The sequence below is a fragment of the Mucor mucedo genome (genome assembly GCF_025094135.1).
Source record: "Mucor mucedo strain NRRL 3635 chromosome Unknown EV154scaffold_38, whole genome shotgun sequence".
NCBI classification, from domain to species: Eukaryota; Fungi; Mucoromycota; class Mucoromycetes; order Mucorales; family Mucoraceae; genus Mucor; species Mucor mucedo.
The window spans coordinates 1,300-73,388 of NW_026252322.1; the positions used below are offsets into that span (position 1 = coordinate 1,300).

The 72,089-nt window shown below is 36.5% G+C and overlaps 8 protein-coding genes across 8 annotated transcripts; 6 read left to right on the top strand and 2 right to left on the bottom strand.

Annotated features, from left to right (window-relative positions):
• Positions 1 to 8,945: 8,945 nt before the first annotated feature.
• EV154DRAFT_602046 (uncharacterized protein) lies at positions 8,946 to 9,578 on the top strand (the record flags this gene model as incomplete). The annotated part of the gene is made up of 2 exons (XM_051607269.1): positions 8,946 to 9,332; positions 9,384 to 9,578. Exons 1-2 carry the CDS (start codon positions 9,249 to 9,251, stop codon positions 9,576 to 9,578), a joined length of 279 nt encoding a protein of 92 aa, XP_051458339.1. The 5' UTR covers positions 8,946 to 9,248.
• A 681-nt stretch (positions 9,579 to 10,259) lies between these two features.
• Positions 10,260 to 11,098, top strand: EV154DRAFT_562766 (uncharacterized protein; the record flags this gene model as incomplete). Its single annotated transcript, XM_051605742.1, has 4 exons — positions 10,260 to 10,335; positions 10,368 to 10,443; positions 10,673 to 10,907; positions 10,958 to 11,098. The coding sequence occupies 4 exons, from the start codon at positions 10,260 to 10,262 to the stop codon at positions 11,096 to 11,098; spliced, it is 528 nt and encodes a 175-aa protein (XP_051458340.1).
• Positions 11,099 to 12,700: 1,602 nt separating this feature from the next.
• Positions 12,701 to 13,903, top strand: EV154DRAFT_587173 (uncharacterized protein; the record flags this gene model as incomplete). The annotated part of the gene is made up of 1 exon (XM_051606798.1): positions 12,701 to 13,903. One exon carries the CDS (start codon positions 12,701 to 12,703, stop codon positions 13,901 to 13,903), a length of 1,203 nt encoding a protein of 400 aa, XP_051458341.1.
• A 15,041-nt stretch (positions 13,904 to 28,944) lies between these two features.
• EV154DRAFT_562775 (uncharacterized protein) lies at positions 28,945 to 29,228 on the top strand (the record flags this gene model as incomplete). Its single annotated transcript, XM_051605743.1, has 2 exons — positions 28,945 to 29,020; positions 29,053 to 29,228. 2 exons carry the CDS (start codon positions 28,945 to 28,947, stop codon positions 29,226 to 29,228), a joined length of 252 nt encoding a protein of 83 aa, XP_051458342.1.
• A 3,856-nt stretch (positions 29,229 to 33,084) lies between these two features.
• EV154DRAFT_562778 (uncharacterized protein) lies at positions 33,085 to 34,011 on the top strand (the record flags this gene model as incomplete). Its single annotated transcript, XM_051605744.1, has 4 exons — positions 33,085 to 33,151; positions 33,214 to 33,513; positions 33,572 to 33,610; positions 33,680 to 34,011. The coding sequence occupies 4 exons, from the start codon at positions 33,085 to 33,087 to the stop codon at positions 34,009 to 34,011; spliced, it is 738 nt and encodes a 245-aa protein (XP_051458343.1).
• Positions 34,012 to 38,776: 4,765 nt separating this feature from the next.
• On the bottom strand, positions 38,777 to 39,277 carry EV154DRAFT_562779 (uncharacterized protein; the record flags this gene model as incomplete). Its single annotated transcript, XM_051605745.1, has 3 exons — positions 38,777 to 38,994; positions 39,078 to 39,152; positions 39,214 to 39,277. The coding sequence occupies 3 exons, from the start codon at positions 39,275 to 39,277 to the stop codon at positions 38,777 to 38,779; spliced, it is 357 nt and encodes a 118-aa protein (XP_051458344.1).
• Positions 39,278 to 42,461: 3,184 nt separating this feature from the next.
• On the bottom strand, positions 42,462 to 43,029 carry EV154DRAFT_562781 (uncharacterized protein; the record flags this gene model as incomplete). The annotated part of the gene is made up of 2 exons (XM_051605746.1): positions 42,462 to 42,470; positions 42,571 to 43,029. 2 exons carry the CDS (start codon positions 43,027 to 43,029, stop codon positions 42,462 to 42,464), a joined length of 468 nt encoding a protein of 155 aa, XP_051458345.1.
• A 7,491-nt stretch (positions 43,030 to 50,520) lies between these two features.
• Positions 50,521 to 51,221, top strand: EV154DRAFT_480729 (uncharacterized protein; the record flags this gene model as incomplete). Its single annotated transcript, XM_051598348.1, has 2 exons — positions 50,521 to 50,961; positions 51,051 to 51,221. The coding sequence occupies 2 exons, from the start codon at positions 50,521 to 50,523 to the stop codon at positions 51,219 to 51,221; spliced, it is 612 nt and encodes a 203-aa protein (XP_051458346.1).
• Between the last annotated feature and the right edge of the window lie 20,868 nt (positions 51,222 to 72,089).

Here is a 72,089-nt window from a genome sequence, read left to right on the forward strand (position 1 = left end):
AGTACTAACTATCTATATTGGGTAATTGATTCCTTAATTATTCTTAATGTATTGATGTCATAGATATGGACTTATTTAATGTAGCAACAATATAGCAGATCACCACAGAGAGAATAGAACAGCTATTAATTTAAATGGTTCATTTACTTATATATTGATATAATTATACTGCTGATAAAGAATATAAAGAAATAGTGCATGAATTAATGGATACCTAGCTTCTACAACCAAATATACAAATATCGATAAGACATTTTATATTTGGGATCGTAATTTAGTCATTACAAAGATAATGAATAAATGATCAAATATTATGTTCTATTGCCAATTACACTTGACAAACAAGTATGCATCTTTTACAGTAGTCGTAGCATGATCTGATAAATAAGTGTCTCGTAATACTAAAGATTTATTAGAATACTGATGCCCCGATCCACTGATATGGGACAACGTTATCTGGAAACAAATCTAACGAGTAGTATCCATTTAACCCAAGGCGGGAAACAAAGTATAGATCTATTCCAAAACCAGAAAGGTTGACTCATCATTAAAACTCAGGAGAGTTGTGCAATATAAAAAGGATCAATTATTTCATAGCAGCAGAGTTCTTTTAGTCTATTTTTACCCCTAATAAAAATATACTTTTATCTCATTACTTTTCTATGTAATATTTTGTCAAATACCACAAAAATTTTAAATAACTTGTTTGCAAACACACAAAGTACACCAAAAAATTGAACCTCCGACAGTTTAAAATTAAAAATGTTTTAAGCTCCGAGGTCCAACGTATAAGCTTATCTATGACAGAAAACCAAATCATAGAGCATCAACCCCTACCATTTTACGGGTAAATCAGCGTCTTAAAAGAATATCAAGAACTATCAAATTATTCCCAAAAAAGCCCTTATACCCTTTGGTCAATTTCTGGCGATATCATATTCATACCAACAATATAAAGTATTTGAACAGTGAATCTTCATGCCCTCCGTGGCCGAACAGGGAAAGCGAGCAGCATGCATCGACGAGAGTGTATGTTCGACACCCGAGTACCTGTTTGTTTTATTGCTACATTTTTTTAATTTTTTTAATAGGGCTAAAAATGGCCCAGGCTTAGGCTTTCAGATTTTTTTAGGTGCACGTAGCAAGCATATTTTAAACTTTGACAGCCAATTACTCGAGACCCTGCGGTGCGATTTTTTTCTCTTTAGCATATTCTTGTTCAGAATTTCCAGGGCTTTCAGAAAAAGTAATTTATGTTGGCCGGCATATTTCTCAGGAAGCCTCTTATATTACCCCCTTTTCCATGTAGGATAGCCAAGCGTTTTTTCATTCCAGATTTCATCAGGGGTTATTATGGGCAGGCAATGTTGGCTTTGGTAGGCGTAGGCTGAGAAATGATGTAGTGTACGTAGTGTTTGACATTCAAATCCAAATAAGACAATGAGTTTTCATTTCTATGGATCGAAAATGGTACCGTTGAAACGAGCTCATTTTTCCACGTAGGATAGCCAAGCGTTTTTTTCATTCCAGATTTCATCGGGGGTTACTAAGCGTTTTTTTCATTTCAGATTTCATCGCGTGTTACTATCCCGTTGTCATAGATATTTTACAGGGCATTCCTTCTTGGTGTCTTAGTTACCTTTCTTTCCTAGATACGTTATTGTCTTAACTATCGTGTAGTCTAGGATATTTATTTGTCTTGGTCGCATTGTTTTCTTAGATATGTTGTTGTCTTGAAAACCTTGTTGTCATGGATTTCATATGACTAATTTATCATGTTTTCTTGGATATTTTCTGTCACATACATCATTTTGTTATGGATACCTGATTATCTTAGATATCTGCTGTCTTTAATTTATGGTGGTCTCAAATGTCTTGAATTTTTAGGTATCTGGTTGTTTTGGATGTGTTGCTGTCTTCAATATTTGGTTGTTTTGAATGTCTTATTGTCTTTGTTGTATACACAAATATCCCGTAGTGTATCCAAGCACTATTTTATGAGTTACTTTAGCGAAAAAAATCAAAATAATTATTTCTTTTCTCCTCACGTACACGCGGTTGACACGCAACATCTGCATTAACTAATGATAAGACCAAGTTTTAAATAATAACACAGCTTACAATGCACGCATAGTCCGCACATGCTTACTGCAATATGTTCACATTATAAATCATTCTCTCAGCCTGCTCTATTAATTGACAAGTACCGAAAGGACTTTCTCAATTCCTATATAAACCATTCTCTAATTCAATAGTAAAACGATATTTACTTTAGCCAGTCTCACAAATATCTTTTTCTTTACTTTCTAAACTGTCTATCTTGTTTGATAGAACATTTATATCATACACAGCAAAAAAAAATATGGCTTTTTTCTGTAAAAATTATGTCCTTGAGAACATAAATTTATGTTCAGAAATATGGTAAAAAGTGTCAATTTTGATGTCTTTTTATTACCATTATTTTACCATATTTTTTACAAAATAGTTATGTATACGTAAGTTCCATGTAAATTATGATACTTTTAAGTCCTATATTTATGTAATATTTTTTGGATTTATTTTATGGTATCGCTATTTCCCCTCCTCCCATCTCCCCTCCCATTTATTCACATTTTTTTCTTCATTTTATAAACCAAAAATGCTCCAGCTAATGAAGGACCAGTCTTTTTATTAGAAAAATTCTTACATGCATCTGCTTAATTCTGCTGTAAAAATAAAAAAAATAGTAAGCAATGACAGTTATAAAAAAACATCAATATAAGCATACCTCTTCTTCTAAACTTGGAACATTCGGAGGAGTGGTATTGTTATCATCAGCACTATTATTATTATTTTTTTTGTTGCGTCTGAACTTGCTTGATTTTGAGCTCCAGTGCTGTTGACAAATGAATCTTACAGGCCATAAGCGTTGACAGCTTTTCAGAAAGTTTAACTCTGCATTTGTCTCGACGATAATGCCAGTGGTTTTTGCTATTAAAGAATCTTTTATGTTTACGTTCAATTCCCCCCAGTTAGTATTTGGATATTTAGCCTTGATACTCGTAATGTTTTGGCGACATTCTTTTAAAATAAAATGGTATACAGCTTCGTCATCAGTTACATACTTTTTTATCAATTGTCTTATTGCCTCCCTTTTGTTCAACTCGGATGGCTCAGGTATACGTACAAATCCTGCACAATTGTCATCGCTACTGTTCGATGTTCTGTTTATACACTCGGAAAGACTTGCGTTCAAAATATCATTTGCGCCAGCCAATGAGTCCACCTTTGCTTCAAGTGCCTCCACTTTGATTTTTAGCTCTCGGTTTAGTTGTAAAACTTGGCTATTCTGTTCTTTTAAGTTAGTTATAAGGTTAACAAGTTCGTCGTGTTTAGTCATTTCTGTTAAAGGTTTTAAAAAAACAAAAAGTTAAAACAAGGTGTGTGAACAAAATTTATTCCTGATCTGCAAGATGTCAAGTCACATCTATAAATTCTATTCTGCAGCACCAAGCTGCTTATTACGCTTTTCTCCAAAAAGGAAATATTGTGAAAATTGCAAAATTACAATCAAAGGGAAAAGAGCCTATGAAGCTCATATAAAAGAAGATGATTCCAAAAGAAGAAGAAGGATTATCCTGGGTGAAGACAATAAGGTTAAAAATAATTATAATCTAATCCAGAATTTATTGATCTGACAGTGCTGACATACACGTAGGATGTTAAAGAAGACACTGCATGCCACTTTGACAACCATATAGAGAATAATGTGTATATTAATCAGACCGATTCTATAGTATGTGGTTCACATGATAACTCAAACGATAACACAAGTGACACCTTCGATGAATATAATCCAAATTATGATGGGAGTAACAACAATATGAGCATTAAAAGTATAAACCATGGGCCATACAAAAAGATAATCAATATACTAATAAGTATTAAAGTGGATGATACCACGAATAATACAGATGAAACCAACAGCTCTGTCCATGATATACATAACCATTTAAATAACGAAACGAGTCGGAACGAGATTAATATCATTGGCGATAGCTTACTTGAGACAAACGAAAATGTTGATAATACTATCTGGGATATGCCAACTACTGACAACTTCTATTATACTGTCTCCCATTCGGGAAATTTGAATGAAGGTAATATCTTCGTGACTTATGCTTTTTTTAGACTATTGATACCATTAGTTTGTAGACGATGTAATTAGTAAAGATGACGAAAATATGAACTACGAAGATGATATTTCGGGTTTCCTTGATAACGATGTATACGATAAATATTTCGCTTTGTTTACTAGATACAAATCTCGTATTGCTGAATGTTTCAAAATAAATTTAAATGACAAAAATCAAGAAGAGCTCACTGTGCTGGAAAATAAGGACCTTCAAATAAAACAACAACTGGCAACCTCAAACATAAGCAATGCTGATGAAGAAATTTTGCGCACGTTAATGAACGAGTATATAACATTGCTTAGTCCTGGTAAGTTTTTTTTGTAAGGCCAGCCATATTGTAAATTTATGACTTCCCACTAATGCAACGTAGATAACAGATTGCTTATGTCTAAATACCAAGGCAAAAAGTTGATCAAGCAGCTTTGTCCCATAGTTCCAATGGGGTATAGAACATGTGAAAACGGTTGCACCCTTTTTACAGATGGGATCGATTCTTGTAAAAACACAAAATGCAGGGTTCATCATGAAGGTAAAACAATAATGTTTCCATTACACCAACAGATTGCGATGCTTTTCAAGTGCAATGAACGTAGAAGACAATTATTATACCGTACAAATCGCGCTGAATCACACGAGGAGTTGCAAGATATATTTGATGGAAATGCTTACAAAAGTCTGAAAACAAGTCTCTTTCAAAATCCGTATGACATAGCTATTGGTCTATGCGTGGATGGGTTTGCACCCTTTAAACGAAATGGAAGGTCAATGACTTTAATAATGGCAGTTATTTATAACTTTCCACCAGAGATAAGGTATCATTATCCCGGTATAGTTATCCGCTATAATTATTGAAAGACTGATATGTGCACATTTAGATATAAAAAAGAAAATCTATTGATCTTGGGTGTGACTCCTGGACCAAAAAAGGCGGATATATTCAGCTATCTGACTCCTTTAATTAAGGAACTGTTAGTTTTAGAATCTAAGGGAATGATAATTATCAATGAAAATACCAGTTACAAGATTAACGTTCACGTTTTAAATTGTATTGGAGACATTCCGGGTCAGGCCGAATTATGCTTAAGCTCATCCCATACTAGCAAATATGGCTGTAGAATATGCCCTATGGAAGGGGTCAGTCACCAAAAAGACTCAGAAGACCAGAGCACTATGAAAAAAGTAGGAATGTTCATTCCCCCGCCTCAAAATATGTCTGAAATGCCACCGCTAAGAACCATCGAGGAATACAAACTGGCTAACAATGTAAGATATACTTGGTTATTGCATTAATAAGTGACTTAATATTTGTGGAAATTATATTTAGCGTGAAGGACTCAAAAATCCGTCGCCATTTACCATTCTTAAGTCATTCCATGGGCCAATGTTTTACAGTATAGACGAGCTACATCTTTTTGGTCATAATATTGCCAGGCAAATATGGCAAGTAATTGAAAATAACAACTATAAATACGGGAGGAAAAATATCTTGTTCTTGCAGAAGCGATTTAGAGTTGAATTAGGCTCGCATATGGCAAAGCTACAGATCTCTGAGTCAAAAATGCTGACAGGCAAATTTATCGGTAAGCGAACATGGCATATTTATAAGTAAGTATAAATTATAATTAATGATATTGTGTAGATATATCTTGTAAATCTGGATATAGCAGAGGTGTCGACTGGATACAATTTCTATTATATGTTGTGCCTACCATCTTGCCAGAAATGTATGAAAAGCAACGCCCTGGTACACGTTTTAATGAAGAGAACTTAAGTATAAAAAAAGCGTTAAGTAGAATATCAAGAGCTTGCTTTTTATGCTTAAAAAAATCGATCTCACATCTAGACGTTGAAGAGATAGAAAAGTACGTGTACATATCTTTAGTCTTTGATACATATACAGTACTAAATATTTATCAAGTTGTATTATTGAATGGCAATACTTTTTAAAAGTTAATTTCTCTCAAAACATCAATGTTTTTACTATCAATCAACATTATCTAAATCATGTCGCTGATACGATCAGAGAGTTAGGGCCCATGCGTTATACCAGCGCGAGGTGTTTAGAAAGGAGCATTGGAATGATAAAGAGTTCAATCAGATCATCATCGAAGCCGTCTGAATGCATCAATAACTTTGTGGCTGAGGACATACAGGCGAAATATACTAAAACAGCTAACATTCAACTGGAAGATAAATTTGAATCAGGATCATGCTACTTAAAACAGAAGACCTGCAATCTAAAAGATATTATTGGGAACAACGCATATAAAAAAAGAGCTGCTTTTGAGTATTACGGCCAAGATTTTGATATGAATATGCTGGTTACTTTGTTTGGAGGATACAAACGATTACAAGATTCTCGACAATTAAGGATAAATATAAATCAATCGGGTAGTTCAAGAATAGTTACTTTCGATGGGGCCACTGAAAAAAAAGTTGGTGTGGTGTACAGCATTTGGAGATCTAACGAGACAACGATATTCCTTGTTAGAGAGATCCCTTTTACAACTGATTCACATAATCACATAAAAATATGTCGAACTTTGGACACTACCGAGAGGCTAATAGATCAGGTTGCGTACAATTATCGAATCATTCCCGAAAAAGAAGTATCTTGTTCCGTAATTTTAATCCAAAGCCTACTCAAATATGATCAATCGTTTATTCTTGATGCCCTTCACTAGTTTTGTATAATTCGTCGAATATACAGTATGCATTAACTATGATTAACCTGTTGTAATACATATAGCACAGTACCTTGCAAAAGTTAAAGCCTTTAGTAGATTTCCATATTTTTGGCTCTAATTATCATTTGAACAATATATACCATCAATATTTTTTTTTATACAGCCTCAAAAAAAACATATAAGTAAAGAACGTATGAGAGACATATATTTTGTGTCCTTTTGAAAGCGATCATAATATTACTATTACTTTTATGTCCCTGGTCATCAAATTCTCATATCACACATGTTCTTTTTGCGGCCGACATAGAATTTCTATTTTATTAAATTATTTTTTGTGCTCCTCCATAAAAGAGACTTATTTTTTATGTCGCTTGACAAAAATGACAACAAAAAGACATCAAAATACCATAATACGACATATCGGACATAATGTTTTTTGCTGTGATACTTTGAAATGAACTAGGTAACGCTAAAACTTTTATAAATACTACTTCTTTCAACTTATGCTATAAATAAAACTTCTTCCTGAACGTGCGTATTGGTTTGCAAACAACTATGGTTATCTGTTCGATTATAGATCTCTGTAAATATTATATCGTAGATGGCTAATTGATATGATTCTAAAACTGTTATAACAAGGCCTGGCACTGTTGCTGTCTGACGTTTTGCCTGTTGACACCATGATCTGTTTATTTCATATATCTGATTGTCTTGTATCGGATCGCCTTTGTTGTGTTTTAAGGTAAAGTAACATTATAAAAGGACTAAAGGAGTACTTTGAGACTGTTTGTAAGATTTTCCTGTATTAATAAGTGGAATATATCAGTATTTATATAAAAGACTGTCTGCCGTGACCATATCTCTAGTGCTATAGTGAATTTATCATCGATTACCCAAAAATGTATGCTATTATTACATAGTCATTAATTTAGTCTTGTTGTAATACATGTTGAGTCTTCTTAACTCTCTTAGCTTACCATCACAGAAGGGAAGGCGAGAATTACCATTGATTGGCCAAAATAATGTTAAACATGAAATTGCGTTAATTATTAAATTCTTACTCATCAGAGCTTAATATATAAAGTAGAGTACTTAACAATTGAATACCTCTTAATAAAGATTTTAAAGATCCAGTGCTTTTTTTCGAAAACGGACATTATAATAATAATAACAAGAACGTGAAAAAAACAGAACGAAGCCCATATAAAATTCGTCACTACCATCCAAGACGGATTTTCTTTTAGCTTTATTAAATACACCAGCACTAGAACCAGTCTCCAAAGTACTGATACCATTAGAGCAGCATTGTACTAAACAAAAACATCGTAGAATCAAAAATGAGTGACATGTTTGGAATAAAAATGTTTCAGCGAAAGGTTATAGAAAAAAAGAGTTTAGCTTCTTACAACAGTGATAACAGCTTATATATTTTCTATATAGCGCTGTTAACCGGAGCAATAACTTAATAACAACAAAAACAGAAAAATAAAAATGTTTTGAAAGTCTCCCTATGAATCAGTAGATGATGTCATTACACAAAATACGAGAATCTCAAACAGTTACGATACTTTGGAGGGCGCTGTATTTACGTTTTTGAAATCCAACGCACGTTTAAGGATGTTCTGATATGATTTGGGACTTACCTTATATGTGAAACTAACTAAGATAATCCCATACAAGCTTGGAATGCTTGAACCATTCTTGAACCGTTTCTAATTGCTTATAATCTATTTCGGTTGTTAGTTAAATGTAATCAGCGAACCCGTAAGTGTCGGATCTGTAGTGATAACGTACCAGAATTCCCTAAAGTATCGCATAAAAACAGATAACGGACCGGAGTGCCCTGAATTCAATGGATTTTGAGGGATAACGGACCGGAGTACCCTAAAGTCAACGGATTTTGAGGGATAACGGACCGGAGTACACTGAAATCAACGGAGTTTGAGGGATAACGGACCAGAGTACCGAAAACTATTGGATCTTGACGGATAACGGACCAGAATTCTCAGATTTGTATGATTTAGGGCCCTCACAAGCAACAAAATTATTTTTTTAAAGATCCCGATTTAGGACTTTATTATTATATTTTTTTTTTTTTTTTTGTGAAAGGTTACAATTTTGCCAAATAGATGAATAAAAAATAAATGGATATATAGGCGATTAACAATAACATCGAATTTTCTCCAGTGCCTAAATTTTCGAAATATCCCAATAAAGGATTAAAATCCAACGACCCCAGAATCCTTCTATCAGATGAAAAATCAGCCAAATTGGGCTACTGAACTCACCAATGTTTCTGTTTTTTTTTTTTTGATAAAAGAGTTGTGTTTGTGATCCTCTTCATTTTTCTTTACCAATTTTTAACTATCCAATTTTATTTAACAAAATGCCTTTCCAAAAGTACACTACCATCGTCATATGGGATTCAGCAAGCACCAACGTTTTGATCGAGTTGTTTTCCGATTACGTTGTAAACGTGGGTGTTATTCGCTCACCTCAAGCAAAGCTGAATTTGAACTAGGCAACGGAAGATGCTTTTAATGCCGGTGACGCTATCAACGGTAGAAGGGACTTTGCAGCGATGAATAACAAGTGGATTCGCCTCTGTGATACGTTCAGAACCAGACGAGACGATGCTAATTCTACTGGTAGTGCACCTCTTCAACACTGGGAGTTTCACGATCTGATGGAACAGGCAACATCGAGAATGCAATAAAACTGTAGTGGAGACTTTGTTGTCGGTAAAGTGTAGAAATATTTGATTCCATAATCATATTCATATCATCATTAAGTCCAAATTAAATTTATTGCGATTCAGCAACTACTGTAACAATTTGAGATAGGTTCATTTTGTTTTCTCTAGAAATAAAAAGTATATCGAAACAATAGAGTCCTTGAAAAATAATAACAGATAGGTTAGCATTTTGATTGAACTTTATATTTTAATCGTTCAAAAAGGGTCATTAAAAAGCAACGTCATTGATTTTGGAAAAAGCTTTCTTTTGGAAGTCTGAAGTAACCTTTCACAAAAAAAAAAAAAAAATAATAAAGTCCTTAATCGGGACCTTTAAAAAAATAATCTTGTTGATTGTGAGGGCCCTTAGGCTGCTGAGATGAAACAAAATATATGGAGATCTTAAATAGGAGATGTACTAATATGGACAAGCTCCGTTTTTTTTTTAAAAAATGTTTTTTTATCAATATTTTTTTCCTAAATTGAATTCTGTCAAAAATAATGTTGCCATATTTTTTATCATTAATCTGCTGGTTTAAAATGAAAAATCTGTTGGCATCGAATATGAAGCCTCCAGAAATAAACGGTCCTAAAATAGACTACTAAAATGCCAAAATACGAAATGAAATTTTATTACTGTTTCCTTACCTTCATTTTTTTAAAATGAACAATCAATACAACAACAACAACCTTATCAATCACCAATTTGTTGAAGTCACACCGAATGGTGTAGCCTATGGTAGCAACCGTCGCATGCTACTACGGCTTCAGAAGAACAGGAGGTTCCTGTCATCGTTCCTGCTGCACCTGCTACTGCTGATGCCACGGATGCTGCTGCCACTATTAAGTTTCAGATACTAGATACAATCGCTCAAACTGGAATTTAGCTAGCACCTTTACTCTGATTGAATTGTATACTGTTTACAAAAAGCGGTTGCAGTCCCATCGCAATCTAGCTGAACGAAATGAATTGTACCGTGCCATGTGGCACTCATTCAAGACCAACAGCAGCACCGAAGGAAGAAAACCTTTGCGTCCATTGAAGTCTAAGGGGTCTGCTCTCTGTCTGACTTTAGACAGCGCAATGATAGGTTGAATACAACTCGTACGGCACCGATTGAAAACTGGGCCTACCATGATGCGTTGGAGAACGCCACCAGTGAGATGCCCACCGTAACCCCAACCACTATGTATACTTCTCTTGCTGGAGAGACGATAGATGATCGTGGTGAAGTTGTAGTGCTAGACGACGAAGAGCCGTCAAAAACGATGGTGCCGAGAAGGGGGTTGCTCGTGGGGCTGCCAGTTGAGGTAGAGCGGTCAACCAAACGATCGAGCATCTGGTAACCTCAATGAACGAGGTTGAGGCACGTCGTTTTGAGCATGGACAGCCGGAGCGTAGAATGTTCTCTGGATATCTTGCTCTTTCGACAACGTTTTTTGGTCAGATGTTGAAGTCCATGGAGAAACGGGACCAGGTGCAGTCTCGCATCGCAGAGTAGATGCAGGCCAGTCTGGATATCTATCGCCAGATGCTGATGGTAATGAGGGGATTTCGGCTTAAGAAACAACAAGGCCACCAGAAACAATGCGTTCTGAAATCGTGGTTACCATTACTCCAACAACACCAGCCACTACTTCCGCCCTGATGTCAATAGGGGGTGCCAAACATTAAAAAAATTATTTCCTTAATTTCTAAAAAACATTCCCGGGAATTTTTCTCCAGTCAAATTCCCTAAACTTTGCGGGAACGATTTTTTGTGCCCGAGATTTTGCGGGCAAGAAAAAGTATTCCCCAGAAATCTCGGGAAAGAATACTCATTTTCTATTCGTTGTTGAGAAGGAAATATGACGTAAAAATGTAACATTTTATTTATTTTATGCTAATCTAAAAGCATCAAATCGCATCTGCGTTTGTATTATAAAGTTTTTCTAAGTTTTTAACTTACCTTTTTTCTCCTTAACTTTCTCTAAAACGTATAGAGTGCATCTGCTTTTCAGTAGTTCCTAACGTGTTTTGTGACATTTTTGAGCATTCATCTCCGACTAGTACAAGTAATATAAAAGGAAATTTATTCATAGCCAGATTTTTTTTATGTGGGGGGGGATTTTTTTTTTTTTTTTGAAGAAAATTTTTCAGTGGAAGTAATATTGGGCCACCGGCTGCGATTTCATAGGCCGGCTCTAAACAGCTTCAGATCAATATTTCAAGCCTTTCAATACATAAATTATTTTTAAAAAGGGTCACGCATCTTAAGAGTATACTTTAATATATATTCTAAATTACAAGTGATTCCACTTATTACATAAAAAAGGTTTAAACTTTTTTACCCTTTTTCAAGGTTGATGATATTGAGCCTCCGGCTGCGATTTCATAGGCTGTCTCTAAACAACTTCAAATCAATATTTCAAGCCTTTCAATAGATATACTAATTTTAAAAAGGGTCACGCATCTTAAGAATATACTTTATAATATATATTTTAAATTACAAGTGGTTCTACTTAGTACATAAAAAAGGTTTAAACTTTTTTATCCTTTTTCAGGGTTTGTGATATTAAGCCTCCGGCTGCGATTTCATAGGCTGTCTCTAAACAACTTCAAATCAATATTTCCAACCTTTCAATAGATAAATTATTTTTAAAAAGGGTCACGCATCTTAAGAATATTTGTTTTAATGTATATTTTAAAATTCAAGTAGTTCTACTAAGTACACAAAAAAGGTTGAAGTTATTTCAAGCCATTGCTAACGATTATATAGTCTGTGCGCGGTTTTTTAAATCGTGAGCACAAACAGTGGGTTATTTCAAAATCCGACCACGGCTAATGATATTAGCGGCAGGTTATTATTGGCTCTAAAACCTTTTTGTACAGGTTGTGACATTTTTTCCCCGCCCCCACCTAAAAAAAAAATGTTGAATCCAGAATCTGTTATGTTTTTTAATTTAATATATGTAGATTCTCATTCTAATCAACATAAAAAACAATCCTAACCTTTCAGATGGGATATTAATTATAAAGAAAATGTGTTTTACCCATCTAAAAATTTGTCTCTGCTTAAATTTTTTTTAGGTACCACCTAAAAGCAGATGCACTCTAATCTAAAATGTCTGATCAAATAAACAGAAACACTGGTGGCGGTCCTTCCAACAACGATTCCGCAGATAAAAGCCTTGATAGAACCAAAACTACACCTGGTCAAATTAAGGCTACGATTGGTTTCTTTGAGAGTAATCAAGACCTTTTTAAGATATATCTTGGTGGACAAAAGTCGTCCGTTCCTTCAGCTGGTAGTCAGATAAAAAAAAGAGAGATCATTGAGAGATTGATTCAGCAACTTCTGGCGGATGACGTAATTCCGTCTTCCTGGAATTTCAAATCGGTTGGAAAACGTTTTGAACGCCAACTCGCAAAGTATCGCAATGTAGAAAGAGATATGAACTCTACCGGTTTTGACTTGACTACAGATGACATTAAACGTGGACTGACCTCCATCGAGATCAAGTGTGAACATTTGTGTATTGGATTTTCTCGTTTGGCTGCTCTGCATGGTGCTAGACCAATCATAACTCCTTATTGTGTGGCTTTCCATGGTGCTCCTGGTGGTACCGAGTACACATACTACAACAGAGTAAGGCCATCATTAGCTGCAATTGTGGCACAAACGTCTGCAGTTTTTGGTGGTCAACAAGAGGCGATTGAAGAGGTCAGTCGATTGTTAGTTCGAAGTGATGCAGCTGAATCTTCAAAAAGAATATCTGCTTCTCTTTCCTCTGGTGCTCCTTTGGCTGCTGATGTTCCTTTGGCTTCTGGTGCTCCTTTGGCTGCTGGTGCTCCTTTGGCTGCTGGTGCTCCTTTGGCTGCTGGTGCTCCTTTGGCTGCTGGTGCTCCTTTGGCTGCTGGTGCTCCTTTGGCTGCTGGTGCTCCTTTGGCTGCTGGTGCTCCTTTGGCTGCTGGTGCTCCTTTGGCTGCTGGTGCTCCTTTGGCTGCTCGTGCTCCTTTGGCTGCTGGTGCTTCGCTTTCCTCTGGTGCTCCTTTTGCTGCTAGGTCTTTGTCTGCTGCACCTGTGTCTACTGAGCGTTCTTCCTCTTTCCCTTTTTCTTCTGTTGGGCCATTCTCAAACGAACCTCTCTCTTTCCCTCGTCCTGCTTTTGGTGAAGCTTCGTCTGGGCAGCCGTCATCTGTAGAAGTACCAGCTACCAATGTAGCTTCTTCTCGTCTGTTGGCTCCATCTAATACCACCTTAAGTCGAAAAGAACTGACAAAACTATTAAAATTTATTGAACTGAAAACACTGGAAGGGGGGTAGTTTAAGTAAAATTTACACTGACAATATTAATGAATTTCAATGCTATTCTCATCACATTCAGTTCAATGCGTTAACTTATTTAAACAGACAGAATTTATTGTATTCAGTTCATAGATTTCAACGTATTTTTAATATTATTCAAATCATTTATTCATTCAAATTTTTTTGGGGTAAAATGATACTTTTTTATTATTATTATTTTTGTCGAAATACTTTATTCAAATCACAATGATGAACAACAAAGCTGAATTTACTCAGTACCTTAAATACTATTTAGCACTAAGATTCCTACTATACATTATGCTTACCTTCTTTATTCTGGTTTTTCTAAAAAAAAAACTAATTGTCATTACCCGTACTCTCCTGTATAGAAACATATTATTAAAAGATACATTAACTAAATCAACATTTGCTTAATACCTGTTGTTGCTCTTGTTGATCATTCTCTTGCTCTTCAGTTTCTGTTGATGAGCTACATAATTACAATGCATTAGTTACGTATTTAAAACATGTATTAGGACATTATACCTCATGTATTTCTCCTTGTTCTGGTAACACCTTTTAACTAGATATAACGCGACCCAATCCTCTTCGCAAAGTGATAAATCCACGTCCATTTCTAATACTCTTGCGTTTAAAATATCAATGATCTCTCGACGATAACATGGTAGAACTTGACTCCACGACGGAGGATGGTTTTTGTAAGTAACGCTTATGAGTGACTTCACCCTATAATATGCACAGCTTCTTATGGTTTCATAAATATGAGCAGTATCTTGTACGTCCGGGTTCAGTAGGGATAGAGCTTGCAATATGTCACGTTTTAACAATTTGCGTTTTTTCAACTTTCCATCTGGCCCTGTCACTGTTGGTACTGGTATTTTACTTCGGCTTTCCCTTGCTGTCGCATTACTGGTTAAGTTTTCAGTTTCATGATTACTAGTCATCTGTTTTTGCATGGCTTCCAATCCATTTGTGTTTTGGCGCAACATCTCCTGAATCTGACAAAAATCTTGTTGCAAAGCGATTACCATCTCATTATTCTTGACCAATATGTTTTCCAACGAGCTTATCTTTTCTAAGACTTCCGAATCTTTGGATTTTTTGGGTGGCATCTGTTTTTTTTTTGGAACACGAAATAAGAGGTTTTATAAATCAAACAAAAAATTTTTTTTTTAAACCTAATGTGACTGCTAAATCTTGTTGGCGGATCACCTTAAGTTTTACATTCATAAAATAAAATACGTTTCACTTTATTCCCAAGTTGTCAATGCCATTTGAATGTAAAATCTGCTATAAACAAGTGCGGGACGAAAACCGTGCAGTTCATTTCCGTGAACATGAAAAAAAAAGAAGCGAGGAAGAAATAAATATTATACATAGCCGCATCAAGGCTGGGCGTTTGAAGCGAAAGCGAGTGTCTTCTGAAAGTGTTCACCAGTCTGGGGAAGCATCCGTGACAATCACGACGACACCAACGCCAGCAACAAAAACAACAACAACAACAGCATTACCAACAAAAAAACCAACAACAATTACATCGGCAGAAATAACAGGGCAATGCATAAGTAGAACAGTAACAGAAGAAACATTATCCGCAGCACCACAAACTGTAAACCATGAGAATAACGGAATTGATACCTTGCAATCCTTTGACTTTGATGATAGCAATTTTGAGGCTAATGAGAATCAAGAGGAAGGAGGATATGAAGAAGAATTAGTCTATTTGTATTCAGATAGTACAACTTTCACGGTTACAGACCCTAAAAGAAATCGTCTTGGTGTTGACCAAAAGAATCATGAACTTTACAAAATTTTTGAAGACGATAATATTAAACAGGGCACAATTGACAAAATTATTGCTTGGTACAATAATCAAAAGAGCAAAGGTAAGCAGAAATTGTAAAGCAAAATTGGACACTTCTCTTATAGCTTTTTTAACAGATCAGACCCCTCTTCTTTCGTACAAATCGTACAAAACAAAGGTCAAGCATGATGCACCATTCCGACCACTAGATCTTGAAACGTGTATAAACGCTTGCTACGTATTTCCGGATAAAAGTGAACTCGTGTGTCCTGAGTGCCATGAGCAAAGGTACACATTATACAATTCCACTTCTAAGCCAAGACGAACCACAAAGCAGCTGCGGATTGCACCTCAATTGGCGTCGTTGTTCACCAACTCAGATTTTCTAAAACAGTGCGAGAAACCTATCACCAGTATCATCAAAGGATCCTATATAAATCAGCTTCAGGAACAAGGCCTTTTCCAAGGAAAATATGATATTGCCTTGATCTTATTCAATGATGGTTTCCAGACACTGAACAAAGGAGGCGTAAAATTAAATACAATTCATCTTCAAATTTTAAATCTTCCAGAGACTGAGAGGTAATTGGATAGATCTACAAATTTTCTGTCTCTAACTGATAAAGACTTAAAATAGAGTTAAAAAGGAGAATATCATTGACATTGGATTTGCTCCAAAGACAAGCAACCTCACAAGCTATTTACGTTTTGCAGTCGCGGAATTAGAAGAATTAGCTATCAGAGGCATGACGGTTCACGTTAATGAGACTACATACAATCTCAAAGTATATCTTCTTGGGTCCTTTGGAGATATTCCATCAGTAGCAGAAGTAAACTATCTAAGTGGACACTCGTCATACTGGCCATGCCGGTTTTGTACTATAAAGTCCACTCGAATGAAGTATCGCATGTGTTTTGGAACCCCCGCAAATAAGACTGAAGAGCCACTTAGACTTCGAACGATTGATGAATATAAACAAGGTGATCCAAATCGTGGAATCAAGCAGCCATCTATTTTTGGAAGATTGCCATCATTTCAAAGCATTTATTTTCTGGGAATCGATGAATTTCATTTATTTGGATTGAATATCAGCACCAAAATTCGAGACTTCCTACAGTCTACTGAAAATGGTATATTGCGTTTGGCCAAGAAATACTATGAAATGCTCGGCAATAATATTTCGGATGAAGGAAGATACCTACCAAACATCTTCGAAGGCGAGCTTAAGGATGTGTTCAAGAATACCGGTCGTATCAGAGGTGTTGATTATATGATGTTTTTGAAGTACGTAGTTCCAACTCTTGTTGTAGAACAACTCGAATATCAGCAAAAGCAATGCCGTGCCATAGACCAAAAAGACACCGAGGCATTAAATACGGCCATCAAAGCGTTACAACAAATATCATTAGTATGTTCCATTGCCACCCAATATGAAATAACCGATCGTGAACTTGAAGAAATCGACAAAAATATAGACTCATGGCTATCATTTTTTCGGGACAATCTACCTGTTGAGCAGTTCAACATAAATCAACATTATCTCACTCATATCACAAGTATTATAAGAGCAATGGGACCTCTGCGACAAATTAGCTGCAGAAGTATGGAGCGACGAATCCAGAGAATGAAGAAAAAAATTAAAAGTACCCGCTTGCCTGAAAAAAACGCTGAGAATATATTTATACATGATGCTTATAACAATTATCACAAAAGAAGTTTGGGCACTGATGTTTATAATGAATTGATGCATCCGTTCGGCAAATTCGATATTATTTCTGACGTAGACAAGTTCCAAAAGTATAATCTGTTGCTATTGTTATCACGAAAGTTGAAGACAGCATCATCAAATATTTCCAAGGAAGTCGCTTGTGCAGAAAGATTGGTTTTTTCTGAGAAATATAGATCATTTGATAGTTCGATTCTCGTTGCACATAAAAAACGTCGATTATGTCAATATGCAGTTGTGAAATCAAATGAGGCTGATAGACCATATATTGGAAAAGTGCTTATGATTTTTGAGCATGTTCATTATCAAATAACAAAGAGACTTGCACTTATACACATATACCAAAACGTTTCTGTGGGGTTAACGGGCATTCCATATTGCAATATTAGCGAAAGATGTAATAGCCACGAGATTAACCCATGTACAGTTCTAGAAGTAGTAGATGTTGAAGACCTTCTATGTACGGCAGGCGGATTAACCTCGAATTTAGAGAATATGAACAGGATATATTTCTTTTGGCCCGAAATGAGAAGAATAGATTTGCAAATAGGCGAATATGATTACTTTTCCAGCTACGCAGAGTTAAGCTTTCCATAGGTTTATTTATTTTTTCTCTTTTTTAAAATAAAGTGTTTAAGATTAAAAAGTGTCGTATTAATAAACTTCAGTGAAGCTTTTTATAAGATTAAATTATGCTGAAGTTTTTATTAAAATCAGCATCCCCGTCAACTTATTAACTTCCTGCCTTAAATCAATTAAAATAGTGTTAGCGGGAGCTGAACTATTCAACGCTTTCAGTGACCTTTTAATGGCAGTTACAATAGTCATGAAATCCATAATTTTTTGTTGAATAATTCCTGAACATCAAACATTAAATTAACGACTTTTTTGATTCATTCAGTTCTCCGATTGTTTTTTAAGTGTTTTTTCAGAATATTTTCAGAGTTTAATAGTATTTTAAGACTTTTTGGGCTTAATGTGTACCCAGCCATCAAGTCGCACACCATTATTTGAATCATCATCAGAGAATAATTTGTTCGATTCCTTTTCTTTTGATGATGCTGGGTCGTATCATGCTGTGGACCATGACAACAATGTCAAAAGTGGTAGTGCTGCTCGTGCTGGTGGTGGCGTTGCTGCTGGTGTTGCTGGTGGTGCTCGTGCTGGTGGTAGTGGTGGTCGTGTTGGTGCGGGTGCTGGTGTTGGTGGTCGTGGTTGTGCTCGTGGTCGTGCTCGTGGTCTTGCTCGTGGTCGTGGTCGTGGAGGTGTTAGTCGCGCTGGTACCGTTCAGCCTGAAATGCCAACGGCTGATCGCATCCGTGTTGGTCCCGATCACGCCATGAGCAACAAGAGGATCAAAAGAGACTTTTCATCTGAGTATCGCGAGGCTCAGTTGAGAAGGGACGACGTATTGAGGGAAAATAGTCAGAGGGAGTTCAATTTGGGTATATCTTAATTGCTTGTTACTTGTCCGACAACGAACGCCTTCAATACATCGTCATTTACGGAAATTACCAGACATCCGGCTGTTTTCGTAGATCTCTGAGGGATCCTGTCGAAGCTGATGATGTATATGATGATAAAGAGTATCTTTACAATCTTGATAAAGATGAAGATGAGCACGACGACGGTAATCCTTCAACAGATGTAGATTAATATTTTTTTCTTTTTAAATAAAGTTTTTTTTTCCTCTTACAAATATATTTATATTCATTGTTCAGAAACCTTGACAGCAAGGACGCAATCCAATCCTTTCAACACAAAGGCACATTATATCAACTCAGTTGGTTTATTCATTATCATATCCGAAATGTACTGCATAATCTACTAAAACTACTTCAGCAGCGGAATTCCTCCAAGTATTCAATATACGGCTGGAAACACTGTTGACGTTGTCAAATGACTCCAGCAACACCAGGTCTAATCTCGACTGCCCGACGTCAACATCCTCATAAAAATCACCGTCAAAATTGTCATTTTCCAAGATCAAATAGTTGTGCAAAAGACTGCATACATGTACCAATTCATGTATTCTCATGATATCCTCCTCACAATTGATCTGAATCGGAATGTTCTTCAAGATTCTCTATCTTCCCTTTAATACACCAATGGTATTTTCAACAGCAACTCGGGCGGAAGAGTGAACCTTGTTGAAGTTTTCGCACTTCACCGAACTTACCACCTGGGGTCTTCTGTAAGGAGTAAGCACAAATGGATGAAGAGCATATCCGGAATCACCGAGAACGTACTCATGCCTTGGAGCATCGCCACATGTGAAATACTTAGCTTCTCTATTAATCATGAAGCTAGCATGCTCTACACATGTGGCATCTCACATCGATCCTGCTTCTCCTGATTGGAACCCCAAAATGATCTTTCTTTCATCACAAACAACCTGACAGTTCACAGAATAGAACCCCTTTCTATTGTAATAGGATTCGGGGCAGTCGGTAGGCTTTTGAGAAAGGCGAAAATGGGTGCCATCGATGTATCCAGTACAATTACGAAAAAAGTGCTGCTTTTTGATGGCTTCAGCTGCTCTTTCTCTTTGTTCCTTGTTAGGCCGGCTCATCAAGTGTTTAAGGTTTTCGGTGATTGCCTTAAAACAGCGGTTGGTGTAGTCAGTGACAGAGCCTTTGCTGATTCCAAACAAAGTTGCAATCTGCTCAATGATGTTACCAGTTCCATCGTGACTTAATCGTCTCTAGGTTACTGCAAGTTGAACGTGAACATCCCTTTGAGGAATGAAACTCTGGTTGTTGAAGACTGCGTGACCTTCAATCAAGCGAAGGAGCTTTAAGAACGAGTCCTTATTCATTCTACAAATCTTAACAAATTCTTCGTCATTCCACTCGAGGAAATACTCGCGATACTGGTCCAGTTTAGGAATGCCAGGTCCACTTTTGAGAACACGTTCCGTTTCTAATCCACTCAAGAGTTCGTGCATCTCTTCCGCTTCTTCTTCATTTTCATTGATAACATTGTGCTTGAGCAAAGACTTCATCTCATTCAAAGTTTGTTGTCTAGTAAATTGTTTGGGCATTTTAAAAGTTGAAAATAAAAGATAATATTTATAAAAAATGGTTTAAAGTGAAAAGGGGAAGCTAGAGCTGTATTTGGCTTATGACGAGTTTTCCCAGCCTAAAAAGATTCCCGGAACTTCGAAATAAAATTCCCGCGATTTTTGAAAAAATTTAATGTTTGGCACCCCCTAATGGCTACCGATGTCTAGACCCCAAGACTAGAACCATTCGATAGCTCTCATTTTTTACATCTAAATCAAGAAATGGTATGTGCATCCAAATCAAATTGCTTGTCGCTAATTTAATTTTCTTCTATTGTCTCGGTCCCTTTCTTTCTCTCTCTGCTTTCTTCTTCTTCTTCTGATAGCGTACTTGCTTTTATCGTTCCCTATTTCGTCCGGTGTTCTCTGCCGCTGCTTCTTTTGCCGCCCATGCTTCTATGGCTTCTTCGTCTGCGGCTTCTATTGCGGCTCCTCCTGCTCCTCTGCCAGCAGCTCCTCCAGCGGCGCCTCCTGCGGCTTCCTTTGTGTCTGCTTCTCCTATGGCTTCTCCTGCGTCTACCCTTGCGGCTTCTCCTGTGGCTTCTCCTGTGGCTCCTGGTACGACTCCTCCTGCGGCTACTCCCGCGCCCTTGTCTGCGGCTCCTTCTGCGGCGCTCTTTGGGGCGACTTCCCCTGCGGCTTCTCCTGCGGCTCCCTTTGTGGCGGCCCCTCCCCCTGACTTTTTCGCCCGTCAGTATGAAGGTAAGTTTGTCACCATAGTAATGGTTACTCGATAAAAGTAACCTGCATCTATGTAATGTTGTATCTCTCTCTAATTGGTGACCGTTCTCGACGTGTTCCTGTTGGTATTGTACACGCAATCACAACCACCACAAATGCCATTCGATTCCCTTTGCTCGTGTTGCTAGAGGGCAGTTGGAGTTAAATACGGTCGTAAGGGAGTATATTTTCTTACAAGGAAACATGGCCGCATCACAGGTTCGAAACCTTCTTCTGGCTTTGATCCCTTTTTTAATGAATGATGGGGTGCTCACCGTGCGCCAACCTGCTTGTAAGTTGTTCAATGATGTTTTCAAAATCATCTTAACTTGTTTATCTTTATCAAACAAAAATGTAGTGCTTCACTCACCCAACCCAACACGTTCTGAGTTAGAATCACTCCGACTCGCGTTGAAACTTGGAGCCTTTATTGCTCCGATTGTAGAGGACGCAGTTCTTACCGCTTTGCTGTTGGTGGACTTGTTCCCTCCATCCAAATTACAACAGGCAAGAGCAGCAGTCCTTGCGGATTTTAAAGTTTTTTACAGGTTTAAACCTGCGTGAGTTATTCCAAAATCAACGGGTGCCTTCAGTTCTAGCTTTCGGTGTCGAAACACCGTGGGACTTCTACAATCAGTTTTTTTAAAACAAAAATAAAACATTTTTTTTGTTGACGACATTTATAGTACAGAGAGTGAGAGAGTGAGTGAGTGACAATGAGAAAGATCTTGAGCTAGGTACCAGATTCTCTAACCTGAAAACCGATTGTTTTGAACACAGTGTTGTGTTTACAGGTAAGTAAAATTATAAGGCAGTATATAAGTAAAATGAGACTGTTTATAAGATTGTCTTTATTATGAAATAAAATGAACAAGTATTTTTATAAAAATGACTAGAGTGCATCTTCACTGTAATGTGCCAATACGTAATCTGTGACATTTTTTAGCATTCATCTCCGGCTAGTACAAAGTAATATAAAAGGAAATTTATTCATAGCCAGATTTTGTTAATGTGGGGAGGTTTACTTTATTTTTTTTGTGAAGAAAATTTTTAGAAAGGTACCAAATTTCTAAATTCACATTTCTATTTGTCCTTTTTAAAGCTCCCGTGAAGTAATACGCTCAAAAACAGTAACCTTTTTGATGCGTTTGTAATTTTAAAGAACGTTCCATCTAATATTACTGAAGTAAACAAAGTTTTCATGTTGTAGACGTTCTTACTTAATGTATATCTACGATTTCGTACATCTTTTTTGTGTTTTACACTTCACCATATTTGATCTCAGTTTAGATTTAACGGGTTGTGGCACTGAGTACTTTATCTAACGAATACGACCCTTCAAATACATAAATTAAAATAAACAACTAGTTGGATCTATTTTCCAAATACTCTAAATTATATCTTTTAAATATGAAGCGTTTCTACTTAGTACATAAAGTTTGTTTAATCCTTTTTGTGCCATACAAGGTCGATCATATTTGATCTCAGACTATGATTTAACGGATTGTGGCACTGAGTACTTTATCCAACAAATACGATCCTTCAAATACATAAATTATTTATACAACTTGTTGGATCTATTTCGAAAATACTCTAAATGATATCTTCTTAATATGAACCGTTTCTACTTAGTACATAAAGTTTGGTTTATCATTTTTGTTGTCTCACAGGGTTGACGATAAATGTCCTAAGACTTTGATTTAATAGGCTGCAATACTACGCATGCGGGTACTCAAATTGAGATTACAGGCAGTAAACATTTCATGGTCCGAAAGCGGGATATAATATAAGCGGGACAATACTATTGGTCAGAAAAGAAAAATTTAAAATTTTGAACCTGCTTGTGACAAATATTTTCCCCCACACCTAAAATCGAGTTGTAAAAATATCGGACCCACTTTTTTTTTTAAAATAAAAAGTTCATATTCTCATTTTAATCATGATTAAAATGATGTAGGTCCAAAAATATTGGACCTGAATTATGAGGAAAGTGTGGTGGTCCAATTTTAACGTTTCTCTCTGCTTAATTTTTTTTTTGGCACATTGAAGTCCAGATGCACTCTATCTGCTGTGCCACTATCTTTAGTGTATCTTTGAAGTTGTTATCATTTTCCCAGTGTGTATCCTGTTACCTTTAACTGCTTATTTTTTAGATATGTTACACTTGGAATTACTGTCATCTTAGACACATTGTCCTTCCATAACTTCAGTAGGCCTTAGTCAATGTGTTCTTGTAACCTTGTGATATGATAGTACTAACTATCTATATTGGGTAATTGATTCCTTCATCATTCTTAATGTATTGATGTCATAGATATGAATTTATTTAATATAGCAATAGTATAGCAGACCACCACACACAGAATCTCTGACCTGATAAGGGAATTGTTATTTTCACCCCCTCCATTTCTTTTGGTCTTTTTGGACCTAGGAAACTGCGGATTTGATTTCACTTATATTTTGACATTTCGGCGGGACTGCTCTGTCAAAGCATGAATAAATTGTACCTTTCTACTTTCATCCCAATCCCGTTACGTTTGTTTTAACTTTTTATTGTTTCAATGTCTTTATCAAACGAAAACACCTCTCACCTTTCTGACAATGATTTTCAGGGGCCCCTTCCCTTTCGAATCAGAAGAAATTTTGAAAGCGTCAACGATGTAGATGATCTTAACAATGATCTCGACAATGATCTCGACGAAGATCTCGAGGACGAAACCTTCGACGTTTCGTCTACTTCTGCCCCTTCTCAACTTGAGTTTAGCTATAACAAAACTCTCAAAAAGTATGTGATCGATCATTGCAAGGACAACGGCTACCTTGATTCTTTGGGCGGTTCTCGTTACTACAGTGCATCTATTTTACAATGAACAATTTTTGGCTCCGATTTTTCAAAAAAAATAAAAACTCTATCTCCTCGATGAATTCAACAGGTATCCAAATCCGGCTCTATTACATTCTTTATTAGAGAGTTCTCCACAAACTAATAGAGCCGGATTTTTTTTTCACACAAAATGTTTTACAGATGGCAAAACAAAATTGGCCATTTACAGTGGGGAGACCCAAAGATGTCTGGGAGGTGTTTTACAGTGCAAAAATTCATAAAAATCCATAGGATATATCCCGGTTAAACATTTTCCCGCGATAAATTAGATTTCTCTTTCAAAAAATATGAAAATCAGCAGTTTAGAAATCGGACTTTTAAGTTCTGAAAATGTCCGTTTTAACGAAAATTGTTTATTGTAAAATAGATGCACTGTATCCCGATCGTCGCCTTAAGTTTTGGGAATTCAAGTGCGATCGCAATGGAAAAAACAGCAGTAACTCCACCGGTAAAATACTTTCTAAGACAGGACGTAACGATTGCCCTTTCAAGTGGGTGGTCGGTTCCAGTGGGAGAAAATAACAGCGCGTTTGTACTGCAAAATTCACCCTGCACTTAAACCACAGTGGACATAATCACCAGTCTGCTAATTCTCTCGCTGGTCATTCCACTGCATGCTAGATTGGAGAGAATCCCACGAAGGTAATCAAGGATATCACGATTGCTAATAGCTCACCTCAAGATATTTTGATTTACGTTCGCTAAAACTTCCCTGGTAATTACTTCAGCCCTATTACGTTTTACAACGCCGGACAGAAGATTCGTGAAGAGTATTTAGATTGTCGCTCTCCTTTGAAAGCTCTCTTGAATCAGTTCTCTGAAGCCGACTCTGGATTTATTTACGCGTACAACTCGAATGAGGAGGTACCATCAAAAACCTTTTTTTTGCGCACTCTCATTCCTTGGAAATATTTGGGTGTTTTCCTCAAGTGCTTTTGATGGATTGCACTTAAAAAACCAACAAATTTGGTATGCTATTGTTGCACGTTGTTGGCATGGATTGCTTCAATAAGACATTTTTTGTGTGCGGTGTTTTTTAAAAACACGAAACCCGAGCCAATTATGAGTGGGCGATTTCAACATTACGTATGAAGTTGTTTTGGTGCTATTTAGAGGAGTTCGATCGTAGTATTATTGCTATTGACCGTGATTTGGCATTAAAAGGTGCTATAGAGACAATTTATGAATCCGGCACAATTCTTATCTGCCGTTGGCATATCAACAAGAACGTGTTGGCAATATGCAAAAAATGTTTTTTAACAGATGATGACTGGAATAAGTTTATGGTCAGATGGAATCGCTGTATGAACAGTTTCAATGAAGAAGGACGGTAGCGAAACGGGAGTGTCCTGAGAGATAATTGCGGGTTGAACGCAAGATACGTCGTACTGTTTGCGTATCGTGAGTCAACATGGGTGCCGTTGAAAGAACATTTTGCCAACCCTTGGATCAATAAGCACCTTTACCTTGGCACCATCAATACATCCAGATTTGACGGTGCTCATAACAAGTTGAAGCGAAGACTGATGGTGTCTGCCAGTCATTTACACAAGGTTGCTAATTTGGTGAAGAGCACTATTACAAATCAATTACTTCTGATTTGAGAAAAGAAATATAAAGTATAAAGAAAAAAACAATGGTACTATAGGTTCGATTATAAGTCATTGTTACTTTATTTGACTGAAGTTTTAACTACGAAATAATGGGGACTATTTATACTATTTTAAAAGCTGACTGTTATTAAAATTGCTAGTCCATAAATATCATTTTTCGAAATGATCTAGTTACCGCTAAAACTTTTACAAATACTACTTCTACAAACGTATGCTATAAATAAGACTTAATCTTCAACTTGGGCATTTTTTGGCAAGCAACTATGGTTATCTGTTCGATTATAGATCTCTGTCAATATTATTTCGTTGATGGCTAATTGATATGATTCTAAAACTATTATAACAGGGCCTGCTACCGTTGTTGTCTGCCGTTTTGCCTTTTGACACCATTATCTTTTGCGTTCATATATCTGATTGTCTTGTATCGGATCGGCTTTATAGGATATACTTTTTTTAACAACTTAAATACTCAGCAAAGACGAGTCTTAAGCTATTAAAAATATTTCCACATTTTTAGAAACTGTTTTCGACTTTTGAAAAATATTTTTTTTTCCTTTCCTTGTAATGCATTTTTTCTAATAGCTTTCGGCTTCGGATAAAATTAATTTTTTTTTTCTATTAATTTTGATAGCAGTGTAAGAGATAGTTTTTTTAGCTATCTGTAGAATGCAGGATACTTAAAAGTGTGTCAGGAAAATAATATTTGTTGATATTGTTATATTCTTGGTTTTATAGTGAGGAATTATCTTGAATACGTCATCAATTAATTTTCCCTTTGCTGGATCCGTATTTCAAGTATATTTCACTTCTTTCCATGTTCCAGAAATGTACGATTGACGGCTTTTTGGGTTTGTATTGTGTTACGACTACTTTGTCAATTCCTGATTACCCTTTCGAATATATGAATATATACTTGGAATACACAGCTTCAAATATGTATCGTACTGCTTACTAAACGTTATGTTTTAAGGTAAAGTAAAATTATAAAAAGACTATCGGAGTAGTTTGAGACTGTTTAAAAGATTGTCTTTTAATAATAAATGAAATGTACCAGTATTTATATAAAAGACTGTCTTCTGTGTTCATATCTCTAGTGCTATTTTGAAGTTATCATAGATTAACCAAAAATGTATACGATTATTACATAGTCACTAATTTAGTCTTGTTCCAATATATGTCAAGTCTTCTTAACTCTCTTTGCTTTAAACTAAATTTTAAACGTTTCTCAGAAGTACTAAGTAAGACTTGTGATGTAACATCGTTAAAGTTCATACTGTGACATTTATTGTAAAGCTTGTATCACAAATGTTATCAGCATGGATAAACCTTTATTAGCTCTAATATGGCTATATTCGTGCTAGGTCACCACACACTCCTCTGTAACTGTAATCATGTTTATTTGTTCATATTTCTGTATTCAAGATCTTATCTATTTTTTTCTTTCAATTAAACGTTTTCTACTCTAATCCATTTTATATGTATTAACACTTATAGATATATAATGTCTGTTTCTTTTGTCCTCCCCATAATAATTATTTTGTTCTACTCTTGGCTCGATCCACTCCTCACAGGCCCGCTAATTGAACGAGTTATCATGATTAGTTTTGTTTATAGCTCTGTTAAATACACCAATACTAGAACCAGTCTCCAAAGCAATGATACCATTAGAGCAGCATTCGACTAAACAAAAATGTGGTAGACTCAAAAATGGGTTACATGTTTGGAATTAAAATGTTTCAGTAAAGGTTATAGAAAAAAGGGTTTAACATCTTATAAGAGTGATAATAACTTATGTATTTCCTATGAAGCGCTGTTTACCGGATCCATAACTTAATAATAACAAAAAACAGAAAAATAAAAATGTTTGGAAAGTCTCCCTATGAATCAATATGTGATGTCATTTTACGAAATACGAAAACCGTAACGGTTACGATACTTTCGAGGGCGCTGTATATACGTTTTTGAAATTCAACGCACGTTTAAGGATGTTCGGATATGATTTGCGACTTACCTTATATGTGAAATTAGCTCAGATAATTCGCATGGAAGTTTAGATTACTTGAACCATTTCGGAATCGTTTCCAATTTCTTATAATCTATTTTGGTCATTAGTTTAATGTAATCAGGGAACCCTTAAGTATCGGATCTGTAGGAATAACGGACCAGAATTCTCTGAATTATCGCATAACAACGGATAACCGACCAGAGTACCCTGAAGTCAACGGATTTTCAGGGATAACGGACCGGAGTACCCTGAACTCAACGGATTTTGAGGGATAACGGACCAGAGTGTCGTATTTGACGCCTAATTCCACGAATATAATTACTCTTATCTTGTCACTCAATTATAATACATATAACCTATGTATTATAAGTACCATATTGCGAATACATTCCTATTGGTACGACACAGTACCAGCTCCCTCATATGTCAAACTGAGATCAGATTTCATAATCGTTCCTGGATTGGTCGAGTAGCTGCCGAATCTTCTAGTTTCTCATAAATTTATTTTAGTAATCCAATCAAGGACCCTGTCATTGAATGGATAAACTATAATGCTCTAGAAGTGCCGGATATGGGTCAACTAGCTCCTTGTATATAACAATAAGCTATGTTTCATATGTAACTGATTTCTAAATCTAATTCTACCATTTCCCAGTTTGCGGGTAAATAGTCAATTCGATCTGCGCAGGAAAAATCTTGAAGTAATAATTGAATATAAAAAGGACCTCTATTTTTATCATCACAAACTGGCCAACTTATAATAAAGGATTATAGAGTCTCATTTCTTTACTTGCTTTATTTTCTCAATTACTTTTCCCTTTTTATTTCTCAATTATCACACAGAGTACGCAAAACTATTGGATCTTGACGGATAACGGACCAGAATTCTCAGATTTGTAGGATTTAGGCTGCTGACATGAAACAAAATCTATTGAGATCTTAAATAGGAGACGTACTAATATGGACATGCTCCGTTTTTTTTTTTTTTTTTTTTTTTTTTTAAAAAAAACATGTGTTTTTATCAATATTGTTTTCCCAAATTGAATTCTGTCAAAAATAATGTTGCCATATTTTTTTATTATTAATCTACTGCTTAAAAATGAGAAATCTGTTGGCATTGAATGTGAAGCCTCCCGAAATAAACGGTCCTAAAATGGACTACTAAAATTCCAAAATACAGAATTAATTTTATAACTGTTTCCTTATCTTAATTTTTTTAAAATGAACAATCAAAACAACAACAACAGCCCTATCAATCACCAATTTATTGAAGTGACACCGAATCGTGTAGCCTATGGTAGCAACCGTCGCATGCTATTACTGTTTCAGAAGAACAGGAGGTTCCTGTCGTCGTTCCTGTTGCTGCTGCCGTTTCCCCTGCTGCTGCCACTATTAAGTTTCCGATACCAGATACACGCGCTCAAGATGGAATTCAGCTAGCACCTTTGCTCTTATTGAATTGTATGCTGATTAAAACAAGCGGTTGGAGTCCAATCGTACGTTAGCTGAACGAAATGAGTTGTATCGTGCAGGTTGCACTCATTCAAAACCAAAAACAGCACCAATGGAAGCTGACCTTTAAGTCCATTGAAGTCTAAGTGGTATGCTCTCTGTGCTGCCTTCAGACATCGCAATGATATTTTAAATCCAACTGGTACTGTAGCAAAAGTAGGCTTAAAGAGGATAGTTTTGCAGAAAAAAAGGTAGAAAAAACTATAGGATCAATTAGAATTCTTGTCAGAGTTTATTGATGTTAAAGTTAACTAAAGATTTAAGAAGAGGAAAAATAAAGAGTATTTATAATAAATGGAATGGACGAGGCTGAGGATACTACTTTTAACAATATGAGTATGCTATCAATAACAATATCTACATTGGACAATTAGTGCTACGCATAGTCAATAGAGAAATAATAACAATAACATGTCTTAAGTTTGAACATTGGTGTTACGATACCGTGACACTTTAAAAATAGTGACCGGCTTTAGCGAAATCCTTTTTTATGCCTGATCATGATTTAGCTATCAATTATCAGTGATGATGAGATATGAATTTATTATAAGTACAATCTATATGTGTGATTTAGCACAGGTACGGCACCGATTGAAAACTGGGTTTAACATGATGCGATGGAGAACCCCACCAGTGAGATGCCCACCGTGACGCCAACTACTGTGTATGCCTTTCTTGCTGGAGAGACGATAGATAATCGTGGTGAAGTTGCGGTGCTAGACGAGTAAGAGCCGTCAACAACGACGGTGCTGAGAAGGGTGTGGCTCGTGGGGCTGTCAGTCGAAGTAGAGCCGTCAACCGAACGATCGAGTATCTGGTTACCTCAATGAATGAGATTGAGGCACGTTGTTTTAAGCTTGGAGATCCTGAGCGTAGAACGTTCAATAATTACCTTGATCGTTCGAAAATGTTTTTTGGTGAGACGTTGGAGTCCTTGGCGACACAAGACCAGGTGCAGTCTCGCAACGCTGATCAGACGCAGGCCAGTCTGGATATCCAGCGCCAGATGCTGATGGTAATGAAAGGGGATTTCGGCTCAAGCAACAACAGCAACAACTAAAACGGTGCCAAAACAACAAAAATGGCGCCTACAACAACGTCGACAATGCCAACAACAACAATGGTATCAGCAGCAGACGTAGCACATATCACAACACCGACTGTCCCAAAAACAACAACGGTAGCAGCAGCAGCCGTAGCACCAGCTACAATGCGTTTGAAAATGGTGGCAAACATTAAACCAACAACACCCGCCACTATTTCCGCCCTGATGTCAATGGTATTCCTGAAGTCTATGACTATCAGCTCAACAGTCTTTCTGCCAGCAGCACCAGCGGCTACAACAGCACTGACGCCAACAAGACCAACACCAGCAACATCGTCGTCAGCAGCACCTTTTCCAAAAGCACCCTTCTCAACAACACTGCCTCCATCCCGTCTGCGAATGACATGACGATCGATGTCAATGTTACGACGTTTTATCCTGTTCCGTCAGACTTGCTTGATGTCACTTGTCCTTCGTCCGATGAATATAAACTTCATAACATCGACTAAAATATAATTGGCTTTTGTTTTCAATAAAAAATTTGTTTTTTTTTAAATAATTTAATACATAACATATTTAAGGAAAAGCTGCATTAAAGATGCGCAAGCGAGCAATGTTACCTATAAAACTTATTTCACCCTGCTCTCTAACTACAAGACTAGCAGGCTCAAGAAAAACTGCATCCAAACCTAGCTCCCGTCTTGCCTTACATGCACTGTGTAGAATCGCACACGACCTGATGATATCATTGATATCCAAAAGATCATACACCTAAATATGGAATTATTTAAATCTCCACCGATTAACGAACTGACCCAAAGTTCTTTCAATGGCCATTCTTCTAGCAGAATGCGAATAGTTGAATAACCTCTTGCGAGGATCCCGGAGACATTCACTTTCAGGGAATGGTGTAATCAAATTGGCTCTGGACGGATAGGCGGAATCACCGAAAAGATAATATCCATTAGGGAAGTAATGCCAGGATTGTTCATAATCTTCCAGCTGAGATCACTGGAATTATAGGCTGAGGCTTCACGACTTCTGCCTAGTGTATTAAAAGTAAATTAGCTTCGAACTCTCATATTTATATTGGTCATTATTACCAGAGTCTCCTACACGAATGTAAGTAAATCTACATGTATCGTCACTAACAGCGGTAAGTTTAATGGTGTATTTGTTTTTTCTCTCCCGGAACCCTGCTTCATAAGCGGCTGCAGTTGGCTTATGAATCGTAAAGTGTTTGCCATCAATAGCACCAATTGCATCAGGAATACTCACACCAAGACCTTTGTTGAATCCAGCAGATATAGCATCCACCATGGCCGAATTCGAAGGCCAATCAACCATATAGCCAAGCACATCCTTGATGGCCTTCACCGTACGCTTCGTGAAATTGGCATAGCTGTCATACGAAACACCATACAGGACATACATGCTTCTATATCTAAGATGACAATTGGCCAGTCTCAAAAGAAAGGTAGCTAACTGGATGTAGATAGGAACGTGGTTTGGTGTCTTGAAATTAAATTCGGGATGAGTACGCAACCTGTTGATAAACCAATTGGAAGACTTCCTTCCCATTCGATATGTGGCACGGAAGCTATCTACTTGCTTTTGGTCGTCGTCGTTGAGGTTAAGACGTTGTACCTCTCAAAAAGTGTATCTTTCGGACATTCTTGTGGCATCTACACCGACATTTCGCGTTCTGGTAATAATTTCTCCAGTAAACGACGAAGGCATGGAAGTAATAGCCATTCCAAATTGACTTGTCAAAATCGGCAGCAAAAAAGTCGTACTGTAATTGCTGTTCTCTAGGCAAATGCACATTACTGACAGTAAGGTGTAGAGGTCTACAATTTTTGGTTCTCGGCAGCAATGCTTTCTCTAAATGCATAAAGAACATCTTGTTGTTGGCTTAACATTTTAAAAACGAGAAACATTTGTTGGTGAGTTTGAGAATTTATTGAGAAATTAAATTGAAACAGAGAAGACGAAAAAACAAAAGGTAAAACAGGAACAAAAGAAAAAAAAAATCTTGCCGATATTTTAGCAAAATCGAATTGCACTAGTTCCAGGATAATATTTATTTTTATTTTTTATATTTTTTTAAAAATCAGGTTTTGGAAAAAGATTGACCTTCCAAAAAAATATTTAAAAAAAAAGGCTCTTTTGTACATTAGTACATCTCCTATTTAAGATATCAATATATTTTGATCGATGTGAGCATCCTAAACTTGTTTCTTATAAAAATCGAACCCAGTCAGGAAAATGAGGTTTGTGTAGATGCTGGTATTTAAACGTACTTTTTACAATGGCTACTGATGTCTAGAGCTCAAGAGTAGTATTTTCGATAGCTCTCATTTTTGTACATCTAAATCAAAAAATGGTATACGCATCCAAATCAAATTGGTTGTCGCTATGAGAACAAGGGAAGACGACATTGAAACAGAAAGACCATGGGACCAAGAGACCAAGAGACCAAGAGACCAAGAGACCAAGTGACCAAGTGACCAAGTGACCAAGATAACAAGATAACAAGAGACGGAGAGAAAAGTTTATAAAAAGTATTAAAAGTGAAAGAAAGATAAAAAAGGCCCCCTATTTGTACTTTTTTTTTAACTGCTGCGCCCCAAATTTTTTTTTTCTTTGTGACCTTTTTTACGGTAAAAACATTTTATCACGCCATATCTAAAAATTGACACAAAAAATGTTTGAAAGAAAAAGTATGAAAGGGGGTTCTTTTCCTTTTCTCTCGTCTTTGTTTCTTTTTCTTTTTTTCATAAACATAAATTTATTTTTTGAACATGAATCTCTCTAACGAACTTTTTGCTACTGCTCACCCTCGTTCTCAAACTTCTTCTTCTGCTAATGGTAAGTCTATTTTTTATCTTTTATTTTTTAGTTGTTACTTATACATACAGTACATATATAAGCTGTACGTCGTGCCCGTTCTCAGGATATCCGTTCCTCTACTCGTCCTGCCTCTTTGACTTCCGACGTCACTCCTGCCCAGGTTGGTTTGAACTCTGATTCAGATACTGAATCCAACTATGACGATGCTGCTAGTAACATCGACAGTGACTCCGACTCTGTTGCTTCCTCCGTCGTTGCTGGTAAATTCACTGAGAGAGAATTCGATGATAGTGAAGATGATCGCGAATTAAACGACGATAGTCAGGTTGTTGACTTTGCCAACGTCGTATCAATTCTGGAGAAATCGTCCCAACATGATAGTAAGTAAAGACATTTATATATTTCTCTTTTCTTTTATTAACACGTGTTTATTATAAGATGTTGCCTCATTTGCCGATTTCCTTGCTCATGTCCATGGTGCTGTTGATTACAAGGGCTGATATGCCAGATTGTTTGCTGGTTGTAACAATAGAATTGTTGACCAAGATGAGGTCTTGATCGTGAACAGCACCGATTTTGTTGAAGAACTGGAAATCTGTGATGTAAATGTCGATGCCTTCATCACTCACGGCTTGCGTGACATTCCCTTGCTCCCGGATAACTGTGTGCGCTTTTACCTGAGCCCTCCCTTTAGTACTCGTATCACTCGTTTGGATTACGGCACGTATGAGCACCACAACTTCAAGATGCCTGTTAAGGACTACCATCACACGTTACGTTTTACGATGGATGGCCAATGCCATCTGGAAATCCATATCATATTTCCAAACATGAAGGAGCTTGGTGTGGAAATGCGTACTGAAACCTCTATACCATGATCAATCTCTGCTAAATTTCTTGAAAAGGTACCATGCTGTCTTTTTTTTTTTTTTTCAGAAAATCCAAAATATGAGTTTAATAGCCACATGAATTAACCCCGATAATAGAACCAGTAGATTTAACTATCGGCATTCTGAAACTATTGGAGAGCCACTTGTGCTAATAGTAGTTTGTCTTGAAAACTGCAAGACGAAATAATTCGTGTATTTTCATTTTTTTAAGTTCAACAATTTTTCTGCGGGCAAAATATTTAAACACACCTTCTAAGTAAAAACTATTTATTGTAGAGCGATTTAACAGGAGTCACTGTAAAGCAATTGTCCAAGCTCAACTTTAAACACGAAGTGGTTTTAAAATTATTAGTACTTTTTTTTATACGCGAATATATACTCTATCTGTTTCGCCTGCGGCATTAAAAAATGTTTAAACACCATAAGGTATCACGAAAAAATGTCAACGGGTCGGCACTTGTTTATTCAGAAATCTCTTAATTTAGATTTAATAATATGATTATGCGATCAAGATGACAAGGGTTTCAATGCAGCAAAAGTCAGAAAAAGATTTGACAATTAGTAACTGTTGTTAAGACAATGGTAATAGTTCTTAAAGGATAAGGTGAATATAGTTTATTAACACTGGAGTTAATAATAAAGTAGTTATGAAAGTGAGCACCAGACTGGAAGTAGTCAACTTAAGAAATATTGTAATATAGAGTTTTTAGGATAAGAAGATAATCAACGATGATTTTAAGAGGGCGTAATTAATATAAATATAAACTGATTGCCAAGATTAAAAAGAAAAGTAATTATGTTATTATAAACAACATTTTGTATACCGTTTTAATAATAAAGAGATTCAAGTCGAGTGTGAAATATGAACTTTGAGTTAATTGTTATATGAAAAGTATAGACTTAAGATAAACAAGAAGTATGAAAGTTGAGGGAAACACAAAGGAGTCAATTACAAATTATTAAGAAACTAGATTTTTAGTTAAGATAAAACTGAAGTAATATTTATTAGAAAAAAAAGGGACGTATTTATAGAAAAGATCCTATCCTGTGTAACACCAAGTCAATTTAGATTGGCTGCAACACCATGTCTAATGTAAGTGAGATATTAATAACTTAATCTGTACCCATTTTGACTCTTTACAACTTACTTTCGAATTCTTTTGAACCGGTATCCTTAGTTTCGCCCTTTGCGCCGTTTCCGGTTTGCAAAAAAATAAAACTGCTTTACTATAATCGACCATGTATTTCTTCATTCGTCCACGAATGTCTTCCATCGTACGGTAAGTTACCTTTTTTTCACAAAAATAATCTAAACACTTTAAGGTTAATCTTCTCTTGGACATATAAACTCTATATGCGCCTTGTTGGTTTTTGGTTGGTGTGAGAAGGTTCAAGTTTTTTGCATTATTAATATTTGATTTGCAATGATATTAATAAATCAATGCCATTCAAAACAATAGCTACACTTTAAAACTGACAATATATTAAATGAAAGCCATATCCTAAATATAAAACTTTTGGTAAGAGATAAATTAATTAAAAGTTTAATACGAATTGCATTAAAATCTCTTCAAGAACATGATACTTTTTCTTTTGTATGTACTAGGACATAAATTTAAAAGACCATGCATAATCCATAACAATTAGCATAATATAATTGCACAATTAAAATCTTTAACTTGAAAAAAATTGCCAGCATGTTGTCTTTATCGTAATTAAGGTGTATACGATGCTTAAAGTTCTTAGAATCGCATGTTTCCTATTAACTTAACACACAAAGCTAATATTTATGTTATCAATTGGATTTATTAAATAGAAAAACTCGTTCTACATCTACTTAAGTTATTGATACCGTTTTAATTATTAGTAGATCATCATTTGGACTTGATAAACCAATTTTTTATACTTAACATTTTATTTTCTTGAAATATTATTTTTACGTTAACTTCTGTTTATATGGCTTTGGATATAAATATTCAACATAATGGATCCCATATTATTCGGTTGCAACACTTTTTAATGTTTATAAGCGACAGTATAAAGTGTAATTAACGAACAAGATTTAAACTATGCACATGAAATCTATGTAATTTTGCGGTAACTTTGAATTTATAAGATAACTCGCGAGTCATCAATGGGTTATTATTTGAGGATACATTTCGAATATGTAAGTATATCAGTAGCAACCCAGGATGTTAAATATTTTTAAAATGACACAGCATAAGAAAATAGCAAAGGAATTTTCATACCATACTTCCGATATTTATAGTATAGAAGGTCATGTTGTTATATGAAATAAACTTAAAGAACAGTTCAACCGCTATTTATATGGACTGTGCAGTGACGTACCGAGGAAACAACTGGTATCTTTAATCTATGAAACACGATGCTTGTACCCACTACATCTGTGTGTGTGTGTGCCTACATATGGTCATATAACGGGAAACTGTCCTGATTTGGCCAAACATAAACAGTATGTTGATTATAATGACATCTCTCTTGTCGCGAATTTTATCTGTCCAACAGTGGTTGAGAAATTGGTAATTCAAACATGAAAGGGATTGTGCGGCCCTGAGAGCTACATCACTAATTGAGTGAACGAAGCATAATTTAAAGGTCTTACAGACAGTACAGTTTTATTAAGCTCGAAAAAAATTAATTTAAGGCTGGATCGAGGAATATAGATAAACCAGCCTGACGAGGTGCTCTCAGCAACTGTGCATACACTATCAGACACTACAAACCTTGACATATTCAGCGCAATTTGTTACGAAAAATTTTGCCATAAATCTTCCATGTAATTACGTTAATTTCAAAATCTTGGATGGGCAATCATGTCTTGTATAAAGGTTCTAGAAAGTTTAGTTTTGAACAAAATAATGTAGGCATGCCATATGTTCAGTTTAATATACCTCACTCACAGCATTGACAAATACAATGTGGAGTAAACGTGAGTTATTTCGCAAGGAAGCCGTTAGCAGAGAGATTTTGCAAATAAAAAAAAGTGGGGTCTTTCTCAGAAACTGCCCAGATCTTGTAATAAAAAGCTGAAGTAGAAAAAAAATTTTTTTTCTGTCGATGACACCTTTATTCACCAATCAAATTAATGTACGTCATGACAATCAACTACTTTCTCTAAAAAGTGACGCAATTCTTTCCCCCAAGCTGTTTACCTTCACCTTTTTTTTTTTTTTTGTATGTACCTTCACCTTTTGCTAAATACCCTTCTCAGACATTTTATAATAATCTTTATGACACTCTACTACTTGACGAATCTCACAACCCGCCTAGTTTCTTAAACAAAATGTAAATGGTTGTCGATTACTGAGTCGTTATTGCTTTGATAGGCTTTACGACATTCTTACTGTATTTGAGGCCATTAAGGTGTTCATGGCTTTTCTTTCAATATCTATAAGCACGACAGTCAAATGAATTAGCTGTTTACCATCATAAGGGCGCGTTATATGAAGAGGCGCTCTGTATTTGAAAAGGCACATTTAAGATACTGCTTGGTCGTTATGATGAAGAATATTTTGTACTGATCATGGAGTTACTGATGGCAATGCTAGGCATTTTTTATAAATGAAGTAAAGCCAAGGTCAGATAAAAATAGTGTTAATGGGCTGGTTTATCTCAACGTTTGTTACTTATAGTGCCTTTTTTTTGTTTCGCTACCTACTTTTGTCAGTTATTACGTAAACCTTGTCAATGCTGCTCAATTTTGTTTTGTTTTACAAGTGGTGAAATGAAATAAGTAGACCCACTCTATAAACCTTGTACAGCTGCTCTGTCAGGAACGTGGCTAGGAATATATTATAGCAATAAGATCAGAAGATACATACTAGTTATACAAGACAAGGGAAGAGTGGTTTACAAAGTATTTAATAATAATAATAGATTATACAGGGAAGGGGAAGGATACAAGATAATCGACATGGAAAGGGGGAGTATTTATATCTTTTCAGATAACATGGGTTTGCATTTAAGAATGTCTTGGCTTACTTAATTAGTCTTAGTGTTGGTTTTAGCTTACGTGGCCGAAACCCATGAGTCATGATTACTAATCTCTTGCAAGCGGAGGTTCGTTGCGTGGATAGTCTTGGAAGGTCCTGGAAGGTTCTGGACACTGGCGTTGTTGAATCTCAGTATGAGATTCCAGAACATTCCAATAGTCGGGGATTCGTGGTCAGGGGCAAAGTGCAAAGTACGTGGTTCATGACATGCTCTATAAACCTTGTACAGCTACTCTATAAACCTTGTACAGTTATTAAATATACCTTGTAAATCATACAAACATTTTTTTAAAAAAAAAGAAATGAATCTGTAATTATGTTCCAGCCAAAGGCACTCACTTAATTTATAAGATTTTTCGATTCTTAGTCAACCACAACTTAATTTTTAAGACTTTTCGATTCTTAGTCAACCACCACTTAATTTTTAAGACTTTTCGATTCTCACTTGGGTTTTATATAATGGTTATAACTTGAACACTAGTTGGTTTTGCATAGATATTGCTAGTATGACTAGCAGCTCCGGGTCGACATAGTATATATATTGAATATAAATGATGGAAACGAAATCAATACCGATATGCTATACTGTATTTAGATGTCAGTGCCAAGTAAAGAACACAGTGGTGCACCTTATTTTGCATATCATGTTTTTAAAAAAAAGTGCTGATATTACGATCGGATAAATGACCATCACGGATAATGCTTTCCAAAATAAGTTTTATAAACTTTAGACATTTTATTTAGGAACTGTCAATGTCCATATCAAGTTCCCTGTCGTAATGACGAGGCAATTTAAACTTAAGTTGAGACAAGTTTGCCTCAACCTTCACAAAATTAGCTCGCTTCATGAAACTCTTATTGTCACAGTTGTCCAACGGCCAGTTTTCAACGATAACGTTATTTCCGGTAAGAACCTTACCCCTCAGGTCCTCAATCTTCACCATATGCTTCCAGGGTACTGTGTCCAGCGTAGTTTGGCATTGTTCGTTCATATGATAGGATTAGACAAGGCATTTCAAACCTTGATAATTTTGATCTTACTGATTGAGTTCCTGAGGGCTTCCTTGGCCTGAGAAACCCTTTCATTAAAGATCACCACCGAAGGATGAACAGGAACTAAAAAAAAAAAGTTTATCACTTAGAGTTATTGCCACCTTTATATTTCTAGTATGCGTACCTTTTTCAAAGGGTTTAGGGTTCACATGCAGATAAGCTTCTTTTTTCCATCGTTTCAAGTCCATGGACCCCACGTTCTCTAGATAATAAAAGCTTAATGTTTTCCAAAATAAAAAGTTATTATAAACCTAACCTCCAACAGAAAGGATTCTCCATGATTTTGCTCGACCAAAAACACAGGCAACTTTATATCCATACAACGAGTTTAAGGTATCGATGTATATCCTAAAGATTGCCAAACTTTCACGTAACGTGCCTCCAGTTTTAAATAGCGATTTTTTTTTGTATTTTTTAATTGCCTAAAACTTTCCCAAATCAACCGATATACCAATGCGAATCAAAAGATATTATTTTAAGAGTCTTTATCAACAATATCTTATGAATAAAAAAATACTTTTACTGCAAAAAAAAAAAAGTTGTAGGGCATCAAAGTTGGTCGCTTTTCAAAAAATTAAGCGGGGGCGTATAAGTGGGGTTGGAGATTTGAAACACTACTATGCACACCCCATTAAGTTCATTCTCCGTTCATGTAAATGTCAGCCAATAGAATGGCCTTATTCCTACTGAGAAATTTGTCATAAATTTTTTCCCCCAAAAAAACCCAGTCCCACTGGAATCCCTAACATGGCAGATCTTGTAAATGCTGAAGGTTTTCCAAAAATAAATTCTATGAAATATTTAGTTGCATAAAACAAAAAAGAAAACTATGTACAAGAATGTCTTATGATTGCTTTTTTTAACTTATAAGAAAAAAGTAAAGTATTTACGACTTCTTTCATTTTCGGTCGTTACACCACTGTGTCGCGCATGTAATATTACCCCTGATACATATTCCTTTTTGGGTGAGCCGACTTGACATATTTTTAAAGTTTTAAGGTTTTTTAAATAAATCCTCTACAAATTGTTTAGATATAAATTTAGGTAGCTAAAACTGTATACAATCATGTCTTAAGGTACCTTTATTACTTTATATAAAAATAAATGCTGAGAGTCTTTTCATTGTCGCCTCCTAAAATCAAACGGGGACAATCTTACGCGTCTGACGAATGTTAAATGCTCCTTTTTATCCTTTTTGCAATTTTTCTATCATAACATGCCCAGACCTAACAAAAAACAAAAGGCTATTAGAAACAGACTTAGAAGAGAAGATGGATGCATTCAATCTGCCGAAGTGGTACTCGCTGAATGGGAAAACATTGAATTAAATCATGATCAACTAGTCGAGCAAGCCGAGGTTGTAAGAGCTGAGGCGAGTTCTCTTGATATTATTTCAGATAGCAATACAGAAATAAGTAAAAGACCACTTACGTACACTGGTACATCCAGAACAACAAAATGGAGAAAGAATGTCGAGGCTGCAAAGCTAGATCCAGCCCAGACTCTTCAACGTTTTGGATTTATTGTTGCAAAAAGTGTAGAAACTCAGCAATTAACAAAGTTCATTCCTCACACGGAAAAAGAAATCGAAGACATCAAAAAAATTATGCCTGCTGTCAAGGCTCTTATTTTACCCGTAATGAGTAAGAAGAACGACGATAATGCTCGTGCATCATACAACAATGCTAGGTATTTATCTGTGTACGAATATGGATTGAATCGTTTGGGTGGAAAAAAGAAAGGATTGGCTTCAGAAGAAGCAGCCGAAAAATTCTGGCCCCAAAATTCAAAGGAATACCGTGGGATGACCATTGTCAAGTGGACAAAGGAGTTCATTGACGAGGGTAAGCTTTCTGACCACTCGCAAGGCGCCCATGTTAAGAGAGTATGACTTTTAAGTGACTCGGATGTAAAGATGGCCGTTTTGGAAGAAATTCGAAAGATGAAACCAGCTCTTCGTTCCTTGATTGTCATCAAAAAGATTATCGACGAGCAAATCATTCCTTCTGTTCTTGGTGTGGCTGAAAGTGACTTAAGTATGACAACAATTTCCCGTTATTTCTACGAATAGGGATATTCATACCGAAAAAATAAAAAGACTATTTTTTTCGATGGCCATGAAAGAGAAGATGTGGTCAATTACCGAGATGAATGGTCTAAAAGAATGGTCGAATACATGAAAAGATCAGAATTTTATGCTGTGACAATGAGGAGGAGATTCTTGAGCCAGTTCTGGATGAAGGTATAAAACAAATTGTGTTTGTTACGCACGATGAATCCACATTTTATGCAAATGATGGTAAGGATGATCTGTGGTTGTTAGAAGGTGAGAACCATATCAGAAAGAAGGGCCCAGGATCGTCAATAATGGTCAGTGAATTTCAATGCCCTTGCCATGGAACCATGAAGAGTGCTGGTTGGACTTCTAGAAGATTTTTCAAAGCGGGTGTGGGCAGAGAAGGGTACTGGAAGTACACTGACATGTTGGAGCAGCTTCAAGACGATGCAATCCCTTTGTTTGAGCTACTCCAGCCTGGTTGTCAAGCTTGTTTTCCTCTTTGACAACAGTTCCAATTACAAGGCATTCGGTGATGATGCTCTTGTTGGAAGTCGTATGACACTTAATGAGAAGCCATACAAAGATAACGAAAAGTATCAGTTCAAAGACACGGCTGTAATTTTAACGGATGGCACCCGCTTGGAGCAGTCTTTCTTTTACACCAAGAAGACCAGTGTCACCAACAGACTGGGGTATGTCGTGAAGACAAAGGAGACACGATACTTCAAAGGTATTCGAAAGATTTTGGAGGAAAGAGGCCAATGGCTTGGTCGTGATCTGGAACGCAAGGCTTCGAAAATGCTATGTAAGTCGAAGGAGCCAAGCCACAGATCAATGTGTTGTGCTCGTCACTTTCTTGAAAGTAGACCCGAGTTTGTGGCGCAAAAGTCGGCTTTGCAGCAAGCCGTTATTGACTCAGGTCACATTTTTGAGTCATATCCAAAATATCATTGTGAATGCAACTGGATAGAAATGTACTGGGGTTCCGCCAAAAGGGAGGCACGTTTGAGATGTGATTACACATTCAAGTCTCTTGATGACAACTTATCAAGCTATTTGGATAAAGCTTCCAATGTAGTTCATATAAAAAGATTGTTTCAAAGGTCTATGAACTACATTGAAGCATATAGTAACTGTAGTGACGGTAGAGAAGTCGTGCAGGCAGTAAAAAAATTTGTCAGCAAGTCTTATTTATCTCACAGAAAAGTTAGACTTGATACTGGTTTATTGACTTAATAAAAAAAAATTGCACAATGAGCATGGTAACAATGAGTCAAAACCATTAAGAATGAACATTCAGATGTATGTCTAGCTTAGGGATTCTACAAAAAAAAAAAAAAACACTTGCCACCATTTCGATTTCGAAAAAAAAATTTGAAACAAAATCCAAAAAATCGCTATTTAAAACTGGAGGCACGTTACTGTCAACCCTGAATTCACACGAGATTCCATTCTCCTGATGATGCTCAACGACACAACCTTGGCGTCAAGCGTCTCAGCTTCGATTTCCGTCAAATTTCGGTACTTTGCTGCCAAAATTTGAGTTGTCAAACCACTGGCAACGGTTTGCTCACCCGCAATTTCACCAATACCAGTATCTTCGTCAAAAGAAGCAAGTTGGACAAGAGTTTCTTTTTCAATAGACTTCTCCTTTTCCTGTTGGCAGAAGAAGTTGAACCTGTTGATGGCACGGGGACGATCAGGTACGGGGAGGCCTTCGTCGTGGCGTTTACCTAAAGCAGCCTTGATATCGTCCAAAGTAATTGTCTGATCAAATCTGCTGAATCTAGTAAGAAGGTTAAGTTCTTCTTCTCTACGTCTATCTTTCTCTAAAAGAAGAAGATCGTAAGGGGGATTGCGAGCAATAGCGATGGTAGACATGAGAAATAAAAGATAAAGATTAAGCCTCAAAGTGTGCCCGGGCAAGTAAAAGAAATATCTTTGTGACTACTTAATTTTTCGATTGTTAATTTGTGTTTTATTTCGTGTTTTACGTACATTTAGGCAGTACACAAAATTGAGGTACGTAAAGTTAGCCCAAGACGGAGATGAAAATGATAAATTTTTTTTTAATATAGGTGGGTGAGGTGACAAAGAGCTTTATACGGATTTTTTACGTTGTATTCTTTTTTTTTGTAGCCAAAATTTTTTTATTTTGTTAGTACTGTTCTTCATGTAGTAGTAGACAATACTAAAATATATACCGTAAATAAATGTAGGTTACAAAACACCAATATTGTTTATTTCTGTATATTTTAAATTGCCTAAGATTTATGTGTACATATCCGCCATATGCCGAAGGTAATAGTCATCTGAATATCCAATATGTATTCTCTAATAAATTGTATAATAATAGATTGTACAGATTAGTCTCTGGGCTATAACGGCGGATTGAGGTAGTAAAGTTTTTTGATATAAAATTCTTCTCTTGGGCCGTAAAAAAAAAATTTTTAGGCTGTAAAATTTTGCTTTTAGGCTATAAATTTTTTTTAGGCTGCAATTTTTTTTCGTTTAGGCTGATAAAACTGTTTATGTCAATATGCTGCTACATCTCTCGGGGGCTCGCGAATGTTTTCTGTATACATGGGTGGATGTTTGGTTAGTGTTATATCAACTGGGCCCGTCAATAGTAAGTGCAAAGGATATTATGAATGTAAGTGTGCCCTTTCAAACTGTAGCTGATATGTACATAAATTATTTTTAAAGTAAAATACAAAATAAACATTGAATAAAATAAAAACGTTTTCATTTAAATCCAGCTTCTTTATTATATAATTTATTTTTTGATTGCACAAATGTATAAGGTCGATCAGCATCAGTAGTATTGTAATTAAAAGTGATGTAATACGTTTTGACTAAAAGGACGCTATATTGTGGTAAAAAGACGCAACAGGTGGATTTTAGTAACTACCAGAAGTGGTATAGTTACGCAACATGCGAAAAAAACCGCAACATTAAGTGGTATAAACACGGATCATGCGGAAAAAACTCGTAACATTTGGTGGTATAAACTGGCAGCATGTAGCAAAAACCCGCAACATTAGGTAGTATAATTTTGGAGTTTTACCACCTCCGGTGGTCAATGAACTACGATTCCGCAACATTCGGTGGTATAAAATGGACGTTTTTGCCACCAAATGTTGCGGGTTTTTACCACATGTTGTGGGTTTTTACCACATAGTCCGCGACTGTGACACTTATGACACTCGCGGCCTAGACAATCATTAAGATTAAAAAAGATTGGCCGGCAAAAGCAGTCTTAATGATTTATTCATTGTCTGAGTGTCAGTCTTCGTTCTGCAAACAGTACTTGAAAGAAATACAATATAGGCCGGATGATTGGCCTATGTTAATCTTTTTAATTTGTTTTGTGAATGCATTTGGCTTTGTTTTTTTAATAATCTTTTTTATTTTAAACTTTATAATCTGGTTTCTAAAAAGATGATCTTAAGAAGGGTGCTTCGTATAACCATAACTAGGAATTAGATATTATTACTATTTGGTATAATTTCATTCTCATTATTAATTTATTACAGCTAGAAACCAGATTAAGTCGATGGGACAATTCGTATGAAAGATTTAAAGATGATTATTTTTTTCATACGCCAAAAATATGCGTGCACATGTATCATTCAAATACCTCCCAGGGAAAACTAAATTAAATTAGTCAAGTCCGGTAGACTCTTTTCAAACCCAACTATACGCGTTAAATTATTTTAGAGTGACACTTGTTTTTAGTTTTCTTATACGCCAATATATGTCTTTCCATGCCTGAGTAATTAGTAACATGTTTTAACTCCCGTACCTCGTTGGGAAAAAATGTCTCTTGATCGGGATCTTTATATTCGGAATGCACTGCTTTCAGCATAAATGATTTAAGTCGTCAAACATTCAAATGTACCGAACAAGTACTTGTCCGACATCAAATATAACAATATGTAATTGTTGTGCCAAATATACAAAACATAGTTTCTAAGAATTCAAAAAAAAAGTCTCCAGTGAGGGTTAATCTGGATCGGCCGAAGGTTTTGGGAAATTTTTATAAAACAAACGTTCACTTGATACGCTTTGATAATTTGTATTAGAAAAAAGAAACTAAATACAGCAATGATGTGGAGGCGATGGTAGTAAAAATAATATCATAAAGTTCTTTAGTTATAGGAATTACAAATAAATTTTAGTCTAAACTTTCGGCAACATACAAAATATGGTCTGCAATACACCTATTAATTTTGGCTCACTAATGATTTAGTGATTCTTTATAAAGTTGCATAAGTTGATTGTTAGGCTTACGTTTCATTGTGTTCTCGATGTGGTTAATGTTTTGGGCGGCAGTGATAGAGTTGAATGACATGGGCTAATTGCTATTGTCGACAAGAATAGTGCAAATCGTAGGGTGATTATTACGATGTGGCTTGACAGGGCATGAGTTGGTGAAGTGTTCATCACCAGCACAATAAATACAAAGTTCGTATTTTACGCGGCTGTCTTTCTCATTTTGCGTCAAGGGACAATACTTACTAGGTCTACTTTCGTTGGTATTACTAACTTCCATTAGGGTGGACTTTAAGATTACATTGGAATCGGGGCGAGAGTAGTTGGTGGCTGGTTTGTTGTGATAGTTGCTGCTGTCCTAATTTTTCTGTTTTTGGCGTTGGAATAAGCGGTTATCAATGTCAATGAATGCATTAAGTAAGGTGTTTAAGTAAGTGATGGGTTCTCTACGGGGGACGTCGTCCTTGATGTTGTCTTTTAGGTTGATTAGATATTGGGAGATCAAGACCTCGTTGTTCCAGCTGAGTTGCATTGGTATACGTCTACATTCAGTTGCGTAAATGGCGGCGGCACCACTTTGCTTCAAGGCAGAAAGACCAGACTCTGCATTTACATTAGGGTTAATATCACCAAAGGTGGAACGCATGACATGTTTAAAGTTAGGTTAGTTAGTTAATATTTCATCTGGGGAGTCAACGTTGTCGTTATCCATTAGGTAAGACTCTCTAAAACTAAATGCATGACCTGTCAAACAGTTGATTGCGTAAAGAATATTTTACGGTCGATGTCGAAACGAATTTCATCTCCAGCAAAAATAAGTCAGAGAGAAATGAAAAAGGAATCACAGTTGCTGGACTTTCCACTGAATGGCATAGGTGGTTTAAGGCGTAAAGTTACGTTGTTGGTTTGATGCATTTGAGGCTGCGGATAATCGGACTTTAATACTAAGTTTGTAGCAATATATTCGTAAAATTTTGTATCAAGTTCGGTAAGTTGTTGGCGATATTGTTGATCCATAGAAACAAGGCGCTGTTCGAGAGTACAATTGATTTCCAAAATCTCATTTTGGCGTTGGATCATATTATTTATGGCTTGAATCTGTTCGTCAGTAAGATTGGTCACGATTACAAAGGTTTACAACGATTAAAGTGAGGTTTGACGAAATTCTTCAGGAGATAAGTAACCAGAAGAGAACAGGGCAAGAAGGTATTTGAAACAATTATTTTGATCAGATATGATGTCAGGAAAGAGGGACGAACGAGACAGGCAGGACAAGACATACAATGAATAACTTTTTAAAAGAAAATTATTTATTTAAGAATAAATGAAAAGAAAAGAGAAGATGATTATGCAATATATCTGATAAAGAAACCCGGGAGAGGTGAAACTTATTGACTATATTTATAGCGAAAGAAAACAAGAAATAAAATAAAAAGAATAAGCAATGACAAAAGTTAGTCACAGCTTATGTGGATTATGACAAAGGATTTAAAGAGCTGACAGATCAGTGATGACCTAGCAAGGCTATAGCCATATTAGAGCTAACAAACGTATGTACATTCATGCTGATACCATTTGTGATATAAGCTTAACAATAAATGTCATAGTATGAACTATAAGGATATTACATCATAAGGATTATTTAGTACGTCTGAGAAATGTTTAAAATTTAGTTTAAAGCAAATAGAGTTAAGAAGACTTATCATTTATTAGAGCAAGACCAAATTAGTGACTATGTAATAATCGTATACGTTTTTGGTCAATCAATGATAACTTTAAGATAGCACTAGAGATATGAACACAGCAGACAGTCTTTTATATAAATACTCGTACATTTCATTTATTAATAAAGGACATCTTATAAACAGTCTCAAACTACTCCTATGGTCTTTTTATAATTTTACTTTACCTTAAAACACAACACAACCTTTTGTTGTTGGTCAATCAATTTCTGACAAAGAAAACTGGAAAGGCTTATTTGATGTATGTAAAAGGATTTGAGGTTTTCAGCGGGAACAATTTCAACAAAAATCAAATCGGTAGATCTTCGTCAATGGTGAAGAAATTTGGTGTCTCTGCCTACAAGAAAGATATATTGGCTGACCGTTTAACAACTTCTGTCGATAAATACTCTGATGTTTTTGATGGCGAAGGTACATTGGTGGAATCAACATGATGAAGCTAACAAACATTTTTGTAAAAAATTCTGAGAATCAAAAGAGAATCGTGGAACGAATTTAAAAAAAGTTTGGAGACAAACTTTCCAAAAGCCACAAAAACGATTTTTCGAATTAAAGCCCGAAACACTCACACCCCTTCATTCACGCATACTGATGGTCCCATGAAGGCTGTTGAAATTATGTCCACCCGTTTATCTTCCATGTATAGTGGTTCCTCTCTCCCTGCTCCTTCTCTCCGCCACCATCCGTTCATTTACATCATTTTTTACCTCACTCTCTTGACAACACTCCTTTTTTGGATGATGATGTTATTTCGTGGCGTATAAAAAAACTACCCAACAACAAAGCTCCTGGTCCTGATCATATCAAAGCCGAAATGCTCAAGCATGTGATTGACATTCTTGCTCCTTTCTCTAAGCTTTACTTTACTCTTTGTTACCAGTGGTCTAATACACCGTCTTTATGGCGTCAGGCTACTGTGTTTACAATTTACAAAAAAAGGTGAACGTACTGACCCCGCTAACTATAGACCCATTTCACTCACTTCTGTTTCTCTAAAATTATTTGAAATTGCTGTGTTTTAGAAGTAATTGAAATTATAAGGCAGTTTATGAATAATTTGAGACTGTTTATAAGATTGTCTTGATTATGAAATGAAATGAACAAGTATTTATATAAAAAAGACTATCTGCTGTACCACTATCTTTTGTGTATCTTTGAAGTTGTTATCATTTTCCCAGTGTGTATCCTCTTACGTTTAACTGCTTATTTTGTAAATATGTTACACTTGGAATTACTGTCCTCTTAGAGACATTGTACTTCCATATTTTTAGCAAGCCTTAGTCACTGGGTTCTTGTAACCTTGTGATATGATAGTACTAACTATCTAAATTGGGTAATTGATTCCTTAATCATTCTTAATGTATTGTTGTCATAGATATGGATTTATTTAATGTAGCAACAATATAGCAGATCACCACAGAAATGACTATAGTCTCACATGTTATAGAACTATCTTCCGCTCTTGATCATGCCCAAGATAGTTTTCGTAAACAGCGTAGTCCTCTTGACCAAGCTTTTTGTCTGCATGACTTTATGCATGATTACTTTAACAAGCATTATCATTTTACTTCTGTTGCCTTTCTGGATATTAAACAAGCTTACAATAGGGTGGATCGTCGGGTAGTCTGGAATATTCTTGCTTTAAAATCCTCTTTTTCTGTTCCTCTGCTGAATCTGCTCATCCATATGTTTGATGATTTTTCTATCTCTGTATTGCTGACCAATCATATATCAGATCCATTCACTCCCATCACTGGTTTTCTGGAAGGCGCTGTGCTTAGTCCTCATTTATACTCTCTATATATTGATTGTCTTCCTGGTGTATTGCGAAGCGCTGCCTCTAATTCTACTGCTACTGTGTTCGGTCTCGACGATGATGAACCGGTAGCTATTCACAGTAAATAAAAAAACACTGAACCTACTCTGAAAATTAACTCAATTCTAGGTATCTGAAATACGTTCAGATTCAGTGCATTCAGTGCAGAAAAGTCACTGAAAATTAAAGGTTTTCAGTGACGGCCATCATGCAAAATTATGTGTATTTAGATGTCTCCATTCAATCCATTCAGTGTTTTTTCTTTATACAATTAATGTCATTCAGTACCTAACATCTGACGGATACCAAATCTGATTGGATAAAGCACTTAGCTTAGCACTATACAAAACACGTGTATATTATAGGCTTTCAATAATAATCATTCAAAATAAGTTTTCATTATTTCAGTAAAGAATGGTATGTTATAAATGTTTATTTAAAATATAAAAAGAGAATAAACTAAACGATAATATTAACTGGATTTGGTGCCAATAACTAATCTGAAGAAGTAATTTCTTTAGTAAATTGTATTTAGTTTACATATGCATTACCTTTGTTAGTTTTTCTTTGCTTCTCTTCTCTTTTCTTTTTGCTGTTTCTGTCGCCTTTTTTGTGGCTATGATGCCTTCTTCTCTTCTAAATCAGAATTGTATTCGGTTAGCATTAAATAAATGAAGTATTCGCGTGAGTTTACCTCGGTAGTAGTGGATTCATCTATATCCAATTCCTGGCTATTTTCTCCTTCAAGAAGCACCTCATCAAGACTCAAGTACTCGTTGCTATTAGCGACCTTGTCACTTTTTTGTACGTCTTTTTGTTTTGATAGGAGCGTTTGATAAGGTATAAAGATACCCAGTTACCCTCACAACGAGACAAGTCAATACCCATTTCAGCAGCTCGTTTATTCAATGATGTTATAATCCTTTGAATTACGCTGGCAGGCAAATCGGACCAAACAGGAGACTTCTGTTGATATGTGATATCAATCGCGTATTTGACCCTGAAATAAGCCCCACTTCGTATGTTCGCGTAAATATTAGCGGGGTCAATTGAGCCATCATTATTCAGGATCGTGATCGCGTTGATAATATCTGCCTTGGTGATTTTTTTCTTGATATCATTGCCATCCTTGAATACTGTTGGCATAGGAACAGTGCGGGGGTCGCTTGCTGCTGAAATGGTTTCTTGATTATGAGAATCGTTTGCCTGAATGCGGTACTGTTTGATTACTGCTTTCAAACTAGTAATCTCCTCACCATTTTTTTGTAAGTTCCTCTTGTAATTCTAGCTTTTTGCAAATCTCATCCTGAATGTCTAGTTTTTTTAAAATCTGCTTTAACAAGTCTGAGGTTGATGACTCGAATTTGTTCGTTTTAGGAGGCATGTTTTCTACTTTGTAAGAAAATAAAAAAATATTTTTAAAAAAGTGCCGTATCTGTTGGTGCTTTGTTTACAAATAGTGACTTTAAATATTTTGACGATAATAATTTAATTTAGTTCAACATGATGTTTTGTTTCAGCTTTACTCTTTAACCTACCATGTCTTTTGAATGCCCCGATTGTAAAAACATTATCACCGGCAGAAATCGCAACAGCCTTATGAGACTCCATGAGTCCGAAAGGGCGATAAATGACATGACAAGCACCGTAACGGATTTTCCCGAAACAGAGTTTGGTTACAAACGTCAAAAAGTAAACCAATCAAATTCAAGTAATTTGTACCTTCAATCGGATGTTGACGTGAGGGATGATGTTGTCGTGAATGACGATGTTGATGAGGGAAAGACTGATTTTGGCAGCCCTTTCTATGATGATAACAATGATATGGATTTCGAAGTTCCAAATGATGATAACTTCCATAAAGTATATATTATCCCCGAATCGGATAATGATGACTTTGAAATTATGCATAAAAAGAACGAAGAAATCCATACCATTTTCATGAAGCATAACGTAACGCAATCAACTATAAATGATATAGTAAAATGGTATAATAAGTATAAAAAAGAAGGTAAACGTTTCTCATATTGTTATCGATTTTGGGATACTGAAAATTTGTTTAATTAAAGATGATTCCTAACTTCTTTCGCATTGTAAGTACCAGACTTTGTTCAAGAAAGAGTCACCATTCAGGCCTTTTGCTACTGACATCTGCCCGGAAACTTGCCATGTTTACAGCAATGATAATGAAACTGAGTGTCCTAGCTGTAGTACCTCTCGATTTGAGGAGAAGAATTTGACTTTTGTACCAAGAAGAACGTTTTTACAATTGGAAGTGGCCCCCCAAATCGCGTCTTTATTTAAAAACAAAAGCTTCCTTTCTGGATTCGATTCACCAATTGAGAATTAATATATAAAAATAATAGGAATTAGGAATTGTAAAAAACAGTCACTACCTGTAGAAATGTTTTGAGGGGGGTGCGGGGGTTTCCCCCGCAAGAGGGGAGGGGGGTTTGGGGGGAGGGGTTCCCCCTCCCCCCAAGAACACGGCCCATAGCATTAGCATGAAAGAGTTTATATCTTATAAAACAGTATTTTTTTTTTTTTTAACAGTGTAATTTTTAAGCAGTGATAAAAAAATTGGGGGTGCGGGGGTTTCCCCCGCCAGAGGGGAGGGGGGTTTGGGGGGAGGGGGAACCCCTCCCCCCAAGAACACGGCCCATAGCATTAGCATGAAAGAGTTTATATCTTATAAAACAGTATTTTTTTTTTTTTTTAACAGTGTAATTTTTAAGCAGTGATAAAAAAAATTGGGGGTGCGGGGGTTTCCCCCGCCAGAGGGGAGGGGGGTTTGGGGGGAGGGGTTCCCCCTCCCCCCAAGAACACGGCCCATAGCATTAGCATGAAAGAGTTTATATCTTATAAAACAGTATTTTTTTTTTTTTTTAGCAGTATAATTTTTAAGCAGTGATAAAAAAAAATTGGGGGTGCGGGGGTTTCCCCCGCAAGAGGGGAGGGGGGTTTGGGGGGAGGGGGAACCCCTTCCCCCAAGAACACGGCCCATAGCATTAGCATGAAAGAGTTTATATCTTATAAAACAGTATTTTTTTTTCTACAGCTAATGAACACAGCTAATTTTTTTTTTTTTTTTTTTGCAGCTGAATTTTTTTTTTAAAGCGTGATTTTTCTTAAAAGCGTAATATTATTGAGTAGTGATATGAAATTGGGGGTGCGGGGGTTTCCCCCGCCAGAGGGGAGGGGGGTTTGGGGGGAGGGGGAACCCCTCCCCCCAAGAATACGGCGGTTGATATAAACTTTCAAATTTTAAACATTAAAGAGTTCCTCTTTATTTTTTCATATACCACAATTGAACATGTCAAACAATAGTAGAAACTGTGCCTCATGTGGACAGCAAGGACATAGTCGACGAACACATCGTGATTGCCCACTTAATCGCGCAAACCAAAATGAGAATGTAAGCATGGCACTTAAAAAAAACCTTTGATCTTGACTAACTTTTTTTCGTTATTTTCAGGACGTACCACTTAGTGTAAGCATTTAATTAAGCTTCAACTTTTACAAGCGAGTTCAATGACGAGTAAAATATTAAAGAACTACAGCTAAAACTTTTACAACATAGGATATCGAAAGTGAAGAACGTGAACAAAACTCTGACCGCTGCTCAACGTGCCTACAGCTTGGACATTCCAGAAGGTCAAGTGCATTGTGTCCGATGAACAACACGAGCTCGACATCAACTTTAAATCAAGCGAAACAAACTGACACACTACCTGATCGACACAACTTGGGTGGAATGTCTACCGTGTGTTCATATTGCCATGCATATATGTGGGTTCAAGAACGATCCGATGGCGGCGTAAATACGGCCCAATTTCAACTCTGCTGTGGATCAGGCAAATACAGAGTAACACCATTACAATCAACACCTGGACTCATATCCAATTTATTTAGAAACAGTGATCAAAGAAGTAAAGAATTCAAGACCAATATTCGAGCTTACAACAATGCTTTAAGTTTTGCTTCGATGGGTGTCAATTTGGATGAATCAGTTCAAAACTCTCGCGGTGGTGCTTACGCCTTTCGAATTCATGGAAGTATATATCACCGCATCGGATCGTTACTCCCAGCCGATAATGCAGCTCCATCTTTTGCACAAATTTATGTTTACGATGCCGAAAACGAAATAAACAATAGACACCGTGTTGCAAGTCACGTCGACATTAACACGTTGGGAGAGTTACAATTTTTGATGCATGATATTAATCCCATTGTGAGAGATTTTAAAACGATGAATCAATACTTAATTGAAAACCCCAATCATGTTGCAGACGTATCAATGGTATTTAGAGCCGAAGGATTACCAGATCCAAGACGATATAATTCACCAACAACCTCCACGGAAGTTGGTATCTTGATTTTGGGAAGTGGTAGTAGACAAGATGGGGATGAGATCAGAGTTAGAGATATAATAATCAGGCCACAAAGCCAGGGTCAGCTTAAAAGAATCAATGAGTTAAATCAGACATTTGATCCAATGTCATATGCTTTACTTTTTCCTACTGGCCAACCTGGATGGCATACATTGTGTACTTCTGATAGTGGTTTAAAGGTTACACCGATGCAATTTTATAGTTATCACTTTATGTTTAGAAACTGCGGCCATGATCTTCATCTTTTCGGAAAACTTTTTCATCAATTTATTGTTGACATGTACGCAAAAATTGAGCAATTTCGTTTAAATTATATAAGACACAATCAATCCAGTTTACGTACTGAATTATACCGTGGACTGCAAGATGCTGTTGCCCACGATGATAACGATACAACTTCTCTTGGTCGCAAAATAATTCTTCCAAGCTCATTTATTGGAGGTCCACGACACATGTCCCAATTGTATCAAGATGCTATAAGTATAGTTAGACGTTTTGGAAAACCTGACTATTTTATAACATTTACTTGCAACCCAGCATGGCCAGAAATTCAAAATGAACTGTTGTATGGTCAAACTGCAGCTGATAGACCCGATCTTTGTTCCAGGGTTTTTCATTTGAAGTTTAAAAGCCTTATGAAGGACATAACCAAAGACCATATTTTAGGTGTTGTTGTTGGTTACGTTGCAGTTGTAGAATTTCAAAAGAGAGGGTTACCTCATGCCCATATGCTATTTATTGTGAAACCCGAACATAAACCAAGAACTACAACTGACTTCGACAAAATCATTTCGGCCGAGATACCTAATCAAGAATCATTTCCAATGGCGTACGCCACTGTCACAAAAAATATGATGCACGGTCCTTGCGGTTCTCTTAATCCCAGAGCTATTTGCATGAAAGATGGAAAATGTTCAAAGGGCTACCCAAAAAAATTTGTACCTATTACAACAACAGCTGAATCTGGCTATCCAATTTATAGAAGAAGACGAGATGGACGAAGTGTCACGAAAGCAAACGGTGTTGCTTTAGATAACATTTGGGTTGTTCCACACAACATTTTTCTCTGTACAAAGTATGATGCACATATCAATGTTGAAATATGTAACACTGTCTCCGCTGTTAAGTACCTCTATAAATATGTATTTAAAGGTCACGATAGAGCAAGTGTTCAAATCAGTAGTAATGACCAACAAGCCAGCGCCAGTACAGTGTCACATGATGAAATCAATCACTTCATCGATGCACGATATGTTTCTGCACCTGAGGCTTCATGGAGAATATTTGGATTTTCTTTGCATAAAGAGTTTCCTTCTCACCAAAGATTGAGTATCCATCTCCCTGGGCAAGAAACAGTATATTTTGCTGAAGGAGCTAATTTGAGCGATGTTCTTGCAAATTCAGCAAGTAAAAATACCACCCTTACCGCTTGGTTCATCATAAATAGAACAGATCCAAATGCCAACCAATATTTATATCATGAATTTCCTGAATATTACACTTGGCAAAAAAAGGAAACTATATGGAGAACAAGGCAGAGGGGCTTTAATCAAACGATAGGTCGTATATATTCTGTTTCACCAAAAGAATCAGAAAAATATTATTTAAGACTACTGCTAAATTATGTCCGTGGAGCAAAAAGCTTTGAAGATATGCGTACTGTAGAAGGAGTATTATATGAGACATATCAAGCAGCTGCCCGTGCCAAGGGATTACTTGCGGATGACGAACAATGGGACACATGTCTACTGGAGAGTGATACGTTTCAATCACCATTCATGTTAAGACGGCTATTTGTCACCATATTAGTTTTTTGTAATCCATCAAGCCCTTTTCAGCTATGGATCACGCATAAGGACAACCTGGCCTACGATTATCTGTTAGCACAGAAAAGACTTTTGACCGATGATAATTCCATTTTAACTGATGAAATGAAAGAAGAAGCATATGGTAATTGTCTCTGGGATTTAAATGAAATTTTAGATGCATATAATATCAACCTTGATGATTTTGCTGGATTCATTCTACCTTCCATTGATACCCGAAATACAGGTAGAAATTTTGGTTTTGACGGCATGTCCAGGCTTGAACGTGAACAGCGTGAATTATGTTTGGAGGCTGAAAGGTCAATGATAGACCCTGCTGAACTGCCTTTTAATACTGATCAACGTGCTGTTTTTCAGGGTATCATGGAATTGTTCAATGGTGAAAAGGTGCAACACAACGCACGTTTTCATTTTAAAGATAACCTGTGTTTTTTGGATGGTCCTGGCGGCACCGGAAAAACATTTGTTTTCAATGCTTTATTACAGGGTGTTAGAAGAACAAATTGCATCGCTCTTTCTGTGGCTGTGAGTGGAACAGCTTCACTACTTTTGAAAGGGGGTCGTACTGCTCACTCAAGATTTGGGATTCCGTTACATTGTGATCAAGCATCCATGTGTTTTTTAAAACCAAGAAGTAACAACGCCGCATTGATAGCTTCATCGTCTTTAATTGTATGGGATGAAGCTTCCATGATTAGTCGTGATGTTTTAGAAACTGTCGATAGAAGTTTTAGAGACATCATGAGACATCAAGATGAACGTCTCGGCAGGGTTCCTTTTGGTGGAAAATTGATTGTTTTTGGTGGGGATTTTCGACAAGTCTTGCCTGTCGTTCCAAAGGGTACCAAAGATGATATAATTCAAGCATGTATGATTACGTCTCATCTTTTTAGGCACATAAAACAGTTACGACTGTCTATAAATATGCGTGTTCAACAAGCCCAATTGGTAGATAGTGTCGAATCAGCTCAAGAGCTTGAAGAATTTTCATCTTTTCTTTTGCGTATTGGAAAAGGGCAATACCCTGTGTATCCAAATACTCTAAATACAATATGTTTGCCGAGCGAAATGGTTTTACCCGGAAACAGCATTGCCAATTTATGTCGTCATGTTTACAACGATTTTGAGAACGAAGCTGATGTTGACTCTTTGATTTTAATGTCCAAAGCTATACTCGCACCGACTAATGCATTTGTATCGGATGTCAACGATCATGTTTTGGAAAAATTTCCAGGAGAATATACCACTTTTTTTAGCACTGACACAGCTCTCTCAGACAATGATGCTCTTACATTACCCCCAGAGTTTATGAATTCGTTGGAGTGTGGTAGTCTTCCACCGCATCAGTTAAAACTGAAAATCGGCTCTCCAATTATGATGCTTCGTAATCTGGCACCTGCCCAGGGTGTGTGTAACGGTACAAGACTTATTTGTAAGGCTTTTCTTCTTCACACTATTCAGGCTGAAGTAGCAACGGGTCCATACGAGGGAAATATTTTTCTAATCCCCAGAATTACTTTGTGTTCCACTGTTGAACAAGTCGGTGTTGAGTTTAAGAGGTGTCAATTCCCAATTAGACCAGCATTTGCAATGACAATTAACAAGTCGCAAGGTCAAACATTAGACTCAGTTGGCCTTTTCCTTCCAACGCCTGTATTTTCGCACGGACAATTATATGTTGCCTTATCGCGAGTAAAAAGACCAAGTGACATCAAAATTTTAATTCCTGCTGAAATTTCAACCATAGAAGGTGAACCAGGAGCATACACATCAAATGTTGTTTACAAAGAAATATTTCGAAATTAATATATTTCCATCGTCCTCATGCACATCTTTTTTTTTTTCATTTAAATAAATTTTTATTCCATATTCATTTTTAACAGGCCTGCGGCAGCACGAGGTTTTTTCAAAGCGCAGCGTACCGAACCATAGTGAAGGTCAAAAATTTACCGTAGCGCAGCGAAGGTCAAAATTTTTACCGAAACGGAGGTTTGGTTTGAAAAAACCTCGTTATTATATAAAAATAATAGGAATCGTAACTACGCAGTCACAAGGCGAGTTAATTTTCAGTCACAAAAGTTAGGATTTTTAATGAGGGTGCGGGGGTTTCCCCCGCAAGAGGGGAGGGGGAACCCCTCCACCCAAGAATACGGCCCATAGTATTAGCATGAAAGAGCTTATATCTTGTTGTGTTTTAAGGTAAGGTTTAAATTATAAAAAGACTATATGAGTAGTTTGAGACTGTTTATGAGATTGTCCTTTATTAATAAATGAAATATACGAGTATTTATATAAAAGACTGTCTGCTGTGTTCATATCTCTAGTGCTATCTTGAAGTTATCATTGATTAACCAAAAATGTATATGATTATTACATAGTCACTAATTTAGTCTTCTTCTAATAAATGTTAAGTCTTCTTAACTCTCTTTGCTTTAAACTAAATATTAAGTATTTCTCAGACGTGCTAAATAAGACTTGTGATGTAATATCCTTATAGTTCTTACTATGACATTTATTGTTAAGCTTATATCACAAATGGTATCAGCATGGATAAACCTTTGTTAGCTCTAATATGGCTATAGCCTTGGTAGGTCACCACATATCTTATAAAACAGTGATTTTTTTTTTTTTTTTAGCAGTGATAAAATAATTGGGGGGTTTGGGGGGAGGGGGAACCCCTCCACGCAAGAGTACGGCCCATAGAATTAACGTTGTCCCTTTATTTTTTTTAAACATGTCAAATAATAGTGTAAATTGTGCATCCTGTGGTCAAGAAGGTCATAGTCGTAGATCCCACCGAGATTGTCCTTTAAATCCAGTAAACCTAAATACGAATGTAGGCATCTCTCACTTTTTTTTTTTTTTTTTTTATTTGAAAAGACTGACTTTTTTTTTTAGGTGCCATCTTCAGTTAATAACATTGACCATGCACAGAATAACTCAACCTCAATTCCTGAGGTACAGCAAAAGGCGAATATTTTTTTTAAACAGTCTAACTAACGTTAATTCCAAATAGGACATGGAGGTAGACGAACCTGAGTTGATTTCAGCTCATGAGCCAGTCCAAGGAAGAATCGTCCGCTGTTCAGCCTGTCAACAACTTGGGCATCTAAGAAGAACGAGGCGTTTGTGCCCCATGAACAGTAATAGTGCGACCCAAACGTTAAATCAAGCGAAGCAAACAGAAATACTCCCCAGTAGACATTGCTTGGGAAGAATGTCGACCCTGTGTTCTCAATGCAATGCATTCATGTGGTTTGAAGAAAGATCGGAAGGTGGTCTTCACACTGCCAGGTTTCAACTCTGTTGTGGATTGGGCAAGAATAAAGTGTCACATTTGTACCCAACACCTGGACTTATTTCGAATTTATTACGTGGTAACGATCAACGAAAAAGAGTTCAAAAAAAACATACGGGCATACAACAACGCCTTAAGCTTTACTTCGATGGGTGTCAATCTAGACGAATCTGTTCAGAACTCTCACGGGGGTGCCTATGCATTCCGAATTCACGGCAGTATTTATCATCGTATTGGATCGCTACTCCCACCAAATAACGTCGCACCATCATTTGCTCAGATCTATGTTTTTGATGCTGAACATGAGATTCAAAATAGGCACCGTGTTGCAAGCCATGTAGACATCAATACTTTGGGAGACTTACAAACGTTAATGCATGATATCAATCCAATAGTCAGAGACTTCAAAACCATGAACCAATATTTGATTGAAAATCCAGATCATGTTGCTGATGTCGCAATGGTATTTCAAGCTGAAGGATTACCAGATCCAAGAAGATACAATTCACCAACGACTTCAACTGAAGTTGGTATATTAATTTTGGGAAGTGATAATAGACAGGAAGGGGATGAGATAAGAGTTAGGGATATTGTTATTAGACCCCAAACACCAGGGACAACTTAAGAGTATCAACGAGTTAAACCAGACATACGATCCAATGTCTTATGCTTTGATATTCCCAACAGGTCAATCGGGATGGCATAAAGCATGTCTATCTGATAACGGTTTAAAATTCACTCCAATGCAATTTTATAATTTCCACCTTATGTTTAGAAACTGTGGACATGATCTCCACCTTTATGGACAACTATTTCATTAGTTTATTGTGGATATGTACGCTAAGATTGAGCAATTTCGTTTAAATTTTATTAGACATAACCAGTCAAGTCTTCGAACTGAACTCTACCGTGGATTACAAGATGCAGTCGCACACGATGACAATGATATGAGCTCTCTTGGTCGTAAAATTATTCTTCCAAGCTCCTTCATTGGTGGCCCACGACATATGTCCCAGTTGTATCAAGATGCCATTAGCATTGTCAGACGATTTGGAAAACCTGACTTTTTTATCACGTTTACGTGTAATCCTACGTGGCCTGAAATCCAAAACGAGTTGTTGTATGGGCAAACCGCAGCAGACAGACCAGATCTTTGTGCAAGAGTTTTTCGACTGAAGTATAAAAGCCTTTTAAAAGACATTACCAAAGACCATGTTCTCGGTGTTGTCGTAGGATACGTTGCAGTAATTGAGTTTCAAAAAAGTGGTTTACCTCATGCTCATATGTTGTTCATTGTGAAACCTGAAGACAGACATAGAACTACCAGAGATTTTGACAAGATTATTTCAGCTGAGATTCCAAATGAAGAACTACATCCATTAGCATATCATACGGTCACAAAAAACATGATGCACGGTCCATGTGGTGCATTAAATCCAAGAGCCATTTGCATGAAAGATGGAAAATGCTCAAAGGGTTACCCAAAAAAGTTTACCCCTACTACAACAACAGCAGAATCTGGATATCCAATTTACAGAAGAAGACGAGATGGTAGAAGCATTACAAAAGCAAATGGAATCGCTTTGGATAATATTTGGGTTGTACCTCACAACATTTATCTCTGTACGAAGTATGATGCCCATATAAATGTCGAAATATGCAACACGGTTTCAGCCGTAAAGTATCTTTATAAATATGTTTATAAAGGTCACGATAGAGCAAGCGTTCAAGTAAGTAGTAATGGACAGCAAGATAATGTGATATGTCAGGACGAAATCAATCGGTTCATAGACGCGAGATATGTTTCTGCACCCGAAGCGATATGGAGAATATTTGGTTTCTCATTGCATAAGGAATTTCCAGCTCATCAGAGATTAAGCATTCAGCTTCCGGGGCAAGAAATGGTGTATTTTTCAGAGGATGCTAATCTTGGTGATGTTCTTGCAAATGCAGCAAGTAAAGACACTACTTTGACAGCTTGGTTTAGCATAAACCGTACCGATCCGGATGCCAATCAATATTTATATCACGAGTTTCCAGAGTACTATACTTGGAAAAAAAGTGAAACTGTTTGGAGAAAAAGACAAAGAGGTTTTCGTCAAACCATAGGTCGTATCTACTCTGTTTCACCAAAAGAGGCCGAAAAATACTATTTGCGGCTTTTATTGAACTATGTTCGTGGCGCCAAAAGTTTTGAAGATGTAAGAACCGTAGATGGTGTAGTATATGAAACCTATCAAGCTGCTGCACGTGCAAAAGGTTTACTTGCGGATGACGAACAATGGGATACATGCTTGCAGGAGAGTGACACATTTCAATCACCTACAATGTTGCGACGATTGTTTGTCACAATCTTGATTTTTTGTGAGCCGTCCAGCCCGTTCCAATTATGGATCACGCACAATGATAACCTTTCTTACGATTATTTATATGCTCAAAGACGACTTTTGACCGATGTTAGTTCTGATTTAACGGATGCAATGAAAGAAGAAGCATATGGTAACTGCCTTTTGGATTTAAATGAAATGCTTGATTTGCATAGTATCAAGATCAGTGATTTTGCAGGCTTTTGTTTACCCTCCATCGATACCAGAAGCAACATCACAGGACAAGGTTCTGAAAGTATGAGCAGGCTTGAGCGCGAACAACGGGAGTTATGCTTGGAAGCTGAACGCTTAATGATCGACCCAGCTGGGCTTCCTTTTAACAGTGATCAGCGTGGCAGTGTTTGAAACTGTTATGCATTTAGTGGAGAGTGAAAAAGTTTTTCGAAATGCCCGCTTTCACTTGAAAGACAATCTTTGTTTTTTGGATGGTCCAGGTGGTACAGGCAAAACATACATTTTTAATGCATTGCTGCAGGCAGTTAGAAGAACGAATCGTATTGCTCTATCAGTGGCTGTAAGTGGAACTGCTTCTCTTTTGTTAAAAGGCGGCCGCACAGCTCATTCAAGGTTTGGTATCCCCTTACATTGTGATCAAGCGTCAATGTGTTTTTTGAAGCCAAGGAGTAATAATGCGGCATTGATAGCATCATCAACACTAATAGTTTGGGATGAAGCTTCAATGATCAGTCGTGATGTTTTGGAAACGGTTGATAGAAGTTTCAGAGACATTATGAAGCATCAGGACTCACGTCTTGGTAGAATACCCTTTGGAGGGAAAGTAATTGTTTTTGGTGGTGACTTTCGTCAAGTATTACCTGTCGTTCCCAAAGGTACCAAAGATGACATTATCCAAGCCTGTATGATTACATCTCATCTTTGGAGAGACATAAAGCAATTGCGACTTTCATTGAATATGCGAGTACAACAGGCTCAATTGGCGCACAGTTCGGAATCAGCTCTAGAGCTTCAGGAATTTTCTTCTTTTCTTTTGAGTATCGGAAAAGGTTTATACCCTGTTCACCCAGGCACAAGCAATTTTATTAAGATACCCGACCAAATGGTTCTTCCAGAAAGCAGCATGGATCACCTCTGCTCCCATGTCTATAATACTTTGAAAACGCCAGTGATGTTTTATCTGCATCTCTGATGTCTAAAGCCATACTCACTCCAACTAATGCGTTTGTATCGGACGTCAACAGCCATGTTTTGGAAAAGTTTCCAGGAGAATACACCATTTTTCTCAGTACTGATACAGCTCTTTCGGATAATGATGCGTTGATATTGCCACCAGAGTTTATGAACTCTTTAGAATGTGGCAGTCTTCCACCTCATGAGTTAAAATTAAAAATAGGCTCTCCAATAATGATGCTTCGGAACTTAGCACCTGCACAAGGTGTGTGTAACGGTACTCGGCTTATCTGCAAAGCTTTTCTTCAGCATGTAATTCAGGCTGAAGTAGCCACTGGACCATACGAAGGTAACACTGTACTTATTCCACGCATCACTTTGTGCTCCACTGTAGAACAAGTTGGTGTTGAATTCAAGAGATGTCAATTCCCAATTCGACCAGCATTTGCAATGACAATCAACAAATCACAAGGCCAGACATTAGATTCCGTTGGTCTATATCTTCCAACACCTGTTTTCTCTCATGGACAGCTGTATGTAGCATTATCGCGAGTCAAACAACCCAGTGACATAAGAATTTCAATTCCTAAAGAAATATTAACTATTGAAGGTGTAGAAGGATTATACACATCAAATGTTGTTTACACTGAAATATTTCGAAATTAATATTCTTTATTCTATCACATCTACATATTCTATTATTTAAATAAATTTTTATTCGCTATTCATTTTTAACAGGCCTGCGGCAGCACGAGGTTTTTTCAAAGCGCAGCGTACCAAACCATAGTGAAAGTCAAAAATTTACCGCAGCGCAGCGAAGGTCAAAATTTTTACCGAAACGGAGGTTTGGTTTGAAAAAACCTCGTATTGTTAAAGGAAATTATATCAAGTGCTTAAGAAACGAACATGGGCTCTTTCAAAGACAGTACGACATTGCACTTACTTTGTTTACAGATGGGTTCCAAACTCATGATGGTGGAGGGACAAAATTAAATTCTGTCATTCTTCAAGTATTGAATATCCCAGATAAAGAAAGGTAACTACTCACAAAACATGCCATCAATTCCTGAAGAGTACTCCTGAATTAAAATTATTTATATAGACTGAAGAAAAAAATATTGATTGATATAGCCTGTACTCCAGATACCAAACATTTGACAAAGTTTTTAAGTTCATTTATTTTGGAAATGGAGAACCTGTCTGCAAAAGGAATGGTTGTTTATGTAGGGGAACAAAGATATGCCTTTAAACTGCATCTTGTTGGATCTTTTGGTGATATCCCGTCTGTGTCAGAAATGAACTTCTTATTTGGACATATGTCATACTGGGATTGTAGATTCTGTACGATAAGATCCTCGCGTGTCAAACACACGATGTGTTTTGGAAAGGCTACCAACGATGAGGAGGATCCTGTCCGTCTCAGAACTATTGAAGAGTTTAAAAATGGAGACTTGGAACATGGAATCAAAGAACCGTCAATTTTTAGAAACTTGCCATCATTCACAAGCACATCTTTTATTGGGTTGGATGAATTCCATATGTTCGGTCTCAACATCGCAAAGCAACTCGTCAAATTTCTTAAAGGAGAAGGCGAAACAGTCTTGAAGCTGAAAAATAGATATTGGTCAAGACTTGGAATAAGTATAAAGGAACAAGGACGATATTTGCCATGTATTTTTGATGGTGAGATGAAGGATGTTCTCAGCAACACAAAACATGCAAGAGGTGTTGATTACATGTTGTTCTTAAAGTATATTGTGCCGACATTTGTTACTGAGCAAATTTAAGTCCAACAAACCGAGACAAGCATTAAAAAAAATAATCAAGAGAATATAGATGCTGCTATTGAAGCCTTAAACACTATCTCAAAAATATGCTCAATTGCCACTCAGTACGACATATCTAATGCCGAACTTCAAGAGTTAGACAAGCTTATTCCATTATGGCATAACTTTTTTGTCAAATACTTATCGGAAGAAAAGTATAATATCAATCAGCATTATCTTTTACACGTTACTGACGTAATCAGAGACATGGGCTCGTTGAGAAAGATCAGTTGTCGAAGCATGGAGCAAAGAATACATAGGTTTAAATCTAGAATAAACTCGACATCGAGAGCAGAAAAAAACGCAGTCAACATCTTGATCAATGGAGCGTATGACTATTATCAAATTCGAGGCATTAACAGCGCGAACAATGGGCCAGAACAGTCTGTTGTCAACAGTTTCAAGTATGTCACAAGTATCAATCAATATAACAATTACAGATTACGAGTACTTTTGTCAAGTTGGTGGGATAACCCTGAGACAAGCGTCGCTAAGAACATCCATTGCGCAAAAAAAAATAGACTTCGGCAAAAAACGTTTGTTTGACAGTAGTTTACTTGTATCACATACGAAAAAGAGAATGAACCAGTTTTCATTGATAAATCTGGGAGAAGGTTCCAATCAGGTTATAGGAAAGATTCTGTTGATGTTTGAACACTATCAAATTCAGTCTAAACAGCAACTAGCATTAGTGCACATTTATCAAAATATACATATTAATAGAGGTGGAATATTATTTGGCGACATAACAGAGAGAGGAAACCAAGATAAGATCAATTCTTGTTCAATATTGAAACTTGTTAAAATTGACAGCCTTGATTTCACTGTTGCCGCAATTGTTTCAAATCTGAAAGAAAATGAAAATGACGTCTATTTTTTCTGGCCTGAAATGAAAAGAGTAGATTTTGAAATAGGAGAATATGATTGCTTTCAAGATGACGACATAAAGAATTTTTATTAATGAAATTAGCAGTAACTGGGGAGACACAACTTGTTGAATGAGTTTGCTAAAAGGTAGCTTAAAAGCTACAGGATTGCTGGTTAAGTTTTATTATCTGTTAAATGTGTGGGTCAATATTAATGCATTGAAAACCCACTGAAGCCGAACTGAATTTTTACTTGGATTTCAGTGAATTAAATGTGTTGCCATTAATGCATTGAAAACACACTGAAAATTAACTGAATCAAACACTTAGCTGAATTTCTGAATTTCCTCTGAAATTTGTCTGAGTTGATTCAAGAACTTCAGTGGCCGTTTAAGTGTATTCAGTGTCCCAAATAAAATTTCAGTCACTTTTCAGATCACTTTCAGAACGTTCAGATAAATCACAGCATTTTTTTATTTACAGTGATTAATTGTCTTCTCTTGGCTGATGATGTTGCCATTTTTGGAACAAAAGATGAAGTTAAAAAATGCTGCAGATTGCTGGCGATCACTCTCTCAAACTTGGTTACAGATGGTCTCCTTCCAAATGTGCCATTTTAAACGCTCCATCTCCTTGCTCCTCTCGAATTCCTAATTTTGCCTTTACTCTTTATGGTGAACCCATTCCCACTGTTGATCGGTTCTGTTACCCGTGTATGGAATTTACTAAAAACGGTTTAAATGCCGGTAAAAGTATCGAAGCTCGATCCTCCAAAGCCAAAAAACCATGTCTCTCCTTACCTCTGTCGGTGTACACCGTAATGGTTTTTTTTCTCCTTCTCTCTGCACGCCTAGACAAAACGTTCATTCGACCAAAAATTGAGTATGGGTTGGTTATTTCTTGTTTCACAGCCCGTGAAATGAGTAAATTAGACACCCTACAAAATTCACTTGTGTCAATGTTCGTAGGTAGTAAACATACAACAGTTGCTAAACACATCACTTGTCTCCCTGGTATGCTCCACCGCTATAACACCTTGGTTACTAAATACGTGCTACGCTCTGCCAACCTTCCAGAAGATTCTCTCCTCATCCTCCTCCAAGAATCTCTCTCTCAAACAAGACTTGGCAACAAATTAGAAACCAATGCTTTTTATACCTCTCTCCCTGATCCTATACCAACTTCTCCAATTCATCTCCGTAATCACTATCGTGATTATTGGCAGAATGTTTGTGACGATCAAAGAGCCCATCACGCCACTACTGGTAGAAAACGTCCTCCTTCGCCCTTGTCGCCTATGCACCTCTGTTCCTGATTCCATCCTCTACATCCCTATAAATAATTCCGCTCGTAGTCGTTTGGTACGATGGCGTCTTGGTCGATTTACTGCTATGGAAAGAAACGAGTGTCCTTGTGCTGACTTGGGTCAAATCACAACTCGTGATTACTTTTTGACTTGTCGTGCTATTGACGCCGACTTAATCGATTCTCTTCCTGTCTCTCCTCCTGATTTTCATCGTTTTGATTTCGCTCTAAATTCTTTACCCGCCAATAAAAAAAACAAGCCTCCCGCCTTTTGGCCGAAACTATTATCCTTGCTTTGGATGATTGACACGCTGTGTCACCCACTATCAAACATTCCAGAAGATCCAGATCCTGGTTTTTCTTGGTTCAACTACCCTCGCTGAACACTAGTTGCTTGTTTTCTGTCGCGTCGTCACGGTGGTAAGTGATCATCAAAGTTCCCATCCGTTGATCGTTCCTTCAGATCAATGCAACTAGTTATTAAGCCTGTGCTACTTTACTCCGCCTTTTCCTTTTTTATATTTTCAATTGTTTGTCACACAAAAGATTTTTTAATGTAAAATTTTCACCCTGTACTCGAAAATTAGACATATAACTATGGATAGTCCATCAATTTTCTTTATTTTTTTACTTTTAGATCGCTAATCCCTCCATCTATTATCTTAAATAAAATAACAAGATTTTCGTCTGAGCGCCGTATGTAGCTGTTTTTGTATGTTTCAATGTATATTACAATTCAACTCTCATTGCTTAATTATAATGAATAGTCAAAGAAGTATTTAATGTCAAATAAAGGATAATGAATCATTAATGATACATGTTGGTTATTTATACTTGAGATAATTGATAGTGTGATAATGAACATAGTAATTGTATGAACAGGTGATGTATTGATAATTTGAGCACCTGTTTAATATTTATGATGAAGAGATCGTGTATGGCTTCCAATACACAAAATACAATTAAATAGAATAGAATGAACTGTTGTATTCGAGGAGTATATACACCACTGTATTGGTATACTCCGGCGATTGAAGTAATTTATCATCTTTCATTTTTTGACATATGTCTGCTGCTCATCTAAAATTCACGTAGCACTAAGGGGAATTTCCCTGTTATGGACTGTTACTTTTATTATCCTTGATGTACCTTGCGGGATATTGACAGCCTGGATGATTTATAATGAAATCTACCCACGATGGTAGTTTTCCCGTTTACAGTTATGGTTATGTTCAATGTGTATAAAAGAACTCTTTATTTTCATATTTAATAAAAACAAGTTATTTTGCAAACCGGTTAATAATTAGTCTTATAGATTATTTTCTTTGTTGTATTTTTCATGAACTTCGGAAATTTGATTTTCCGAGTTAATTTTACTTTTGTTTAAAAACACTGAAAATAGAATTAACTTTTTTGACCTGTACCATACATACAGAACTTTACCTAAACAGCTACATTATCAGATGATAATGATGTCTGAATACATCCAGACACCGGTAACCAAGATAGTTTAACTATTATCAATGATGCTCCTTCCATTCGCACTACAACCCATCATTTTTATATGCACAGTAGCAACTCACTGTTACTTCTTCTGAAAGGGCAAAAAAGACGGTTCTCAGAAGCGTAAAAGAGCCAAATAAATAAACTGTTTTGATACATATTATCCATAGATCTCATATTTATTATCTGAATGTTATTAGCGTTTATCAGAAACGAATTACTTAATAGTAATATGACTTTTTGGTTAATTTTTTTTAATTAGGGGGCGTAGGGGGGTCGAATTAACTTCAAATATTTAAGCTGTAAAATTTAAGGTGAATTAGGCGTTACACAACCCAAAAAATTAAGTCTATTCTATTTAATTCTATTCTGGGTTTTGGATGTCATCCTGTAATCCCGAGTGGTATGATATTTATTAAATAAAAGTGGTGTTATTATTGTCTCCACTTCTTTGATCTTGTATTATTTTTAGTAAGTGGTACGAACTTTCTCTTCTGATGTTTGGTCGTCTTTAGCCTGATTCGGAGTTCTACCGGAATATCCATGTCGATGTCGGTATCTACCGGAATGGTCCGGGCGGACTGCTTGGTACTTTCAACGTAGGCATCTCTACCATTCTGGTACTGACATTTTTGTCAAGCCCGTGAATGTCGATGGATCTGATGCCTCAGAGAATCACGTGACTAGCCGATTTAGTCCGACCCGAAGTCTGAACCTTGACGTAGACATACCTCTAGAAATCGAACTTAGGCTTAATAAGACCAAGAACCAGAAAAGGAGATTTGTACCAGTCAAGAATAATCACATGAATAGGAAAAGGCCCAAACCGAATTACAACACTTTGTGGTATTTGACAAAATATTACATAGAAAAGTAATGAGATAAAAGTATATTTTTAATAGAGGTAAAAATAGACTACAAGAACTCTACTGCTATGAAATAATCTATCCTTTTTATATTGCACAACTCCCCGGCGTTTTAATGATGAGTCAACCTTTCTGGTTTTGGAATAGATCTATACTTTGTTTCCCGCCTTGGGTTAAATGGATACTACTCGCTAAAATTGTTTCCAGTTAACGTTGTCCCATATCAGTGGATTGGGAGCATGAGTATTCTCATAAATCTTTAGTATTACGAGACACTTATTTATCAGATCATGCAACGGTTACTGTAAAAGATGCATACTTGTTTGTCAAGTGTAATTAGCAATACAACATAATAGTTGATCATTTATTCATTATCTTCGTAACGAATAAAATATGATCCCAAATATAAAATGTCTTATCGATATTTGTATATTTGGTTGTAGAAGCTAGGTATCCATTAATTCATACACTACTTTTTTATACTCTTTATCAGCAGTATAATTATATCAATATAGAAGTAAATGAACCAATTATATTAATAGCTGTTCTATTCTCTCTCTGGGTAGCTAATCCATTGAGAGAACTATTAATTTTAAGTTTCTCTTTCTTATAATTCTTGATTGATCTGAGAAGCTTCTCTTCTCGATCGGTGATATCGTAACTCAGTGGTAGGGCATTCTGTATCCAACTGTCATTCGTACATCTTATTTAGGCCAATCATGCAATCTTTTATATAGAAGTATGTACTCGAAGTAGGAGAAGTTGTATAGCAGTATACAAGCGTATGCTGATATGCAACATCAAAGGTTGTTTTAATTTCACCGTTTATTTATTTAAACGATTTGCATAATTATTGTTTAGTGAATCGTACTCAAACACGACACCAGTGATTGAATACATGTTAAATGTTTTTAAAAAAGAAAACGCAGTTTGGTCAAGAAACTGCGCAAACAGTAATTTTTTAAAACGCAAAATGAAATCCAGAATGACGCAAATTGATTTCAAGAAATGCGCAAATTGAGATATAGAAGTGCGAAAATACTTTTTAAAACGCGCAAATGGGTACCGTGAGCACTTTAAATAACTTTTATTCCTTAATCATTTATATAGGCGTGCGGCAACACGAGGTTTTTAAAAAGCGCAGCGTACCGAACCATAGTGAAGTTCAAAAGTTTTACCGTAACGGATTTTCGATTTGAAAAAACCTCGCAATAATAATAATAATAGGGATAATATGAGATATTTATAATAGTTGATTTCAGACTTTGTATATGTCTTTTATATTTGCTGTTGTGGTTTCGATAGTATTTCTTTAGTTGTTCGAATTATCAATCAGCTCCAACGAAAAGGAATTATTGTTTTTGCTGGTTACTTTCTTAATTATCCAAGGACCAGTAAACTTTGGTTCTCCAAATTTCCATTGTTCTTTCATTTTGATCTTAAGGACTTTATCACCCACCTGGAATTTTTCCTTCTCCTTCTGATTTTTGTTGTAGTATTTTTGCTGATTGATTTAACTTTGTTGGATGTTGTTTTTGACATTGTTGTGGAGAATAGAAATGTAATGTTTGATGTATGCCATCCAGGTGTTGGTGTTGTAATTGCTAAATTGTTGAATATCAGGTAATGCATTTAAAGATGGCAGAACAGCTTGACGACCAAACATAACCTCATAGGGTGAATAACCAGTGGAAGCTTCCTTGCTGGTATTTATTCCAAAAGTGACGAAAGGAAGATAATCGTCGCACGTCTTCGGATCTTCTTGGAAATAAATTGATAATGCTGACTTGACCGTTCGGTTCATTCTTTCGACAAGGCCATCTGACTGCCGATGTTCAACGCTAGTTTCCCGCTTCTTTATTCCCAAACGCAGGCAGATAACCTTCAGGGCTTACGAGACGGAGTTTTTAACGGTGTCGGTGATGAATTTTGCTGGGCAACCAAACACCAAGATGATGCTGAATATCATCGCATTAGCAAACTTGTCTGTATCAAAGGATGGTAAGACGGCAGTGACGGTCCACTTAGTAAAATAATCTATGAGCACTAGAAATTATCGTTTTCCACAATGAGAAAGTGGTAAAAATGCTTTATCTGCTGCCCAGGTGTTGGCTGGATATCCAACTTCTATACTCGTTAACTTCTGATACTTGTGCGTTGGTGTTTTGTTCTTTTTACAATCCATACCGTTCTTGACATAGTCCAGCACATCGTTTCTTCGATTCCACCATCAGCCATTCTGTTTGGCTTTCTCATAAGTTTTGTCTCTTCCCAAATGACCACCTGTTGGGTGGTTGTGGATCGCATATAAAAAGTTTCTCTTAAGGGACTTCGGAATTACGAGGAATACTTGACCATTATTGTCGTGGCAAAGAATGCCTTCTTTCATCACAAACGGCTTTTAAGCACCACTGGTAGTAATTTCTTGAATTTTAGGGTCCAATTGTTGTGCATTTATCAGTTCTTCAGCTGGTGATAAAACTTTTGAATTCTGACTCATCACTTTATCTATGTTACCCTTTGTTCCGTCAATTCCTGCTGTTAATTTTCCGTCAGTTCCTGTCTTTTGTTTTCCGTCAATTCCTGTTAGCCGACTCATTGCATCTGCACATACATTGTCAACCCCCTTGCGATGTAATATGGTAAACTCATATGACCATATTTCGACGATCAAACGAGCTATCCTTCCATTTGGATCTTTTGTAGCGAGTAATGATTTTAGGGCCGAGTGATGTGTGTAAATAATCAGAGTAGCACCGTGAGCATAACAATGACAATACCGTAATACCCAAGCGACTACAAGATATTCCTTTTCCGTGGTATTGTAATTAAGCTGGGCTTTGGTATACGTACGACTTGCGAAGTCAATCGGCCGACCTTGTTGGACCAACACCGCACCACACACGTAATTGCTACTGTCGCAATGTAAGTCATTATGCAAATCAGGTTGAGAACATGCTAATTCAAGTAAAGTAACTAGACGTTCGCGTAATAATTCAAGTGATTGTCGGCGTTCGGTATTCCAATTCCATTCAACCTCCTTTTTGAGCAATTGATATAACGGTGCAGCAATCGTTGCTAGATTTGCGACAAACTTGTGGTGAAACGTACACGTTCCTAAAAACTGCTGTAATTGTTGATCGTTGGTAGGAGCTGCCCAATTACGTATAGGCAATGTTTTGATTGGATTGGACTTAACACCTGTACCTGAAACAATAAAGCCTAGAAACATAACCTCTTGTTTTAAAAATTCACATTTACCGGCATTAATTCTTAGGTTCCAATGATTAATTATTCGCAACACCTCCCGAACTTGATTGATATTTTCTTCTCTTGTTGTCGCGTAACATAAAATATCATCGAGATAAATCACAGTGTATGATGAGACAGATCGTAACAGCGAGTTTCAAAATCGTGAAAACGAACTCGGCGCGTTTGACAACCCCAAGGCCAAAATATTATACTCATACAAGCCTTTCCTCGTACGAAAAGCGGTTTTGCATTTGTCATCTTCATGAATTGGTATTTGCCGATATGCACTCTTTAGATCAATGCTCCTATAACATTCGGATTCTGAAAGCTCAATCAAACTGTCCATACGTTCCAAAGGGTACTTGTCTTTCTGGTTACAGCATTCAAAGGACAAAAATTTGTACAGAAAGGACTACTACCATCCGGCTTGGGTACGACAATTGGGTTCGTGCACCATGGT